A 72,089-nucleotide genomic window follows, 5' to 3' on the forward strand; every position below is an offset into this window, starting at 1 on the left:
ATGTATTTTTTTCATGGAGGAGAGTTTTGATGAAACACATTCTGCAAATTAATTAAATGTAAGACTAGATGTGTTGTGGTGGTGTATTAAGCGAAGCAGCAACAGTGTATTATGCACTATGGTTTTATGGGTGAGGTCATTCTAAGGGAATGTGCTCAGGGGACGAATTTCGGCTGCACATATACTAAATTGGAACTAATATGATTTTGTCTGGACTAGCCTGGTAGTTAATGTGCAGAGGGTCAATTTGTACAGTTCAACGTACTGTTAAATGTAGGACTTCCCTCATGAAACCGGAAGTTGTACATTTGTGTCTCAGTGACTAGAATAGGGTGTAAGCAAGTGGGCTGTTGATGGGGAACTAAGGGGATAAAGGATCAAATATAAAAGTGCACATTGAGAGTAGAAGGAAGCGTCCATTTAGCATTGTGAAAAAGGCTGTCCTAAGATGAAATTAAGTCATTATGAATTTGGTTCACATATACACCAAGTCATTATAAACTTGGTTGACATATTCTGGAATTTGGTGAGAAGGGACTTTTTGCTGGGGCATGGAGGGTTTGATGGCAGAAGTGAGAAATGTGGCAAGCTAATTTTAGGAGCTGGAAATTGCTTGGTTAACATAGGATGTGGAATTATTGGTTTATGGCAGTGGGTCTCTGAGGAGGTGACAATAATGAGTTTTAGTAATTTGTTATGAGAATGAATGGATTGCACTTGGGATTTCAAGACAGATTGGTTAAACAGAAATTTATCTAACAGAGCGGTCCCTCAGTGTCTCTTCATTTTGAGATTAATGTCACCAATTATTATGTATGGAAGGGGGTTCGGAATCAAAGGCTGAACCAAGTTTTTAAAAGAAGTTATCAGTGGCACTGGGCTAGCTAGCAGTCGCTGTTTTTCTCTACCTTTCATCGTTGGGGCAAAGACACCGACCCCACAGGCAATCCACACGACGGAAAGCAGGCATCAGTCCATAGTTGACAAGTGGCCAAAGGAGTCAATCAGGAGTGGTTTGGGATCAGCTCTTCAGGTGGTTCTGTCTAAAAAGACTCCATTGAAGAAGTAAAGTGTAAGTCAAAAACAGAAGGAGATTAAGAGTCTGCTACAAGAGCTCCGTCAGACCCCAAAGGATGATTGGCATAAGTAACAAAGAAACCATCTTTCATAATGTAGATTTTCCTAGTTCTTTGACGGAAAGTCTTAATTTTATTAAAGACACGGAGGCGAGTATTATGCGTTTCATTTCTTACTTTATTAAATAGCAGCAGTCAAGAAACTACAGTTCTCATAAGGCCATAAGAAAAGGGCCAATGGGAATCAAAAGGTGTACAACAATAACAACCAATGAACATATATATATAGGTATTATGGCATGACTTGACTACGAACAGCCCTCTTTTCTTGTGAGAGGTTAGTCAGAGTTAAACAATGGAAAAATTGGGAAAATAATAAGTATAGCCAGAACGGAGGCAAAAAGTTCAGAGCAAAAGTTCAATACTCCGGCAAATGCTGCGAGAAGGATCCATGCCTCGAAGAACACTAGCAGGAGAAAGCGAAGATAGGAAGCTGGAGCTCCAGGATGCAGTTGAAGTCTTATGATGATGGTGGTACCGCCTGTGTTGAGGCTAGAAAATGGGGGGGAGAAAATAACAAAGTTACATCCAAGTGGAGGGATAATACTCGCCTCCGTGTCTTTAATAAAATTAAGACTTTCCGTCATAGAACTAGGAAAATCTACATTTTATGACAAGACTGGAGGCTCCTATTATGCAAGTTCAAAGCATATTAATTACATTCAATGAAACATTCTCAACAGGTTTACAATAAAAAACTCTAAAAACATTATCGTTAGACCAATCTGCAGATTTAAGAATATCCTCAAGGAGGGACCCTGCCCAAAATGCTTTAGAAGCCATTGCACCCCTAGAAGAATGAGCCCCAAACATGGAAGGTATCTATGCCAGCTAAGGACATAATCCATTTGACCCAACGTGCTAAGGTAGCTGCAGACACAGGATTGAAAGGTCTTCTGAAAGAAATCAAAAGTTGAGAAGCAGAGGAAGTCCAAAAATCTGCAGTTTTTTGTTCATACACTTTTAAACATTGTGCAACACATAGTTTGGGATGATCTGGAAAATAGGGATAAAAAACAGAAGTTAAATTAGTCTTGTACAAGGAGTCACTGTGAACAAAACACCAGAATGTGTAAACTGACGATTAGAAATGTCTAAGGCTCTAACATCAGAGATACGTTTGATAGAAACAAGACATAAAAGCATAGTTAACTTAGCGGATAACATTTTTAGTGTAAGCATAGTATTATCAGGCCATGACAATAAAAAGTTTAAAACAATATTAACATCCCATAACTGTCTATATTTTGGCATTGGAGGATTAGAAAATGTTACTCCCTTCAATAAACGACAAACAAGTGGATGTTCACCAACCGGCTTCCCGTTGACATAAACGTGATTAGAGGAATTCGCTGACCTATATAGGTTAATAGTATGGAAAGCTTTGCCTTTACTGGCTTCAGCCGCCAAGAAATATGCAATGAAACTTACATCTGCAGAAGAGGGATCGATATGTCTTCCCAAACACCAGCTATGCCATAAGGACCATGCAGATTTGTATGCCTTCTTGGTGCCTGGAGCCAAAGCTTGTGATAAATATTGGGAAGCCTCCGTCAAAATGAAAGGGACAGATTGGGTATGCCTGAGATCTTCCATGCAGCAAGAGTCAGCAGGTTGTCCAAGATGAGGGGATGAGGATGATGCATGGGGTCTGATAAAAGATTCGGGAAGGAAGGAAGGAGGTAAGGAATATCTATTGTCAGTTCCAACAGAGTTGGGAACCAAATTTGAGACTGCCAAAAGGGAGTTATGAGAATCACCGTGGCCTGCTGGCGCCTGATCTGAGCTAGAACCCTGCTGATCATGAGAAAAGGAGGGAAAGCGTAGCTTACAGAGCCTGACCAATCCTGAAAGAAAGCGTCGGCTGCTAATGCTAATGGATCCGGGCGCCAGCTGTAGAATAAGGGAAGCTGAGTATTGAGACGAGAGGCAAAAAGGTCGATTCGAAAAGGACCCCACATATTCTGACTACGTTGAAAAATGTTTGGATGGATTTCCAGTCGCTGGCATCTCGGAGGTACCGTGAGTGTCAATCTGCGACGGAATTCAGAGATCCTGGAAGATATTCTGCATGAACCGAAAGATTTTTTGAAAGGCGAAATTCCCAAAAGCTCTTGGCTAATTCCACTCGAGGTTTGGATTTTGTGCCTCCGAGGTGATTTATATATCTTACCGCCGAAATATTGTCCATTCTGAGTAGAATAGCGCAACGTACCATGTCCTTTGCCAGGCTTCTGATTGCAAAGGAGCCGGCAAGCATCTCTAAACAATTTATATGCAATCTGGACTCCTCTAAAGACCATCAACCTCCAGTTGAGATTGGTCCACAATGGGCCCCCCAACCTGAGAGGCTTGCATCTGATTCTAACACAAGATCTGGGGCTGATGGAAAGATGGTAGTTCCGTTCCATGCGTCTAAATGGTCTATCCACCATTGAAGTTCTGTGCGGGAATCGTGGTCTAGAGGAATAGTGTGTGAATACGAAAGGCCTTTTCTTAGGTGACGAATCTTTAATCTTTGAAGAGCCCTGTAATGGAGAGGACCTGGGAAGATCGCTTGAATGGAGGAAGAGAGAAGACCCACAATACGGGCCAGAGATCTTAAAGAAATAAGAGAATTCCGTAGGACCTGTAAAATTTCTGACTTGATTGATTTGATCTTCGAGGAAGGGAGAAGAAGAATGGCTGAAACAGAATTTATTTGAAAGCCTAAGAATTCTATAACGTGAGTGGGGGTGAGAAGAACCTTTTCGTTGTTGACGATAAATCCTAGATCCGATAGCAGGGAACACATGAGAGTTAGATGTGACGAAAGCAACTGAGGAGATTGGTTCAATAAGAGGATATCATCTAGATATATGATGAGTCTCACACCTTGAGCTCTGAGAAAAGCCACTACGGGTTTCATGAGTTTGGTGAAGCACCAAGGGGCGGAAGAGATACCAAAGGGTAGAGAGGTAAAGTGATAGAGATGGTCTAACCATTGGAACTGAAGAAATTTCCTGGATTCTAGATGGATTGGAACAACCAGATATGCATCTTGAAGGTCTAGACGCACCATCCAATCGTTTTGAAGAAGAATATCTCTGAGATTGAGGATGGTTTCCATTTTGAAGTGTTGGTAAACTACAAAATGATTGAAGTGTTTGAGGTTTATGACAGGAGGCATCTTCTTGTTTTTCTTTTGAATAAGAAAGATGGAGCTGATCAACCCTGTTGGATCTGGAGTGGTAATAGAGATGGCCTCTTTCTGGATAAGGGACTGAACCTCTGATGTAATAAGATCTGACATTTCTGTAGAGAAGTGAGGAATTAGAGGATGGCGAGGTTGAATCGGGGTAGAATAAAGATCGATGATGTAACCTTGTACAGTATTGAGAATCCAAGGATCTGAAGCAATTTCCAACCATTTTGGGAGAAAATGGCGAAGACGCCCACCTATAGGAACATGACCATAAGAAAGGCTTACCTGTTTGGCTGGAGGCTCTGGTACCCCTGTAACCTCTGGAGAGGAATACCCTGGTTCTCTGGGGGTAAAATTGTGGTCTGTAATCTTGGTAAGAGGAACCGTTGTAGACTCTGGAACCTTGGTTATGGTAGGTGCGGCAGGCAAAGCGGTTCCTCCCTCTGCCTGCCCTGCCAAAAACACATTGGCTAAACATCTTCTTTAACGATTATTGGGCTTTGTCCAATGACGTGAAGGTTGCTACATATTTTCCTAGATCCTTGATAAAGGATTCTCCGAACAGCAAACCTTCAGTATGAAAGTTCGGTTGCACTGTAGCCAAGTTAACCAACTTGGGGTCAAGTTTTCATAGAAGGGTCTTTCTGCGCTCATGAGTTAAAGCCGCATTAGCATTCCCTAAAAGACAGACAGAACGCTGTACCCACAGCGTAAGTTCCTCTGGGTCAATAAAAGAACCATCCAATCTGGCCACCTCAGCAATATCGAAAATACGGGAAAGGGGACAAAGAATATCTAAAAGTTTATCTTGGCAGCCTGACCACGCCTTGTCCACTCCCTTGCAAGGGTCTTTGCCAAGTCTTGTAAAAAAGATGAGCAAGGGTTGATCAATGAAGGGAGTTAGGGAGGACTTACGGGGAAGGGATGGACGAGGGCATTCGGATTTTAGTTTCGCTCTGGTCTGCTTTTCAAAGGGACAATTTATTTTAGCTGAAATATACTCGGCTACATAGTCTGCCGGTGCCCACTCCGTGGAATTAGGATGGAGAATCAAGGAAGGGTCAAACATGGGTAAACCCTCAGGATCCAACAAGAGGCGGGACTTAGAATTGTCAACAGATAATTTAGATTTTTTGGGAGGGGGAGGGGGAGGAGAGAAGGAAACGTTGTCATCTTTGTCAGAAACTGCGGAATCTGAGTCCGCGTCCGGCATATCATCATCCGTATCTTGAACAGCAGAAATTACCAAGGGGGAAATAATACTATTAGATTTCCGTTTATGTTTCAATGATGACTGGGAAATATCCATATTTTTATACTCCTTGGAAGGAGCCTTTTCAGGAACCGCGTCCTCCGCCAGATGTGAGGAACCCTCACCAACCTTTTGCGCCAATTTTTTAGGAGGGGAACGGCGCTGACTGCATTCCCCCGCAGCCTGGGCCGATAGAGTCTTGGATATTAAATTTGTAAATGAAGACTCAAGGTTCTTGGAAAGTCTGCTGATAGATGAGGCAACAGCCTGTTGTACTGAGGATTTAATAAAGGAATTTAATTCTTGTCTAATATCGTTAACATCCTCCAAATTACCCTGCCTGGAAGGAGAAATATCCCTTTCCATGATGAAATGAGCCAACAAGGGGTTAACAAGGAAGGAAAAACAAAACTCCTCCTTTGGGCATGCCTTAAGAAATATCTTTTCCTACAGGCGAAGCACCGGAGAAGTGGCCAGGGCAGAAGGAAGGAAATACCAGATAAAATAACCTGACGCGCGGTGAAGATGGAAAGGATTGCGGGCATGAGAAACAGAGCAGGCAGGTATAAATGCTGGGCAGAAATGAACCGGAATTGAGCTGAGCGCTAGCAAGTGCGTGCCGAGCGAAAGAAACGTCCGTTGCTCGAGCGCGCTGGCCGGAAAATCAGTGTCTCCTCAGACGCGCTGAAAAGAGAACGTGCAAGTCTGAGGAAACGCTGCCGGTAAATGATAGCGTGCGCAGCAGCGCTGAGGCTACATTTGCGGCGACACGCCGTCTAGGATTAAAAAAGGCACAAGGATCAAATATTAAATAATGGAACAAATATACAGTACCCTCAAGAAAATATATAAGTAAATATTAAAAAACACGTATAGAGCAATGAAGTAAGGTACTTAACTTGACTGCGAGCAGCAAGAAAAGAGGGCTGTTCATAGTCAAGTGATGTCATAATACCTATGTATGTGTTCATTGGTTGTTATTGTTGTACACCTTTTGATTCCCATTGGCCCTTTTCTTCTGGCCTTATGGGAACTGTAGTTTCTTGACTGCTGCTATTTAATAAATTAAGAAAAGAAACGCATAATAGGAGCCTCCGGTCTTGTCATAAAATTCCGACAACAAACATACAAAAGATCCAACTCCTGGATAGAGGTCACGTCATCCAGAGGAGTGGAAAGTCCATAGGAGATGCTTCAGGGATCCAGACATAAGGGAGAGAGAGGCACTGTAACATTGAAAGCCGCAACACAGGACATAGGGCATAGTTTAAGGCAAGATTAGAGTGGAATCATTTATACTGATTTTCTTTCCATTTCACTATGCCTTGCTCATCAGGAACATCTGTTATATGTGGATCCTGAAAATCGACCGCCACAAAATGAGTAGATAGAAAAATTAAATATGCCGTACTTTATAGGACTAATACTCAGCGAGTGAGTGAGTTAAGCATGTGATCGTTTCAAGGAAGTTCCTGAGGAACTCTTCTCCCAAGAAAAGTTTCCTTCCTTTTTTCTTCCTATCTCTTTTCTCTTTTATCCTTTCCATTTTCTATCTTTCTTTCCATATTTCTTTCATCCCTTCCGAACCACTTTCTGTCTACCTTTTTTTTTTTATTTACCGTTGGCATTATTTTTTCCTCTCTTCATTCGTTTTCTCATTTTGTTTGACCAGTACTTATACTTTATTTGCGCTTTTCATCATTCCTCTTTCTATCTCTAATAATTTGGTTCCTTTGCTCCCTATTGGGCCCACCCCACAACTGACTCATGTTTTCCTTGTCCACTTATTTATTAGCTTCTGTCCTGTGACCTCTGACTCACAGTCCAATGTTAAAAAGAGCCATAAAATCAAAATTGAATCTGTCCATCTCAAACCCAATCGCAAAATGGTATAGTGGGTGCTTCATTTGTGCCTTAGTTTCCCACTTTCTTATGTGAAGTCTACCTTCTGATGCCACATGGGCAACAATAATTGCATCGTGCTGTTATGGCACAAGGGATTTCTTCTTTTTTCACAGCCAGCAGCCGTCATTGTTCGGTTGAATAACACGCAATGAAGCGACAAACGAAAACTCTCTCAAATTATCGTTTTGGCAGCCAGACCTCTAAAGGCTTGATGTGGTCTTAAGTCTTAACTGTTTTATACTGTGGTACATGTAAGATATACTGAGGAGTGTGTTTTCTGGGGAGGGGCGTGGTGGTGCAAGGCCGGACTGGCTAGACCGGTAATCGAGGCTTGGGGGCCACTTTCGTTACTGGGGACAGGTTTTGTAGCGCTGCGTTGGTTTTAAAAGAACTGCGCAGTTCCCTATTTATCGAACAGATTTCAAGCAACAACAAAAGTGGCAAGACAATTCTGGTGATTAATGTACCTAATAGAGAGAGATTGGTTTTGTCTAGTGGCATTGTTGACTCATCTAAGGTAGCACACAGGGTTAATGTGCCTGCTGCAAAAAACGTGTACAATGCAGATTCTAGAACTGAAATTTATAATGCATGGCTCAGTGGGATACTGCTTTGTCATAGAGTTCCTTTTACTGTTCAGTTCATAAATTCCAATCATAATCTAGCACAGTGTGCTATGAACAGCCATCCTGAGCTGCTGCCAACACACATGTTTCAGGTTAGAAAGTTACGTTTTTTTCCCCAGGCTTCGGTTATACTAATTTTTAAAAAAAGGGTTTGTTTGGGTAGAAATAAATTATTGGTAAAGTCAACCTTAACCTCTTTGTTACTTTCCGAATCCTGAATGTATGCTTCCCCAGGCCTAGCACTCTTAAAAATGCCTACAGGTATGGGTGTCATGTGGATCCTAAACTTCCCTTTGTCTTATGTAACATTTTCAACACACTGATTAATACAAATATGATTCATTGTCTCTATATGTATGTGTGATGTATAGTGCTCCAATACCCTACACTGGTAAGCAAAGCGCTATAAAACAAATGAATGACTACAAGATTTCCAGGAGAGACCGCACCAACCAAGTAGGTGGAGGAATCGCCATCGTCTTCAAGGACTCCATCAACGTCACCACCTCCACCGAAGGCACCCCCCTCGCCGCCGAACACCTGCACTTCCAGATCCACACCGACCCCAGGACCACCCTCAGAGGAACTCTCATCTACCGACCCCCTGGACCACGTGCCCTCTTCAGCGACTCTATCAATGACTTCATCTCCCCACACGCCCTTGCCTCGCCGGACTACATCCTCCTTGGTGACCTCAACTTCCACCTGGAACAGAACAATGACCCCAACACCACCGCCCTGCTCGCCAACCTCGCCAACCTCGGTCTCAAGCAACTGGTGAACACCCCCACCCACATCGCCGGACACACGCTCGACCCCATCTTCTCCGCCAGCAACCACGTATCCTTCAGCCACTCCTCCGCTATACACTGGACCGACCACAGATGTGTCCACTTCACCTTCCGACGCGAGACTCGCCACCTCCGCACACAACCCATCCCACGCCGACAGTGGAACAAAATCCCCGCGGAACAGCTTCTCTCCACTCTCAACGACAACCAACCCACCTTCTCCACCGACCCCAACGACGCAGCCCTCAGCCTCACGCATTGGATCACCAACTGCGCAGACAACCTCGCTCCCCTCAGATGCCTCCCAAGACAGACCAACACCAAAAAACCTCTCTGGTTCACTGATACCCTCAAGGAATCCAAAAAAAGCTGCTGCACCCTCGAGAAAGCCTGGCGCAAGGACCACACCGCAGATAACATGACTGCCCTCAAGAACGCTACCCGCGAACACCACCAACTGATCCGCGCTGCCAAAAGAAATTCCTTCACAGACAGACTGGACAAAAACACTCACAACAGCAGAGAACTCTTCAACATCGTCAAAGAGCTCTCCAACCCTAACGCCAACGCCATCACGCCCTCACAAGACCTCTGCAACTCCCTCGCCACCTTCTTCCATCGTAAGATCACCGACCTACACGACAGCTTCGGACACCAGACCCAGCCAACCACCACAGAACCTACAACCCCAGCCATCACCCTCAACGCCTGGACTCACATCAACACGGTGCCCCCTCGGACCCCTGCCCACACTTCATCTTCAACAAAGCCGACGACATCATCGCCCTGCATCTCCAGACCATCATCAACAGCTCGTTTTCTTCTGCCACCTTCCGCGAGAGCTGGAAACACGCTGAAGTCAACGCCCTACTTAAGAAATCTACGGCGGACCCGAGCAACCTGAAGAACTTCCGCCCCATCTCGCTCCTACCCTTCCCCGCCAAAGTCATAGAGAAGACCGTCAACAAGCAACTTACCAACTTCCTTGAAGACAACAACCTACTCGACCCTTCTCAGTCCGGATTCCGAGCCAATCACAACACAGAAACCGCCCTCATCTCAGTCACAGACGACATCAGAACCCTGATGGACAACGGAGAAACAGTCGCCCTCATCCTCCTCGACCTCTCGGCTGCCTTCGACACCGTCTGCCACCGCACCCTAATAACCCGCCTCCGCTCCACCGGGATCCAAGGACAGGCCCTGTACTGGATCACCTCCTTCCTCTCCAACCGCTCGCAAAGAGTCTACCTCCCACCTTTCCGCTCAGACCCCACCAAGATCATCTGCTGCGTCCCACAAGGCTCCTCGCTCAGCCCGAATCTCTTCAATGTCTACATGAGCCCCCTCGCCGACATCGTACGCAAACACAGCATCATCATCACCTCCTACGCCGACGACACTCAGCTGATACTTTCCCTCACCAAGGACCCCACCAGCGCCAAGACCAACCTGCAAGATGGAATGAAAGACGTCGCAGATTGGATGAAACTCAGCCGTCTGAAACTGAACTCAGACAAAACGGAAGTCCTCATCCTCGGAAACACCCCGACTGCCTGGGACGACTCCTGGTGGCCCACTGCCCTTAGCACCGCACCAACCCCCTCAGACCACGCACGCAACCTCGGTTTTATCCTGGACCCACTTCTCACCATGACCAAACAAGTCAACGCCGTATCATCCTCCTTCTTCCTCACCCTCCGCATGCTCCGAAAGATCTTCCGTTGGATCCCCGCCGACACCAGAAAGACCGTGACCCACGCCCTCGTCACGAACCGCCTGGACTACGGCAACACCCTATACGCAGGAACCACCGCTAAACTCCAGAAACGTCTACAACGAATTCAAAACGCCTCCGCCCGCCTCATCCTCAACATACCCCGCAACAGCCACATCTCCGCCCACCTGAGACACCTGCACTGGCTTCCCGTCAACAAAAGGATCACCTTCCGACTCCTCACCCACGCACACAAAGCCCTCCACAACAAGTGACCCGAATACCTCAACCGACGCCTCAGTTTCTACACACCCACCCGTCAACTTCGCTCCGCCAACCTCACTCTCGCCGCCGTCCCTCGCATCCGCCGCACCACGGCAGGTGGGAGGTCCTTCTCCTACCTGGCGGCCAAGACATGGAATTCCCTCCCCACCAACCTCAGGACCACCCAGGACCACTCCGCATTCGGGAGGCAACTCAAGACCTGGCTCTTCGAGCAGCAGTAACCCCATCCCCCTAGCGCCTTGAGACCCGCACGGGTGAGTAGCGCGCTTTATAAATGTTTATGATTGGATTTGATTTGAATGACGTGAGAGCGGGACAATGGGGACATGAGGGGCACTGTTAGGTGGTGGTAGTGAGGGAATCATTGAATAGTCCCTAATAAAGATTTTTTTATTTTTAAAGTTTCTTTATTCATTTTTCCATTAAGCAAAAATAGCAGTAAACAAGAAAAACCAAAGTGCATCATCACTTGAGCTGACATTTCATTATAAACACAACCAGTATTGTTTCCTGTATACCCTATCATCCACAGGCCTCTAGTAGACATACCTTGAAAAAGCCATGTATAACTTATTGCAAATCTGTACTACATATTCCCCAGATCTGCCTGACGTCATACAGGATAGATGAAGCTGGTTTGAGTTTGGAAATTGGTGCATCTATACCACAACAGCATATCTGTATGAGGAGGCATTTCACAACCCAATAACACAAAAACGAATACATAGGCGTTAAACTGTGGAGAATACAGATCAATCCTGGGCACCCACCTTTCCTCATCATCAATCTCCTGTGAGTGATTTTAACAAATAGTTATGCAACGGATCCTAAATGTTGGGATCGAAATGGTAACAGTTCAGCATCTATAGATAGTTGATTCTTACAATGAATCAAGTCCGACAACAAGCCTTTACATTTTGGTGCTCCCCCTCTTCCCTATGTACAGGCAATTCTGTGCTTTGCAAGGAGTAGGCCTACCGCCCCATATTTCCTAAAGCCTGCTTCAACTTCTTACTGTGTGTCCCAAAAGGGCAGTAAGTGGAGTGAGTATTAAGATCTTGCCCTATCATGTCGGTGAGAGCCGCAGAAATGTCTCTCCAGTATGTTTGTATTGGGCGACATGACCAAGCGAGATGAAGGAAATCTGTCACAGACATTCAACACGAGGCACAGTTATCATTAGGGCAAAGACGATACCGGTGAAATCTGACAGAAGCATAATACACTCTGTGGAAACATTTATAATGGTTAATATGAAGCTGACTACTAGAGGCAATCTATCCTGTCTGGATACAACGAAAGTACCACTGGTTGTCTGTATGGAGCTCTACTATATCTGTTTCCCACTGGATGCACGTTTGTCCCCAAGTGCAAGGTGCTTCCAGTTGTTCCGTATGATACAACAGGGAACCAAGGTGTTCCGGCCTCTGCCCTTAAGTAAGGTGTGTAAGGGATCCAGAGTAGGGGCTCCATGAGGAAAGTTTGGAGTGACATTATGTCATAGGCGGATGTACAAAAATATATCAAATGCACTTTGAGACATAAAGGAGCCCTCACAATAGAGATCCCCCATATGTGTAATTTCACTTTTTTGGAGCAGCTGTCTGCAGGCCGTCTCAAGCCCCTAATTAAGATCTTAGTTCACTGTAAGGCCATCATTTACTGTGTTTTAAAAACTAATAAAATTGAATATATAATGAAAAATAAGCTGTAGAATACCCTGTTTCCGCCATTTTTTCCCAAATTTCCTTGGGGTGGGAAGAAACCTCCAAGCCCTATTGTAGTGGTCAGGCTCACTTGTTTTGCACCCTAGGGGGGCTAGTCTGACAAAATTTGCCAGGGCTGCTTTGGGTTCCCAGTCTGGCCCTGGCTGCGTGAGTGTGTCTGTATGGTTAAAATAACAGTTCCTCTCAATATTATAACTACCTTTTGTGTCACTGTTGTTACTTTCAATTGCCTGATCATGAATTCTAAAATAATCTACATTTCAAAACAGATTTGGTTTAGCTCTTTTGTTATTAACCTCATAAGGCATATGAGCTATATTTGAAATTTCAAAATGATTGGCCACCACCACTTTTGTCTAATGAAGTCGATGCCAGTTCTGTTCATCGTCTCATTACCTATGTGCATTGTGTGAATGGTGTTCGTTTATTGAAGAAGTATGGCAGAAGGGCTATGGGGAAAATTGCAAAGCTGTGATTTACTGAATAAAATAGACCTACGTGTTCTCGTGTACCAGTTATTAAGAATCTTTTAAAAGTAGCATAAAACCACAATTAGCAAAAACAAATTGAAGTTAAGTTAAATATAGATAACATAAAGCATGCATTATATTACAAACGTGTTTCCCTTGTTGAAACGCACGCTCTCACACAATTCAGACATTTTACTATTTCCAGCACAATGGCTCGTTCATTCAGCATGCAAATGCGTTTTTTTAATCTCAGTAAGAATTTCATCATAAACCTACAAAACAAAGTTTTTGAAATGTTAATCTGCTTGTTCCACCAGTCAATACGCTAACGTTGACTGTTCTCATTCTGGTTTAAAAGACCCCTTCAGCCTCATTCCTGCCCTACACCAACAAACTATGACGCTTTCATTTTTATGCTACAGTTGAGTGTTCATTAAGATCAGAAGGCAGTATCTTTCAAAGAGGCATCCCTAAGTCTGAGCTGATCCTACAAAGGAAATTCCAAAATTCGAAGAAAGAGCAAAGAATGTCCCCAGGTCAAGCAGCTGTGGGCAGTGGAAATATTAGAGACCAAAGAACTCCTTCACCCTGATCAAGAAGCGATTAAGGCAGGGAAAAAGTGGGACATCTGCACCACACCCCAACAATCTCAGCGCTGCATCTGAGAATAACACTAAAGACTGTTTCTGTCTGGAACAAGATAAATGACTGACTTCCTTCTCTTGCCAAATCTAGCACAAACACCACCAAAAAATGTCATGCTTCTACCAGCCCTTGCAAATTAAAGAATCTGCATAGGGGATCTGGACACAAGCTCAAATCTGTTTCAATATTGTTTACTTGATTAAACAAATATCTGGTTAACATTGGAGGGCACTGTGGAGAGATGGACGCAGTCCAGTCTCTCCACAGGAAGCTTCGGGCCGGAAAGAGATGGCCTGAGGCGGGATCCGCTGGAGGGGGAGTAAGTTAGGTTTTGTATAAGGAGGGGGCGGGAAGGGGGATCGGCCTCCCCGCAGCTTGTTGCGCTGCTGCCAAGATTGGACACCCACCTACCCTACAGGATGACAGTTAGGGTGAGAGTGCGTGATTGATAAGGAGGAACTGGGGACAGGGATTTTGGGGTAGAGGTAGGGACTGTTTATGTATGCCAGGGTTAGGGCAGCTTGCTAGTGCGGGCAGTAGATGGGGAGGGTGGATGGTCAGATGCGGGCCTGGCCACCCTTCCACCGGGGAAAAAGAAGCAGATGAAGGATGACAGAGTGGGATGCCTGTTTTCAGGCAGGAGACGCATACAAAAGGGTGATGTGTGTCAGAATGGAAGGGGATGCTGGGTGAACTGAGAAGTGGGGAAGGAAGTGAGATTGGAAGACAGGGGAGTTCAAAGTGAAAAGTTTGAAGTGTTCAATCAAGTTACGGTTATGTTAATGTTTGTGTTATGATAGCAAGCCTGTCCTAATAACTGACCTTTTACACTATTGATAAGGGTGTTGAGTGTTTATATCCCGAAAGGCCTGGGTGAAATTGTAATTGTGCTGGTTAAATTCCCGAAATTTCCATTACGCATAATTCTGTGACGTTTCACACTATGCCATATCAGGTATAATTTTTTTAAGCACTCGTGCACTTTACACAGAAAAAGTCTTATGTGATACCAGAAGATGATGTGTTTATACGAAAAATGGGCTACCAAGATACTTTTTTCAGCTTGAACTAGATACTGTCTCCTATCTGTATATACAGACAAGCTTGTGCTGCGGTTAATAACACACCGTCAGTCTTCTTCAACTCGGAGAACTGACAGACATCGAGCTCTTTCAACAAATGACACACATCGTGTGGCCCTTTGAGCACAGAGCCCTGCTCTGGGTCTTGATCATGTCACAACTGTGTGACAAGATTTCCTCCAATGCAGATGCATAATGTTTGTGTGTGCTGAGCTGAGGGTCAAAAAGATAAAGGTTGCTACGTGGATTTTGAGGCAGGAGTACACACTCTCGGGCACTCTCCAGTGCCACATTTGGAACCTGTCTCTACCACAACAGTAAGCCTAAAAACCTTTGTTAACAAAGGTTATGATCCTATACTTCAGGCATCTCCAACCTTTTTTGTAGCAAAAACTACTTTTGATCAATGAAAATCATTCTGAGCTACTTATGTCATTGTCTTCCTAATAGTGACCATGTCAGACAAGACTACATCATGGGTCACTCTATGCAAAAGTACTGGCTCTGATCACTTTAGTGGATCAGGCACGACTGTCAGCCATTACGAAAATATAGGCTTTGTCAATTTGGAATGCTTTTACATAGGTAATGCATAATTGCCATAGGTTGAATGGCACTGGCACCAATGTAAGAAGTGCTCCCAATGCCATATGATTTATCACTCTAATATCAGCTATAAAAATATTTTGGAAATTAAATAATTTCCCTCCAAACATCAGCATATGTCTTTGTTCTGAATATACACACATTTTCTACTTGAACACAGTTGCAATATACATATGTTAATTCAATTAAACAAAAGCTCCTAATTCAGTAGGTTGGGCTGGACACAGGAGAGCTACATTCAGGTAGCCGGAGTTCTGCCAATAGCTTGCAAGCCACTCATTGGAGAAGCCTGTTTATTCAATCCCCTAAATAGATACCTATTGAAGCAATGTTATGGTTATATATCAGTGCACCGGCACCGGTTATGGTGAGCTATGCAGCTATAGCTCCTGGAATTTACTTCTCATCTCCTCCCACATAATGTCACAGATGACATTATCAGTGACCTCACTGGCTGTATTACTTATGACATCAAAGTAATCATTGATGGGCTCCCTTGAAAGTGCTCACTACCCCTATATCTTACAATAAACGGGTTCAAACACTGGCCATTCCCTGCAGGCTCTTTGAACAGGGAATGGACTTTGGCCAGGCTCTGTGCTGAGCATATTCCAAAGGTGATGAGGTCAGAGAATGGCATTTGGCTAGACCTCTGAGCTAAATTTGCCAAATTGGAAAAGTCGCTGAGCCCAGAGCTTACTTCAGCAGTGACCGTTGCATGACACTGAGCTCAATACCCCTACTACAATATCACTGGCAGGACCTTCAGCCAGACCCTGCCCTTATGACGTGTGCTTCACATCTCTACTCCCAGTGTGCACTGGAACTGGGCTTCAACCACACCCAGTGGGCGGCTCTGAGTGCAGGGCCAGAAATTTGGCTTGTCTCTGCAAGTCAGACTAGGAAAAGCCTTTATTTGTAAGACTTATTTTTCTGTTTGAAACCAATTCTGTGTCCTCTACAGTTTTTCTATATATTGGATATTTTCCACAGCTTTTAAAAATGTTTAAAATGTCCCACATATTTTAGGCAATTCCACATTTTATGCAGATGTTTGGAGAGGAGTGTTCAGCTCAGATCATTGGGCCCAGTCTGCTTGAAAATTCAAGAAAGTTACAAAAAAAGTGATGGGTGGAATAGTTGAATTATTTTCATCTACTGGTAATTATTTGGGCCATATGACTCAAGCTACGACTTAAAGATGAGCCCCCAGTGGGTTGAAAGGAGTCCGAGGTTGCTGTAGTCCTTTCTGGAGGGGCCTCTTCTGTAAGTTTGGGAGGATTTTTCCCATGAGTATCAAGGTCGGTCTTGATATGCATAAAGCTGGCCTCTGTCTAGGATGGTATAGTGGGAGAAAAACAGTGGGCAGGAATGCGGTCTGAGTGATTGCCCACAGCTGAGTTTAATTCAAGCATCCCATCCATCATGATGTTGTTGCAGATGACAAGCTCAATGGGACAGGTGTCCCCAGACGTGGGTCCCATGCTTATTGTGTCATAGAACTCAAGCTACAACCTACCGATGAGCCCCAAGTAGGGAGTATCATGTTTGGGGTTGTTTGTTGTCCTTTCTGTACGGGCCTTGCCAGGAAGCTCAGGAGGGACTGTTCCCATTATGAGCAGGGTCGGTATTTGTTAGATCTGACAGCCTTAGGGTGGTCACCGCAACTTTTTGCCTGCCTCCCTCCACTTTTTGACACGGTTTTTGCTGGTTTTAGGGCTCTGGGCACGTTATCACTGCTAACAAGTGCTCAAGTGCATATGCTCTCTCCCTTAAAACATGGTGACATTGGCTCATACCCAATTTGCATACTTAATTTACTTGTAAGTCCCTAATAAAGTGCACTGCATGTGCCCAGGGCCTGTAAAGTAAATGTTACTAGTGGGTCTGTAGCACTGATTGTGTCACCCACATAAGTAGCCCTTTCACCATATCTTTGCCTGCTATTGTAAGGTCTGTGTGTGCAGTTTCACTGCCACTTTGCCTTGGTATTTAAAAGTGCTTGCCAAGCCTGAAACTCCCCCTTTTCTACATATGTCACCCCTAAGGTAGGCCCTTGAGGAGGCTGGCCTGGCTTGTAGTGGGTACCAAAGGTATTTACACTCTGTGCCAGGTCCAGTTATCCCTTATTAGTAGAATAGAGATGTTTCTAGCAGCTTAGGCTGATAGAAGGTAGCTATGGCAAAGCTGCTTAGGCTGAACTAGGAGACATGCAAAGCTCCTACTATACCACTTATATCATATGCACAATATCATAAGAAAACACAATACACAGAGTTACTAAAAGTAAAGGTACTTTATTTTTATGACAATATGCCACAAGTACCTCAGTGAGTACCCTCAGTAAGAAGGTAAGTAATATACACAAGGTATATGTACAGAAACCCAAAACAGGTAGAATTACAATAGGATGCAATAGGTGAACATAGGTCTAGGTGCAACAAAAACTATATACTCCAAAAGTGGAATGCGAACCACGAATGGACCCCAGACCTATGGGACCTTGTAGAGGGTCCCTGGGACTGTAAGAAAACAGTCAGGGTGTCCAAGATACCCCACCCCAAGACCCTGAAAAGTAGGAGTAAAGTACACCTACTACCCCAAAAGGACACAATAGTCGTGATAGGGGGATTCTGCAAGAACAACAAACACCAGCAAGGCACTGAAGGTGGATTCCTGGACCTGAGGACCTGCAAGGCAAGGGGACCAAGTCCAAGAGTCGCGATAGTGTCCAGGGGGGACAGGAGCCCAGGAAACCCCGGATGAAGGTGCAAGGAAGCTGCCTCCAGATGAAAGAAGCTTGTAGTTCTGCAACAACGAAGAGGACTAGGAACTTCTCCTTTGGATGGAAGATGTCCCACGTTGCGATGAAGGTTGCAGAAGTGTTCCCACACAGAAATACCACAAACAAGCCTTGCTAGCTGCAAGGGTCGCAGTAGAGGTTTTTGGGTGCTGCTGGGGACCAGAAAGGACCAGGATGTTGCCCCTTGGAGGAGGAGACAGAGGAGGCACACAGCAACTCAGGGAGCCCCACAGAAGCAGGCAGCACCTGCAGAAGTACCCAAACAGGCACTTGGAAGATTTGTGAACTGGAGCTGGCTCAGAGTCACAAAGGAGGGTCCCACGACGCCGGAGGCCAACTCAGAGGGTTGAGCACAGCAGGACGGAGTGCTGGGGACCCAGGCTAGGCTGTGCACAAAGGAAATCCTGGAAGAGTGCACAGGAGCTGGAGCAGCTGCAAATCACGCCGTACAAAGGTTTGCAGTCTAGCTTGGGGAGGCAAGGACTTACCTCCACCAAATTTGGACTGAAGGATCGCTGGACTCTGGGAAGTCACTTGGATAGAGTTCCTGTGTTCCAGGGACCACGCTCGTCAGGATGAGAGGGGACCCAGAGGACCGGTGATGCAGTCTTTTGGTGCCTGCGTTAGCAGGGGGAAGATTCCGTCGACCCACTGAGATTTCTTCTTAGCTTCCAGTGCAGGGTGAAGGCAGGTGACCCCCAGAGCATGCACCACCAGGAAACAGTCGAGAAAGCCAGCAGGATGAGGCGCTACAATGTTGCTGGTAGTCGTCTTGCTACTTTGTTGTGGTTTTGCAGGCGTCCTGGAGCAGTCAGCGGTCGATCCTTGCCAGAAGTCGAAGAGGGAGATGAAGAGGAACTCTGGTGAGCTCTTGCATTCGCTATCTGAAAAATTCCCCAGAGGAGAGACCCTCAATAGCCAGGAAAGGAAGTTTGGATACCAAGAAAGGAGGATTGGCTATCATGTTCGGAGTTACCATTGTGACGCTATACATAGGTAGTGACCTATGTATAGTGCACATGTGTAATGGTGTCCCCGCAATCACAAAGTCCTGGGAATTCGCCCTGAACTATGTGGGGGCACCTTGGCTAGTGTCAGGGTGCCCACACACTAAGGGGGTTATTCTAACTTTGGAGGAGTGTTAATCCGTCCCAAAAGTGACGGTAAAGTGACGGATATACCACCAGCCGTATTACGAGTTCCATAGGATATAATGGACTCGTAATACAGCTGGTGGTAAATCCGTCACTTTTCCGTCACTTTTGGGACGGATTAACACCTCCTCCAAAGTTAGAATAACCCCCTAAGTAACTTGGCACCCAACCTTCACCCAGTGGAGGTTAGACATATAGGTGACTTATAAGTTACTTATGTGCAGTGCAAAATGGCTGTGAAATAATGTGGGCGTTATTTCACCCAGGCTGCAGTGGCAGGCCTATGTAAGAATTATCTGAGCTCCCTATGGGTGGCAAAAGAAATGCTGCAGCCCATAGGGATCTCCTGAAACCCCAATACCCTGGGTACCTAAGTACCATATACAAGGGAATTATATGGGTGTACCAGTGTGCCAGTGAGAATTGGTAAATTTAGTCACTAGCCTGCAGTGACAAATTTAGAAAGCAGAGAGAGCATAAACACTGAGGTTCTGGTTAGCAGGGCCTCAGTGATACAGTTAGGCACCACACAGAGAACACATATATGCCACAAACCTATGAGCACTGGGGTCCTGGCCTGCAGGATTCCAGTGACACATAACAAACACACTGACAACATAGGGTTTCCACTATGAGCACTGGGCCCTGGCTAGCAGGATCCCAGTGAGACAGTGAAAACACCCTGACATATACTCACAAACAGGCCAAAAGTGGGGGTAACAAGGCTAGAAAGAGGCTACCTTCCTACAGGCCCTGGATAACCCAAAGGGCAGGATGCTATGTAGGTAAAAGGCAGGACATATACCTGTGTGTTTTATATGTCCTGGTAGTGGAAAAGTCCTAAAGTCATTTTCCACTACTGTGAGGTCTGCTTCTTTCATAAGCTAACATTAGGCCTACCCTCATATACTGTTTGAGTGGTAGGTTCTGATCAGAAAGGGGTAGCCAGGTCATATTTAGTTTGCCCAGAATGGTAATACAAAATCCTGCTGACTGGTGAAGTTGGAATTTATATTACTAATTCGAAATGCTACTTTTAGAAAGTGAACATTTCACTGCACTTAAAATCCTTCTGTACCTTACATCCTGTCTCCAATCCACGTCTGGGCTGGACTGGTTGACAGCTCCCTTGTGCATTTCACCCAGACATCCACAAACACAGGATGCTCAGTCATACCTGCACACATCTGCTTACTGAATGGGTCTTCCTGGGCAGGAAGGGTGGAGGGCCTGACACTTACATTTCAAAGGACAGTGGCCTGCCCTCACACAATGGACTGCCAAACTCCCTTTTAGGACCCTGCCATACCGGGTTGTACTGAAAGGGGATCTTGTGTACTTCAGAACCACTCTTTGAAGTCTCCCCCACTCCAAAGGCACTTTTGGGTATGTAACCTGGGTCCCTGACCCTACCAACTCAGACACTTCCTGGGACAGATACTCTGAACCAGATCGTACAACCTGCCAAGAGGACCAGCCTGGCTGCCCAAAGGCTCACCTGGACTGCTTTGCTGTGAAGGACTGCTGCCTTGCTGGCCTCTGGCTCTGCTGAGAAGTGCTCTCCAAGGGCTTGGATTGAGCTTGCCTCCTGTTTTCTGAGGTCTCTGTGCCAAAAAGACTTCACCTCTGCAAAGGAACTCGTTGTGTTGGAAAAATTGACACATAGCCTGCAGGAATTGATGCACAGCCTGCCTAGAGGTGAAAGAATCACGGCATCGCTGAACCGAACTGACGCAGCCGGCCTCCCGAGTGGAAATCGACACAGCACCAGTGTTGCGACCGGAACTTCGACGTACAGCCACCGGATTGATGCATCTACGACTTCCTGTGAGATGAATTGACACAGCGGCTGCCGTGCAACAGAAACTCAGCACCTGTGACTTCATCCAGCCCACGCAGGGTTTCCACGCATCATCCTTGGGCATCAAAAGACCCCGCATCGCAAAGAGGATTCAAGCTTGCACGCCAGAATTCGACGCAAAGTCCTTGCCGCATGGCAAATAATCAACGCATCGTCTGTGTGCGCCCGGGAATCCGACGCACACCCTTCATTTTCCTCGCATACGCTCCTCTGCAGTCTCCGTGCGTGTTATTTTGACACATACCAGGTACTTTTTTCTTGCAAGAGAAACTTGTTGCTTTTTTAAAACTAAAGACTCTTCTTATCATTACAAAAGTGATATTTCAACTTTTCCTTTTCAAATCTTGATTGTTTTGACCTTAATTCATTCAGACGAATATCTTATATTTTTCTAAACTTGTGTGGTGTATTTTTGTGGTGTTTTCACTGTGTTGTTGCATGATTTATTGCTCAGATACTTTACACATTGCCTTCTAAGTTAAGCCTGACTGCTCAGTGCCAAGCTACCAGAGGGAGGGCACAGGATCATTTGGATTGTGTGTGGCTTACCCTGACTAGGATTGTTTCCCCGATTTGGACAAGGGTGTAAATCTCTGACAACTAGAGATCCCATTTCTAACAGTATTGTTTTTGATAGGGTTGTCCTTTGTCTAGAGTGGCATGGTGGATGAAATACAATGGACAGAAATGTGTCCCAAGCAATTGCCAGTGGCTCAAATTAATTCAGTCATTCTACCCTTCACTTTGTTATTGCAGAAAATTCAAGAAAGCCACCCAAAGTGAACTATGATTCTCTATCAAAAAAGAGAGAATAAAAGTTGTCAGAGGTAAACTAGTCTGAACTCAGAATTACCAGTGCCCTGTTAGGACCGATGGGGACCTAGTAGCAGGTGACAAGGGAATGAGGCAAAAATTATGGCTACAAGTCACAACCTGAACAGGACCTTGACAGGTACTTTGAATGAATCTATTATTGAAAGCAGGCTTTCCGAGGGTACTGAAAATGAGTGTCTCTATCTTCTAAATGGCTGGCTACTGTTTCAGCTTTTATACCGATCAGCAACCACAGATAGCTCTTGTATATGGCTAGACTCGCACTGCTACTTAAAACAGCATCTCTGAAGTCAAACATCACTGATGCATTTTTCAAATAGTTCCAGAATAAGGGTGACTAATCTCAGCTAATTTATGATACGTCCAAATTACTGTTCCAATTGATTGTAAGGAAGTGTGATAGAGGCTTCTATAAAGTAAGTCAAGGAGTTCTGCAAGCCCAACCTTTGTCAGTTGTAGCACATCCTAAAACGCCAGGTGATATAGATATCATCAGGTTCTGCAGAGGCCAGCTAGGTACAATATTTTATGGCTCAATGACATTGTCAATTCCTCAAACCACACTTGACAGAGATACACGGATAACTAGATCTAAGCTTGTCCTCTAGGCCAAGGCAGCTCCTCTCCTCTCTCTGTTATTGGAGCAGCACTTCTTCCAGGCAAGCAGAACAAGCAACAGTATCTCTTCAGCGTTCTAAACTAAGTCCCATCTTTAGAGTTAACAGCCATTTACAAAGTGCAGGTCCAGTCAGACACTTTCTTTAACCGACTGCTCTATCCACTGCCCCACATGTAAAAACTAAAACGTAAATAAAAATAACTGGCTTTGTAGGGTCAGTTCTTTTCCAGTTCAGAGAGGCTCTGGTAGAAAACCAGTGCCAATGAATGTGAACCTGAATATTCACATTTGAATATGTGCTGGGGCAAAACATATTATTCAAATAACAAGTTCAAAACTCCTTCCTCTTAGAAGGTGACCTCAAATCCTCAATAGAGATATGGATTAGAGAAGCATTGGTTGGATCATGTTTGCAGAGTCTCTTCAGTTTTCCGGACAACAATAAACCCTGGACAGAGAAAAGGCAATAATGGGCAGAATGATATATAATCAAGAGGACACATTCCAGACTTCTCAATAAGTGGTGAGCTATCAATGGATCAAGCCCAAATATCTAAAGCAAACCTACACAGGAATCAAACAGGCTTTAGTCAGTCTTTTGTGCATTAGCAGAACGTAAATATGGATTTGCCAACTTTCCAAAGGGGCTACTTGACTTAGAGTTTGAAAATACTATAGTTAGTCATGTATACCAGTATAATGTGAAAGGGCAACTTCATCAAGTGCTTCAAGCTCATCAGAGGTTTTATGTTTAAAGAAATGCTATCTTAAAACTCTCTGTATTGCTCCTCATTGTTTGCAAGAGCCAGGACCAAGCTTAATTCTGTCCCTCTCTGTTCATGGTTGTCAGGTCAGACTTTCTGCACCTGATTAGTATCACTTGGTAAAAGTCATACCAATATTAGAGTACGCCATTACTCTGTGTGTTGTCTACCTTGTGGAACTCCTGCCTTCATCAGTGAAAGATCATCTTGGTTGTCATAAGGGTTTAGATACTTGAATTGTTTTCTGGGTTTCATTGTTCATTTTCTTCTTTGGAGCATGATAGTACTAGAAAACCATAAATCTTAGTAGAGCAGTTAAACAATGTTATATCAATCAATCAAGCAATACATCATTGTATCCTCTTGGGCCTCACTTAGCACATACCAAATGAAATAATTACACATATGCCACAACTCATTACAATAATTTGGGGTAAGTGTATAACTCCATTATGCGGTAGTCAGTAGTCTCTCCACTATTCAGTTGGTAGATCTTTCTTTCATTGGCACACAAATTAGGTGCCGATACCCCTAAATCAGCTGCTATTAATTGCCAGTCTCTTCACAGCCTCCTGAGAGGATAGTAGTCAGCCTTCCGTGTCAGTGCATGACATGTAACTCAACTTTGAGGCAAGATTGGAGCAGTAGAAGGATAAGCAACGTTGAAACTAAAAGAGATATAGTTGGTAGCTGCACTATATTGTCGGAAAGGTGGACATACAAATTACTGTCTCACAGCAGATCACTGAAAGATGAGTAGCTTTTCTAATTTAAAGCTACTCAGGTAGCCTGACAATGGAAATGTATGTGGAAAATATGTTAGAAAATGGAAATGACAACTGCACAACTACACATCTTCCTCCATACCATTAATAATGATTTCAGGTTGATTTAACTTCTCCACTGTCTTGAATGACACAACTCTTTTGATTTCTTTTCAGCCAAACAAAATACATTTGTGGTTAGAGCCTATTTTCACATTTTTTCCATGTGCGCAAAGCCGAATGCAATACTTTGATTATTCACCAACATTTGTCATAACTTCTCATTACGTTTCTCAAAAATACTACGGTACATATTTATTAAAGACTTGCATCATGGTTTCTCTACGGAATGGAGCTCAAGAGCAAGGCAACTCTTACGTTGGATTGATCAAGCCCATAACGCCACCTTGAGTGACCATGCCTGGCTTGATAAATCTTGAGTAACGTGGCACAGCGCAAAACAATGCATCGCATTGCTCTTCCCTGGGAAGGCATTCCATGGGTGGAGCATGGGTGTTCCCACGCATGCATCAGTGGATATTTGTGCATTCCCAGATTTACCATTAATGGTAGACCAAGTAATGCATCAAAATCCTATGCCTCCCAGGTGAGGTGCAACTAGGAGAAATATCTACATTCTACAGCACACATAGAAAGAGGGAAGTGCCTTTCAGGATTGCTTTTGTACAGGAAGATGCCTCTTCCTGCCCCAAAACAATCCTGCTTACAAAGCAAGTACCCATGCACCATAGGGCGAGAGTGCCTCCATTGGCACTCAGCAGCACATTGTGCACCAGCGCAGGGGAAATACAGGAGTGTACCGTACTCTGTTAACTACGGTGCATTCCTACCCTTTCCCTATAATGCAGAGCATCAAGGTGGTTTGCTGTGCTGCCTGATTTTTTAAATAAATATGCCTCTACATGTTTTGAAAGTTAACATTGTTTCATTTGACAATGTCCCTTCCTCAGTGAAAATCATGCGAGAACCTGCTGCAGTACCTACTTAGAGTGTTATGAACACTGGGACATATTTATGGGTAAGTCATTCAGCACAGTACAGCAAGTAAGTGTTCTGCCCTGTGCTACATGACAGGGAAAGGGTTGGAATGTGCCCTATTTAAAAGAATACGGCACATTCCCACCTCTGTCTCTGAGCTGGCGACGTTTTGGCTGCCTAGCACCAACGCACACACCCTTGCACCATGGTGCAAGAGGCCTGTGTTGTAAGGAGGATTGTTTTTGTGCAGGAAGGAGCACATTCCTGCGCAGAAACAACCCCCTGGGGCATTTTCCTGTTTCTTTGGGTATTGCAGTATTCATGACAAAATATTGCATTCTTAAGAAACAAATATAAAATTGACCAAACCTTCAAAGTGTATTCCACTAAAATAATGTGTTATGTGTTATACTAGACGACTATTCGGTTACCTCGTTTTTCTTTGGTTAATCGGCATACTTCTGTAACTCTATGACTGTCACTTCATTGGAAGTTACATCCTCATTGTGTACTGATCATCTCAGAGCTCCTCTCCTTTGCTTCTTATTAATTTTCTTACAAATCAACCGTGCTTTTCTTGTTACTATGTCAACATCTCTCTTCCTTGTGTTCGTCTCATATATTGGTTCAGTGTATTTTTGCTAATATCATTTCTTTATTCAAGTCCCCTTCACTTCATATTTGCCAGTGTTTGTAAAGTGCAGTGAATGACATTTGTATGGCCTCTTAACACTTAAAGAAAGAGAATTATCATAATTTATACATTTACTATTTTAGTTCCATTAACAGTTTTATGTCTGAGCCATTTCTGCCTTCGTTTGCATTTTGCCCTTAAAGCTCTTAAAACATTTGCTTACACCAATTTTAAGGGAGCACACCAAACCAGAACATTATTATAGTTTATTTTATTGTTCTTCTAATCGACTTTCAACATGTTAGCATAATCAATACAAAAGGGAATGATTAACCAAAATACAACAAATGTCCAGTTAAGCACTGGTTTACTAAGCATTTGTGTCGTCCTTGTTTCATGCAGAGCAACAGAAAGGCATATTTGTGATTTACAAAGCCACACAAGACCTGATTTGTGTGGCTTTGTGTGGTTTTGTAAAGAAATATAATGCAACACAGCACCTTGTGCTGTGCTGCGTTTCATTTCTTAGTAGTAATAGGTGTTCCAATGGTGAAGCATGGTTGTTCCTGTGCATCCACCCATCCACCCATGGAATTCACTCAATTCCAGATTTACAAAGGTTTGTAAAGCTGAAATTGCTTGAAATTGGTATGCCTACCACAGAGTGTGATAAAGAACACATAGAGGAATATTGGATTGTTTTTATGAGGGAAGGTATCCCTTTCTGCACAAAAATAACCCTACCCATAAAGCAGTCACCCTTGCACGGTGATGCTAAGCACGGCAGTCCAGGGAAAGAGCTGAAGAGTGTTATATATTAGCACATATGGTGCTTTTCAGCTCTTAACATTCATGCAATGCATTGGAACAACTTTACTTGCTGGCTGCTTTGTGTGAACCTTTGATAAATATGCCCCCCTGATATTTATTGTACTGCGCTGTTTATGCTAGTATCCTCAATCCATTTTTAGTCCATGAAATATTTTGTTGTGTTCATGCACACACTATAGATCTATGTATGCTCGTTTTCTATATCACAAAGGAATTTTATTAGAATTGTTTCTGCACAGATTTACTATAAAAACCCAGGAATGATACTTTTCATGTTTCCCCTAATTCAGACACTTTTTCCCATTTAGAATGTCAGTAGGATTTGTTAATAGCAAAGTACTTTACAACACTAATATTGTCAATAACACACAATAGATCAGCAAATAAAATATGTTCAGAAAATCCATCCTTTCCTTGAACCATCTACTTCTGTCTCATACAATAAAATTGCAAGTGTTATTCATCTGCGATTAAGTTATTGTCATGAAGGTGAGATAGCTCACTACTTGAGTTATTTTACTTTCACTGATCATGTCGAATCACACCATACTTCTGAACCTATTCAACCAAATGTATACGTAGATGGACATCCATGCTTATATATTTATTTTTTCAGTGCAAGGCAAGCAAGGTTTGGACACTGTGTATTGCGTTACATTGGGGTTTCTTTAGTCGTTCGGTTAGATTTAGTTTACCAGTGGCAGCAGCACCTTCAGTGGTGCTTCTGAAGGACTTTATTGCAGTTGTGCACTCTTCCAGCCGGCTTGAAAATCTCCTTGATATCAGATTACAAGGTGGGGTTTGTAAAGGCTGTTATATCGAAATTAATATCGATTACTTTCAAGAGGCATGTGTCCAAATTTCACAAATATTTGTCATGATGATCTATATTTTTGATCACAGGAAGTTGCTTGAACCCAGATTTTCTGATTGCTTGAAATGCCATGGCCCTCCCCTCCATCTTAAAAACAATGGTAGTCCTAGCAAACTGCTAAGGAAATGGGCTCTTGAGGAAGCAATCTTGAATGCTAACAAAGACAAACTCATGGACGTCATTTAGGGGTCGCCAGAGGTCGTAGATAAGAGCCCTGGCTTGCCCTGTGCTAACCCTAACACTGCCTTTGCGACCCCTGCTCTCAGAGGTGGCAAATTATCGATGTCAGTTGGGGCTCCACTCACTTCGTTTTCTGCCAATTTGTTATTACACAGATAATGAGCAATACAATGTAATTTGCTATTAGTGTAATAAGAACTCAGTACAATTAGCTGGAATATGTTATTCCCTGGCAGCTGAAATAAGTAGAAAATGCTTTCAAATGTATTTTCTGTGTGTGTGTGCGTGCGTGAGGGTGAGACTGTGTTCATGTTAGAGTGTATGCAAGTTTGAATTTGTTTGTATGTGTGTGTGTGTGAAAATGGTGAATTGACGTCCACGGACAGAATCTGTTTTACATCTGCCAGCTTAAATCTGGAAGATCCTAAAGCAAATTTCTGTCTCTATGCTCCTAAACTCTAGTTAAGAACACATTTATAATGCTTTGTTAAGCGTACAGTGTGGCTGGTACCTAACATCTCAATCTCAACCATTTTAAATACTACTTTTAGTTCTGAAACTAAAGCATTTATATGCTTTGTATTTATATTACAGTTTACTGAAAGTAAAAAATCAGCTGTAATTGTTTTATAAAACCACCCAGATTTATTCTCAGCTTCTAAAATAATTAATATTTTCAATTACTTCTAAAAAAAGAAGACTGTAGAGACCTACTAAAGAACAGCACATGTGAAACATTAGTGCAAGCTCTGTGGTTCTCTATAGTCAGATGTCCGAAGAGGATCCTTCCGTATTTAAGATTCACAAATGAGCTCCTCAGTTACTCAAGTACAGAGGTTCATTTTGGCGCTAAATAAATCACAAAACTATTCATAGGAATACACGGCTCTTGGGGGCATATTTATTAGAGGCCTGAACCCACCGTTGCGTCACTTTTAGTGACAAATCAGTGGCGCAAACCTCTCAACCATATCTATGAGGCCACGCAAAGCCACTTTGCAACGGAAGTCGCTGCCTTGCCTTACTCTGCGCCAGGAAGGCGTTCTATGGGCATTGCAGTGGGTTTTCCCATGCAACTCCCATGGGTTTTGATACATTCCTAGATTTACAAAGACTTGTAAACCTGGGAATGTGTCAAATCATGCATCTCCCTATGGTAGGTGTGACGAATATAAATATTTTTATTTCTCCTCTTTTTTCCACTTTCCATGTGTGCTGCATTCTGCAGAACACACAGACAGAGGCAAATGCCTCTGTGGATTGTTTCTGTGCAGGAAGATGCCCCTTGCTGCACAAAAACAATCCTGCCGACAGCACAGGTACCATGCACCATGGTGCAAGCATACATGTGTTGGAGCTAGGCTGCTGAAATGGCACCTGTGCAGGGGGAAGAAGAGAAATGCACTGTATTGCATAAATATTGGGCATTCCTGCCCTTTCACTTTGGCATAGGGCATCTCAGCAAGGTGAATTGTTGCACTGCACTATGCCAAATCCCTGTAAATTCCGGCCCTAAGGCATAAGTATGAGAGGCTTGCTGATCACAACTCCTGTTTCCGCCAGCCTTTCAATGGTGGGGACCCGCCATGGAAAGACTGGTGAAAATACAGTGCAGGGGGGTATTTGGGCCGCTGCACTGCCCGTGCCCACAGCATGGGCAGTGCAGGGACTCCCTACCCAGAACCCTCAGAATGCGCAATGTCTGCTTCGCAGACAGGGCATGTTCCGAGGGTGCTGGTGTGCCACGGTATTGGTCTTGGCTTCCTTAATGGAGCTTGAGCCAATAACTTAGCACTGTTCCCACCAGTCTGACTGGCGGGAACGTCGTAATATGACCGGTATGATGGCTGTGTCCTCTCCGCAGCTTTGGCAATCAGAGTTATCTGACCACCAAAGTCATAATGAGCCCCTTAGATTTTCTTCCCATTACTCCCAAAACACAGCGTTGGCGTTTTAATACTTCCCTTTTATAAGATGCTAATTTCAGTCAACACTTTCAAGAGTTTATTTATGAATTCTTCCTTTTGAATGTTTCTTCGGAAATGTCTTTTCAGATTCTCTGGTACTCCTTTAAAGCTGCTTCAAGAGACTTCATTCTGTCCTGTGTTTCTACGAACAAGAAAGTGGCTACAAAGAAAGCCTTAGCCATTATGAAACAAACCGATTAAATTATTAGAACAAACCTATTTTGCATCCAAGTCTAAATCAAATGTTGATTAATTAATTAAATCCAAATTTCAATTTAAAAAACAGCTACTGATAAGGCAGCCTCGTTTTTACTTAAAGTAAGTGCCAAATACTTTGGGGTCAAAATAAGACATTCAAACATTTAGAAAATTTAAAGTAAGGTAAGAACAAACCAAAATTGAAACAATCTTACACAATGGTACAACCCTAGTTTTTAAAGATACTGACATTTTGGCAGAATTTTTTAAATATTACAAAACACGATGGGCCTCATTATGAGTTTGGGGGTCCTGTGATTGCCATGTTGGTGGTCTGGCCGCCAATAGTCTGTCGGAGAAGACCGCCAAATTATGACATTGGCTGTAAAGCAAACAGAATCCCCTCAGAACACTGCAAGTGTGGTCAGACCGACGCAGTCGATTGGAGCTGCCAAAAGTCTGACGAGACCATGTTTCTTCCAGATTCATTATGAGGTTGCACATCGCCAACATTTCTTCTGCGGTCAGACCACCATGGAACACCAGCACCCCCAAGAAGCCATACATGTCCAGAGCCGCCAAGGAACCTCAACTAGATGTCATCCCGCTGCCCCTTCTCGTAGAAAGACAACAGAACAATTGCAGACGAGCACGACAACAACTGTAAGTACACACACTCACCTGTTACATTTGTAAATTGTTAGCATTTTGTACAGTTACATTACATACCATAGAGAAGGGGATGCGAGGGCTGCACTCATAGGCAACAGTACAGTTACACACGCACTCACATACATCAACAAATATACTTACTTTTTTACACATATGCATACACTATACATTACTTTGCAAGAGGAGTGGAGATATTAATCTTGCATATCATGTGACAAGATGAACATCACAGCCTCACATGATGCTGTCACTTCTCATAAAATGTATGTAAACTATTGATGACTTAAATATGTCTGACTCTATGTTGTAGATAGACAGGAATCTTGAAAAATTGCAGAAGACAAAGAGGAAGGACAAATGCACCATACCATCATGACATTGGGAGGATTGACCATTTGGTGTGAATCAACAATCACCATGATAGAAGAAGCTGTATAATGGCACACATATGACACAGTCATATGTGCACTATTATGAGCTATTGCACTGATAGGACAACATAGTTGAGTAACATGTCTCAAAATACATTTTTTATGTGCACACCTGTGTGCTATAGATGGCTACTGGACATCAATTTGTTCACAGGAGATCTGTGACACTTTGCACATATCACATTGCCAGAGCTAACAATTGGGTACATCCCTCAATCATCTGATAAAGGGAAAAAAGTGAGTTAGGTCTGTACTTACCCCCTTGTGGCTGCTTTGCTGCCTTCAAATGTCCATCCAACTCAGGGTGGGCCACTGCCAAAGTGCAAGCCATTGGGGGTCAGGGCCCGACGGGCACCCCATCCTCGTTGGGAGGACATCCCTAGCTGGGCATCTGCGGTGTTAATGGTAGAACAGTGCCTGCTGGGAGTTGTAGTGCTGTCAGTCCCTGTATTTCCCACGCCATATACAGACAATGTGCACACAGGTGAGTTTAGTTGACATGTGGGATGCCAGACAGGAGTATTTGGACAGTTGGATGCACGGGTGGTGAGTGGGTTGGCTGGTAAGATGTTAAAAGGTGATCACTGAGCATGTAAGACAAACTTTAGGGTGACATTATTGGTGTGGTGACTTACCTGACTCAATTCCCCCAGGTATTACTGTCAAGCCCTCAGGATGTAGGATGTCCTAGACCATCTCTTCCCATGATGTGAATGTTGGGGGAGGAGGTGGGGGACCACCACCAGCCTTGAGGATCGTCAGTTGGTGCCTGGTGGCCTTGGCACAGACCTTCTTCTGAGGTCGTTCCTCCTCTTCCTGATGTCCTTCCTTGAGCGTAGATAGCTGCCTACTGAATTCACCCTGTTGACTATTCTTTGTTATATCTCCATTTTCATGGCAATAGAGGTTTGTTAGACTTGTTGCTCTACTCTAAAGATTTTGTCCACCATAACCCTCAACTCATCATCTGTGAAGTGGCGAGGTTTTTGCGGAGACATGGTGGTAGTGGACAACACGCATAAGAGAAAAAAAGGTTTATGAGGTGTGGGTGCTGTGTTGTGAGTTTGTGATGGGTGATCTGATGTGTGGGGGAAAATAAGTGTTATGTGTATGATTTGCAGGTGTGGGATAAGAGGTATTTTGAAAGTGGAGGGGTGCCTAATTAATGGTTCTGGATTTTTAATTGTCACTCTGTTTTCTGTGGTAATGTTCTTGTTGCAAAGAATTGTGGAGTGTGAAGGGGTCTGTTTTATAGTGCAGTTTGCATGTGTGTCAGATGTGTGAAAGTGTGTCAGGTGTGTGGAATTCAAACTATTCAATGTGGTGTTGTGTAATACTATGGTGACCACCGACAACAGTGGTTCTCACGGCCATTGGTTTGCTGCCATGGAAGAACTGTTATTGTGATTTGTGGGTTGTAATAAGTTTGAATTATTTTTTACGGGCTGGTGGTGCTGGTGGTGGGACCGCCTCTTTCTCGCCCTCCAGAGTTCTCGCAGTGTTGAAATTTTGGCTGGGTTTTGGCTGTCCTAGCTGTGTAACTCGTAATACAGCAGTCTGTATGAACGCCAACATGATGGTCTTTATGCGGCCACCACCACTGCGGTCTTGCCATAAGGCCACCAAACTCGTAATGAGGCCCAAAATATTCCAGAAATCCATCCCACTGATTTAACTATTGATCGTTACCTATCTTCTGTTCATAAAGAATTTGACACCAACATGGATTTCTCCTCTCTAGACACTGCTTTATCAGTTGTATGATGGAACCACGCATGCTGGAAAAAACGCATGCCTTAACAACGTGATCCGAACCACAACCGCATCATTTCAAAGCATGCCTTTACAACGAATTCCATTGTAAAAGCATGCCTAGTTAGGCATGTGTGGAAACGCATGTGAAACTGCATGCGTGGTTCTGTCATGCAACCCCTCTACCCGCACTGAAGCTCAAAACTACCCTAACCCTTAATACCTAAACTACCCCGACCCCCACCCTCCCTGAGCCCTAAAAAATAAACCCACCCGAAAAAGTAAACTACCCCTAAAAACTAAACTGCCCGACACTCCCACCCGCCCTGAGCCCTAAAATCTTTCCCAAGAAATAAACTACCCCGAACATCCCCACTCACCCTAAAAAAAAACTATCCCCACCCCCACCACCTGCCCCTAAAAATTAAATTACTTTGGCCCCCCACTGACCCTGAGCCCTAAAAAAAATAAAAAATAAAGTACCCCAACACCCCCAACCGCCCTAAGCCCTAAATCCCCCACCGCTAAAACCTACCCACCAACCCTGCCCCAATCCCACTTACCTCACCATGTTCTCTCATGATCCTTCCTCCTCTTCTCTCCTTTCTCCACCCTCCCTTCCTTAAACCTTCCCAACCCCTTTAAAAATAAACTAACTCGCACTCACCCCAAACCCTAAATGAAAAAATACCCAAACCCCTCACTCCCGCCCCTAAAATAAAAAATATAGCCCGACAGCCCCACCCTAAGCCTTTGAAAAAAATGCACCAACCCCCCCACCCCACCCCTTAAAAAAATAAATAGCCTAGGCCCGACCCACAACCCACTCCAATCGCCTTAATCCACCACCCACACCCTGGCCCCAGCCCCACTTACCTCACCGTATTCTCCACGTCCTCTCACAGACAATGCATGGCTTTTTCTGTGCCTTAACCACGCATATGCATAGTTCAGCACATTCGTGGTTAATGCACAGAAAACGCGATGCGTTGTTCAGGCAAGCATGGTTACACTTGCGTGGGAAACATCCATGCCCTTAAGGATGCGTTGTTGAGGGCGTTTCCCTGATGTATCTCTTCAAGACATTCGCACAGCAATCAACTCTATTAAAAAAAGGCAAGGTTCCTGGATCAGATGGCTTCCCTATTGAATTTTATATACACTTCTGTAAAATTCTCATACTAAAATGACATAAGCTAAATCAGCTTCCAACACCTTCCAAGATGCTTTGATCTGCCTTGTTCCTAAAGAGAATACAGACCCTAAGTTATGAAAAAACAATCTACCAATTTCTCTAGTTGATTCTAATCATAAAAGTATTGTCAAAATATCCTATATCTATGTTTAGAACCCTTCTTACCCAACTTAATTGGTAAAGAACAAACCTGTTTTGTTAAAGGTAGACACCTCTCCATCAACACAAGAATCTTTGTTTTAACATTTTAAGTAAATCCAAAACCCTTTCTTGCTCATTAGCCACCATGGCGCTTGATGCAGAGAAAGCTTTCCATCAAGTCCAATGAGACTTTTTATTCTCCTCTCTCTCCTGGTTTGGATTTGGTTAAATCTCTCTTTTAAATTTCTCGCCTAAAGCAGCAGTTTTTGTTAATGGTTTAATGTCTTCTTATAAATCTTTGCACAGAGGAGTCAGACAGAGTTGTCCTCTTCCCCCACTACTTTTCATGCTTATACTGAAATCCTTTGTTTCCCATAACCATCAAAATACAGATATTCAAGGTCTTGAATATGGCAATATGCACATGAAATGCTCAGGTTATGCAGGATAGATTATTTTATGTATGTCTTCACCTCTTTCCTCTATAAAACCTTTTCTAGATACAGTATTGGATTATGCCTCACTCCGAGGTTATAAACTTAATTCTGATAAATGTGAAACTCTTCCACTTAGTAAAGGGTGTTTTGATCATGCCTTGTCATCATCATGCTTTCTTTGGAAATCGACAAAAATCAAATATCCAGGTCTCTGGTTCACTACTTTAGTGAAAGATAAGGTTTCTATTAACACTACTACTCTAATATCAAACCTAAATACTATTATGTCACAATGGAATCCATTATTTCTTTCATGATGGGGTGGATTGGACTCAATTAAGATGATATAAGTTCCCATAGTTCTTTTTTATCTCGCTACTATCCCAGTTCAATTCCCACCTTCAGTTTTAAAAAGAAGATATTCTATTTTAATAATTTTCTTACAGAATACTAAAAAACTGTGTATTTCTCTTACTAAATTACAATGCAATACACAGTCAGGAGGAGCTAATGTTCCAAATTTCCAAGTGTATCACACTGCTTTTGTTTTAACACACTCAGTCCTTCTTTATAATAATCACTCTATATATGAATAAGCCTTATGGAAAGATTTAGAAGTAGAAGTAGCTTTCATCCAACCTTTTTCTTTTCCAGAGTTCTGGTCTTTTACCCTCAGTCCTTCCTCTATGACACTTTCTATCCCTAAAAATGCATGCAGATTATTACACCCCATTTTTATTTCTGATCTTTCCACTCAAGATCAATTTCTTTAATCTTCTGTATGGCATAATATACATGCTATAATAAACAATAAACCAATATTTTCAAAAAGCACGGTGGGATCAAGGTTTGTTATGGATTCATCAATTTGTGCATCATCATTCCCCTATCGCTTTCGCGCAAGCACAAGCTTTTTTTAATCTTCCTAACTCATATAAGATTAAATACCAGCTTCTACTTTCAACTGTTTCGACATGGATATCTCCCTATGAGCACATATCTCTTCAATACCAGTTCTCCATCTCTCCAAACGTTGTTATTAACCTCTCCCTCAGCATCCAAAATATACTCTCAACTCACATAAAACTCACTCACTCAACTCAGCATAGACAAAAGATTCCATTGAAATCACTCTTGGAAATGAGTCTTTTTGCAAATATACACCTAAGAACTTGTAATCACAAGTAGTTTTCGGTTTGTGACCCCCTTATGTACCACAAATCATGAAAGGAAGTAATTCTAAACACCACTTTTTTGCCTTTAAGCATGACTGATCTTTAGAAAAATAGTCATGGCATATGAAATAAGGAAGTCTACGGAATGTTAAAGCCTGAATACAGTATAATTGCAGGTAAGCAGATCTGGTCAACTGCATAATACAGAGCATGTATTTTGATAGACCTCAATGATGAAGAAAAGGTATGCTTGAGACATTGTTCTAGGTCCAACAGATAAATATTTAGAAGAATTGAAATAAAAAACCTTTCTTACTAGACACTAGATTCAATACCTACTGGAGAGTGTTTAGTGGGGGAACTAGAGAATATAACGAAAGTGTGGAAAGGTACCTCAACATAAATTACTGTCAGATGTTTTGGAAAGTCTTAAGATTAATGTCTTCTTGAAAAAAAGAATGATTAAAGTTATCAAATGCCTTAAAGAAATCCACAAACACACACCACTATGGGAAGGTATAGCTGGCCATTATCAGCTGTCCATTGCAAGCAGAAATAGTGCCATTGCAATGTGCGTGATGAATATTCCCCAGAGGAATCTAGTCTGTATAGATTGTAATAGTCCCTTCCTTATTGTTCAATTATTTTGTCAATTTCTTTCAGCAAAATCTTCAAAAATATTTTCACAGGAGAACACAACATGGCAAGGATCCTGGAGCCCATTGGTTTATGGCAGCTAACACTTTTATTAGGAAATGTATTTGATTTTCAACAAAGAAGACAGCCAAGGCGGCATGGCAGCTCATTGTAACAATTATTTTGAAATCACAACTTCTTTTAAATAGTACTATCCTCCATTATGGCTTGCCTTTAATAACCTTCACTCCTACTGCCCTAACAAAAACAGTGCACTTTGTTTCATCTGATAACATAAACCATCTTTACCCGATAGAAAATAATATAGCATTATAAATGACAACCTCAGATCTCATTCCCTGAGCAATATAAGCCTTTGTTAAATTCCTAGATTTACACAAATGTCCAGGACTTGACTGGTACCCTTGCTCAAAAGAAGAACTTCAACTTCCTCAATCTGAGCCGGTATATCCTTTGTAGAGAGTTGCGTTGACAAGTAAGCAAATAAAGGCTCATAGATTAAGTTAAATTTGGGGTCTTCCTCACACCCACCCTAGAGAATCTCTTGGAAACTAGAGCCCAACATTTATTTGCGATCTTTCCATTTTCTGATAAAACTTTTGTCTGATAATCCAGTGCTGGCACTACGTCCCTGTTTCTCCCTTTAAAGTCATCATATCCATAGTCACAGGTATAGTAATCTCCACCTTCATTATCAGACCTTCAGGTTTTGGATTTTTCAAATACTGTAGGCAGTCGATATTATGTAAAAATTTCATAATTTCAGGAGATATTCACAAGTAATTTTATCAGTGAGAAATGTTTTACTCCGCCTAGGAACATTCTCTTAAAATAGCTGTGGTTGGAACTTTTGCTCAAATTATTTAAGGAAAAATAAAATTCCTCCATAGAGGTGTAAAACTCAGTACCGGAGGCTTGTGCCTTGAAAACATTTGATGTAAATAAGAGGGGTGGATGCTGATAAAATATTACAAATTTTACAAGCACAATATGAATATCCATGACCTTACCATATTGAGATTTGCTTAATAAAAGTGTCCCCTGTCCTCTTCATTTAAGAACACCCCTCCAATCCACCTTCACAAGAGTTCAAACTGTTTCCACCATCCTTGCCGCACAGCAATCTGCACCCATTCCTCAACCAATCCCCTGTCACTCTCTTCGCTTGGATCTAAAATCACCCCTCCCTGGTTTGTGGGACAGACCCCCTGATGTCCTGCTAAAAGACCCTTGAGACCAAGCCAGCTCCCATTGCGTTGTAATTTCTTTTGAAACTTTGCTTTTGATTACATTCCTTGAACGTCTTGCATCCATCTGTAAATATAGTAAAGGTTCAGATTTAAAAAAACACAGTAAAGTTTTGCTTATTATTTTAGTACTGTGTCTTGCATTACTAGTTTAATTGAACTGTCTGGTATTTGGACAAAATATTGAGTTTTAAATATCGAGTTAATTAAATATCAGAATATAAATATTGTGAAACAAAAATATTGTGATGCAGGAATATCGTTGTCATGCATATCAATTTTTTAGGTAAGTATTGTCATTTTCAAGAATATCTTTGTTGTTAATAGTGTTTTCAATAATATAGTTGTAAAATATTTTTTTTTTTAATTATCTTTGCGTTTAAGGTCATATATTAATCTTGTGTTATTATTGTTAGTATAATTGTTAATAATATTTTGAAATATAGTTTGTAATTTTAAGTGATTTATAATTTTTCCCTCAATTGCTAATAGTAAATTATAGTGTCATAGTGTGTTGCTAGGTTTTACGGGGTAAAGGGTGGGAAGTTAATTAGGTATAAATATTAAACAATTATTAATGTATTATTGAATAATTAAATGGGTATTAATTATGCAAATTGTGTAATAATTATATTTTTTAATTCTAAACTGGGTATGGGCTGGTGGGTTTGCAGGTGAAGTTAATTAAGTATTAATTAACAATTAATAATTAATTATTAATTATGTAATTAATTACTAATTATGTAAGTAGTGTAATAATTATATTTTTTAAGTTGTATATTAGGTGTGGGCTGCTGGGTTTGTAGGGTTATTAAATAAGTAATAACTAATTAACAATTCATTATTGATGTATTAATAATTGTTTAATTGATTATTAATTATATTAAAATTAATATTTCGTTATTGCATAATTGTTTTTATTTATATAAATATATTTTCCTAGTATGAGTTTTATATTTTTTGTAAAGTATTGGGGTTATTAAATCATGTTATGTGTTTGAAGTGAAGTACTTTCCTACTGCTGCACGTACTGTGGTGGTTGTTAGACCTGGCACCTTTTTAATGTGTCTCCCCTGTCTTTTTGCCCTCTGATCTCCTGTTTTTATGGTGCACTGGACTCTGTTTTTGCTAGTTCATTGTCCCTGTGCACTTTATCACTGCTTATCAGTGTTAAAGTGTAAGTGCTCCCTATATAAATTGTACTGTTGATTGGTTTATCCATGATTGGCATATTTGCTTTACTGGTAAGTCCCTAGTAAAGTGCACAAGAGGTGTCCTGGGCCTGTAAATCAATTGCTACTAGTGGGCCTGTGGCACTGATTGTGCCACCCACATGAATAGCCCTTTAAACATGTCTCAGACCTGCCACTGCAGTGTCTGTGTGTGGAGCTTTGTACTGACAATTCGACCTGGCAAGTGTACCCACTTGCCAGGCCCAAACCTTCAATTGTTCCACAGGTAAGACACCCTAGGGTAGGACCTTGGTAACCCCATGGGCAGGGTGCAGTGTATGTTAAAGGTGGGACATGTCCTGAGGTGTTTTACATGTCCTGACAGTGAAATGCTGCCAAATTCGGTTTTCACTGTGCAAGGCCTATCTCTCTCATAGGCTGAGTTTAAATATTATTAATATGCAGATTCCCTTTGAGAGCAGATAGAAATTTGGAGTTTGGGGTCTCTGGACTCACAATTTAAATACACATCTTTTAGTGAAATTGGTTTTTAGATTGTCAGTTGGAAAATGCCACTTTTAGAAAGTAGGCATTTTCTTGCTTAAACTATTCTGTGACTCTGCCTGTTTGTGGATTCCCTGTCTGGGCCAGTTTGACAGTTGGGCTGTAAATTCCCTCTAAACAGTGGCACAAAGGGAGCTGGGGTGCAGCCTGCATATCCTGATGAGCCATCTGAACTAGAGTGGAGGGCGGAGTGGTCACCCACACCTAAAAGGGCTGTCCCTGCCCTCACACAATGCAGTCTCCAATCACCTGGTGTGTGTTTGGGACCTGCCCTGGACAAGGAAGGATCTTACAGACACTTGAGACTTTGTTTTGAAGTTTGCCAACTCCAAAGGCAGAAAGGAGTATACGTATTGGACCCAAAACCCGAGACTTTCAGAATCCTTCTGGAATCAAGAGGAACCTCTGCCAAGTGGAAGAGCTGAAGAGCTGGAGGTGGAGTACTGGACCTTTGCTGTATTGCTTTGCTGGATTGCCCTGCAGTTGCTGCTTCTACCTTTAAAGAGAGCTAAGGGTGAACTGTGCTGTGTATGCTGCTTGAGAAAGTTCTCCAAGGGCTTGGAGTATAGCTTGCCTCCTGTTGGAATCTCAGGGACACCAAAGGCTTCAGTTTCCTCGACCTGCAGCACTGGGAACTTTATGTTCTGGGCTGTAAAAGAAGAAAAAACACTGCAATGCCGTCAACAAAGCCGCTGGCCTGCACCGTGACCTGCCGCCGCGCACGGAGCCGTACTGCCCCACTTTGTGACCCTGTTCTTACTGACGCTGTCATCAGATGACTTCACCGCGACCTGTGGGCTCCACACTTCGGCATCGCCTGCTCACACTGCAGCCTGGGCATCCCCGGTGACGAAGCTCCTGCTGACACCAATGCCGCTGCCTGCACCATGGCCTGTGGACACCGCTCGTGAGGAGCACAAAGCACCATCTTGTCCCACACTGCAGCCCCGGTCCACCGACACCAGCACCATCGACTCCAGTGTCATCAACAGACATCCCTGTCTGCACCGCGACCCTTTAGGCACCGCCCGGTACCATCCTGCACTGCAACGCCAACTTGGGACTACCGACACAATGCCCCAGCAACATCGCTGCCTGCATGTGACCTGGTGACCCCGCACATTGCACCGCCCCGCTTCACACTGCAGCCCTGGTCTCACAGACACCACTGGATGCCGTCACCGAGCCGCTGCCTGGACCGTGACCTGCGGGCACTTCACATCGCCTCGCTTCGCACCGCAGCCCGGAAGCCATCCATGCCACCACTCCTGACTTCATCAGCCCAGAGTTCAATCCGCAAAGCGTGTGACTTCAAGGGACTGACAACCCTTACACCGACTCTGGAACCGACACCGCGACGCCAGCGACGGCGCTCTCCAGAGGTCACCGCAAGGATCACAATGCCCTGCAAATCCAAAGGTACTATTTGTGGGTCTTTCCGACACCGTAGATGGCCCGCGACACCGCTGCCAGCCTGAACTGTTGGTTTTGTTGGTCACAACGCCATGATAGCCACAGGTGGAGCTATCAACTTCAAGGAACTCTATTTTTAAGTAATTCTTGGAAATTCAGATCTTTATTACTGTATGTTGGATTTTTATCGTATTTGGTCTTGTTTTATATAGATAAATATTGGCTATTTTTCTAAAACTGGTGTGGTTTCCTTTTGTAGTGTTTTTACTGTGTTACTGTGTGTTATGTGCAAATGCCTTACACATTGTTTTTTAAATAAGCCTAACTGCTTGTGCCAAGCTACTAAGGGAGTGAGCAGGGGTTATATGAGTGGGTATCTCCCTTATCCTGACTAGAGTGAGGGTCCCTACTTGAACAGGGTGCAAACCGACTGCCAACTAGAGACCCCATTTCTAGCAGTGGTAATGGTAATTACTACCACTCTGAAGTCAAACCCTTTTTCCTCACTGTTGCACAAACTGAAGAGGGAATAGCAAGCTAAACCCCTCCTAAGTCCAATACTTTCCCTAATGCTGCATAGACTGGAGTGGAAATAGTACATTTAACCCCTCCAAAGTCCAACACCTTACCTAATGTTACACAGACTGGAGTGGGAATAGGAAATGTAATAATTCCAAAGTCTAACACTTTTTTTACTGTTGCACATACTGGATTGGGATTAGTAACTGTTACCCCTCTGTAGTGCAATGATTTCCTTACTGTTGCACAGACTAGAGTAGGACTAGTAAATCTTACCCCTTTGAAGTTCAATGCTTTCTCTACTGCTGCACAGACCCGAGTGGGAATAGTACATCTTACCCCTCTGAAGTCCAATGCTTTCCCTAATGTTGCAGAGACTGGAGTGGGAATAGTGAATTTTACTCCTCCAAAGTCCAATGCTTTCCCTACTAATGCACAAACTGGAGTAGGAATATTAAATCTTACCTCTCTGAAGTCCAACATTTTCCCTGCTGTTGCACATACTGGAGGGGGGATAGAATGTCTTACCCCTCCGTTGTCCAATGCTTTGCCTAGTATTGCACAGAGTGGAGTGGGAATAGTAAACCTTACCCCTTAAAGTCCACCGCTTTCCTTACTGTCTAGAGTGCGAAAAGTAAATGTAACCCCTCCAATGCCCAACCTTTCTCTACTTCTGCACAGACTGGAGTGGGAATAGTAAATGTAACCCGTCCGAAGTCCAACCCTTTCCCTACAGCTACACGGACTGGAGTGGGAATAGCATATCAATTATTCTCAGACATTTTTTTATATTGTTTGAATATTATCATTATGTGTTTATTTTTTAATTTCAAATTATTTGTGTGTGTGTGTGTATATATATATATATATATTATAAAATGTCTTTATTGGATTTTTAATTTTATATTACCACAAAAAATGTAACATAATGTAAAATATATGTTTTAATAATAGTGTTACTTTATATATGTATATGTAAATATACACACATATGTGTGTGCATGTTTATATTAGTATATATTTTTATATAGCATTAAATATTATTTAAATGTATTTAATTTACATTATATTAATAATATACATTAAAATATGTTAAGATTTACCATTTTAAACTATATAAATATAAAAAAACATTAACCTGTATGTTTTTAACAATATTATTGTAAATTGATATTTTTAATTATGTTGTACTTACGATTATAAGTATAGGAAAACAATTTTATTGTAATCAATATTTTTGAAACAACCTAAGCTAAATTTAAAAGGTTGTTGGCCCTGTGGTGATGAGAACAAGTGTAACCAAGTTGGAACCCAATTTGTAACGTCTTGCCTTCATATGTACTCGTGCCATTGTCTTCCATTTTGTATGGATGTTCAACAATTGCCTTATCCTCTATTTTAAAATTCCTCAAATACTTCTTCCAGGGCAAAATGATAAAGCCAGTGGGGATAAGTTGAAGGAGCTCTTTGATTGTGATTTATGATATATATGTTTTTTCATTTTAGGTTCATTTTTGGGGGTGGGTGGTTCTTTTGAAACACAATGATCTTGTGGTGGATTGAACCTCTTGTTTGGTGAGGGTGATAGATAGATACATACTGATTATTCGAAGTAGCAAGCCCACATGGGCAGGACCAATCAAGATTTACAACTGATTGGTATTCATTATGATTACTAAACGAATGAGGACAACATAGGGTTTGTTAAGTTTCGTATATATGTTTACAATTGTTGTCACAGTGGTTGAACTTTTATGTTTGAGCTGGGTGCGAGAAGGAATCTGGAAATATTAGATGTTGGTAGCCCACATAGGCAAGGCCGCAGTAAATTACTTTAACTCTCATCATGATGAGTACATAAACCAGCTCTGCATAGGAGCCGCCAACCTATGGTGATGAATTGAATTTGATTTCATTTTGTTTTAATTTACTTTTGGAATCACACAAAGATATGCTCCATTTTGTATATTTTTTACCGTGCACCCCATACCAAATGGACGATGGTACTGGACTACTCACGATATGGCCTTAACATGTGTCATGCCCAAATGGCGGGATATTACCATGGCTGTGTTTTCCACATCAATAGTGTATATTTGTGGCAGTCTTATTCCGTAATGTATTAAAAGAACTGTCAGTGCAGTATTACAAAATGGTGGAGACATTTACAACCTGAAAAGAGGCATTGTAATAATGAGTCTGTTTTCAATGTTTTTGTATATTGGATGTATAAATCTAAGGGAGTTGCTTACCTTTGCAAATTAGTGGCAAAGGCTGTGTGCCGAAACGCATTGGGGGAAGCTGTGATATGAATAAAGTAACAGCGATTTTGCAGTACTGGATTGTCTGAGCATATCATTTTTTATCATTCAGGGCTACTATTTCAAGTGTTATGAGGTCGCTGGTACCATGTGTGGACTATTGCGTTGGAGGTAACTGGGACTCCAGCTTCTATTTGATTTGTAGGATCATGTATTGTACTTCATTAACTGTTGACAAAAATGATTTACAGGAATCCATGATTAAGAATTTCTGGGACAGATTTACTGTTGTTTTTTAACTACAATGAACTTTCTGTGGTCCATGTATGGCAGTTTACTGCTGCCCTGACTATTCAAGTAAGTTCACATATTAGGGGATATGATGTTTGGTTAGAAAAACATAAGCACAAGATTCATTTGCTGATGTTTAGAGCCAGTCATGTTGATGCCATCAACATTTTCATAAGTTCCTTTATTTCGCACCTTGTACAAAATTCATAAAGTTTTGTTCTTAAAAAACAAACATTTACAAGGTTGTAAATACTAGCGTATAGGACAATGCATAATAGGGTATATCTTCTTAAAACACCTGTTAATATGCTATAGTTATCAAAGACTATGAAGGTGATATGCATTTGTACAATAATCACTGCACACCTGCTTTCTTTTGAGAAGTGCCAGTACTCTCCATTTGAAAGTATTCACCTCTGCTGTGGATGCAGGTTCTCTCCTTCTCAAAATGAAGTAGGACAGGTGGTCAGTACCTGACAATACTGGCTCATTCAAAGCACTGGGTAATATTATGCTGGCTGGTGTAGAATTAAAAGACATTCTTCCTGTAGATAGGAAAAAGAACATACTATATAAAAAGTTTAGACAATTATTAGAAAGACTGATTTGGTTTATGACAGCACTGGCAGTAAGTGTGTTGTATTTTAATATTTATATAGCACTTACTGCTCCTATGTGGGGCACTAAAGCACCTGCCTATTTGGGTAGCACTTGCTTACAAGGGTAGGGTGTGTGTTTGGAAGGATGTTGTCTTTTCTTTGATCCTATTTGGGAAGTTGTCCCATGTGGTGCTTGATGATCACTGAGGTGTAGTTAGTGTGAAATGGGACGCAGCACTCAACAGTATGATGTATGAACATGTGTGAGAGATAGGCAGGCAATTTATGGTTTTCAGTAAACTGGCAGCTTTGAGCAGCTCTGCAAGTCCCTTTATGGTGTTATTTTCATGGTTTACTTAATTGGTTAGTGCACTGGGATGTCCATTCTGAGATACTTTGTTTAAAGTTAATGGTCTTAAGCAGATATCAGTTAAAGGGAGAAATGATGGAGAGATCTGCTGGTCAAAACAGTTACCTTATTTTTATTGGCAACATGAAACATGATATGCTGAAGGTCAGAGAGTGTCCGGTAAAATCTGATAGGTAACCCAGACCGTCTGAAGACCTTTGTCTAACAGAAGAAAGAGGGAAAACAATGGCATGAGTTTATGTTCACACACCACTAGTGGTCTGACTTGTAATCCGAATGGCAGTTACCCGCCAAGACTAAAAGCCTCCAGGTTGCACTTTGGGATTACAGCTACTCAGGAGCGGCTTGCATGGCTGGGGCTGGGTGGTGTGGGGGTGCGGGGGCGTGGAGGGCGCCGGAAAAAAATTATTAAAAAATAATAAATAAAAAAAAACGTACCTGCTTTGCTCCCACACCACTCTCCTCTCCCGTCACTGCTGCAGGCACAGACTCCCAGCCTGCCCTGAGCCAATCCTGACACTGCTCAGAGCAGCGTCAGGATTAGCTGGGAGCGCCCAGCCAGGGTGCTCCCACGCAGACTGGGAGCCTGTGCAGGCTCTCTCCAGCCCAGCAACTGTGTTGCTGGGCTGGAGAGAGCCCTGTGTGCATTTGTGTTTGGCCGGCCCGAGACGGCCGGCCAAACACACATGCGTTCTGAGAGGAGTGCACAGTGCACTCCCCTACGTTCGTCACCACCAATTCCACGCCCCTTTTACATGGAAAGGATAATAAACAGAGTTTGTTATCCTTTCCATTTAAAAGGATTTGTAGGGGTTGCTGCTGGAGGGGGGGGGGGGACGCTCCTCCGCTCACACAGAGGGGACACGCCTGCAGCTACTGAAAGAATCTGAAACCTCCAGGCAAAATCGTGATGAAATTGGAACAGTGATTCCTACGAATTCGCCCTGTCATGTGGTAATTGTCCTCTACTACCTCTATTACCAAGGGGAAAGAAATGTCTAATGTCTTTATATATTGTGTTCTCATTAACTTCCGCTCATTATTCAGCTTAGTTTTCCTGGTGTAACATATTCCTGTGACTTGCTTTTCTTTCCTGTAAAATTTCTGCGGTCGGTTTCACATAGTGTCACCTGTAAAGACTTCTTAATAACAAAGTTAAAAAAAGACAACATAAATTGGCTTCTAGAAACTAAATAGGAAGGAAGGATGCAGTCTGATGTACACATCATTATTACTGTAGGGATCTAAAAATGGGAAAATTTGCAATGAATTCAAGCCTAGCGGTCGTGCGAGGAATTTTTACCAACAACCTCTGTAAGTGGCAGTGGGCGGGGAACTGGGTAGGAAACTGAAAAACAACTTGCATTGAAAACTCTTTCACTCAGGGCCCGGGGCTTTGTACCACAGCTCCCGCTGTTACTGACAGAAGGAAATAACGTTTTTGGCAGGCTGCACTCCAGGGTAATGAGAAATCCAGGCCTGTGGCAAAGAGTGCAGCAGCTAATGGAGTATAGTCAGTTCTGATTATCGCGTGGGAGAAAAGAGAACGGCTTGTAGAGTTTGAAACTTAAGTAAAGACACAAAATACTCCTCACGTAGCTGCTCAGATAAGAAATACGTGGCCCGGTTTGACAAACTGTAAGCGATTCAACTTAAAAAGTTGCTGTGTTATCTTATTTTTATGTACTACTACGTAAATTATATTTTTGGATCTTCTTTCAAAGCTTAAAGTAACATTGGGACATCTTGCCTGAACTTGAGTCCTGCATTGCTGGGGTGCAGTGCTGTTGAGTTGAGACTCTCCCCGCTATATCCACGATTCCCCTCTAAGCTGGTGCATTGTTTATTTCCTTGTGCAGCGTTTGCGCCGCTTTTCTGGAGATGCCTGGTTCTGTTTTAGGGGCGCCATCTCAGAGTATGTGGAGTATGATTTTGAAGGTTTTGTATTAGGTTTATGCGTTCTTTTTCACTCTTACTTTAGTTTCCTTGTAAGACCACTGCAAAGGGGAGTCTTCATTAGTAGGCAAGAGTTGGTGGACTCCAGGTTACCTTTTTAGTTCTTCCTCCCCGTTTTGCTGAGCACCTCTTATATAGCCACCCCCCCTTTAGAGACTGGGCTATAATACCAGATGGCAGTGTGTACGGACAACCATCTGGGACATCTTGACTGAACCTGAGTCCTGCAATCAGGGCTCTCTTTTGGGCGGTGCGAGCGGTGCATCCGCACTGGGCGCTGACCTCAGGGTGGGGCTCTGTGTTTAGCAATAACTTCCGAAATTTGCGATTTAAAAGCACCTGCTGAAAAGTTCCTTGTGCCTTTAGCCTTCAAGAAACAATTAAAATGTCAAGATCCTCTTGTGATTAATGTTTCTGCTAGAGAGAGAGAGAGATGGGAGTTTTGCCCAGTGGCAGCTTTGACTCCACATAAAGTAGAATAGAGGGTTAATATGCCGGCTGCAAAAAAACAGGGGGCATATTTACAAAAGTGGCAAACTTGCACCCCTTAACCCCCCTAACACCACCATGTGTGCCTCATTTTTAAAATTTGGTGCACCATAGCAGTAGTTAGGGGACTAGGGGCCAGATGTAGGAAACAGTTTGCGACTCGCAAATGGCAAAATTTGCCGTTTGCGAGTCGCAAACCGGAGTTTCCTATGCAGAAATGCATTTTGCGAGTCGGAACCGACTCGCAAAATGCATTTCCGACTCGCAAATAGGAAGGGGTGTTCCCTTCCTATTTGCGAGTCTGAGTGGTATGCAATACCATTTGCGACCGCGTACGCGGTCGCAAATCGTATCGCAGTTACCATCCACTTCAAGTGGATGGTAACCCACTCGCAAATTGGAAGGGGTCCCCATGGGACCCCTTCCACTTTGTGAATGGACCCAAAAATATTTTTGCAGGGCAGGGAGTGGTCCCAGGGACCACTCCCTGCCCTGAAAAAATACCGAAACTAAAGGTTTCGTTTTTTTTTTTAAGTGCAGCTCGTTTTCCTTTAAGGAAAACGGGCTACACTTAAAAAAAAAAAACTGCTTTATTGAAAGCAGTCACGAACATGGAGGTCTGCTGACTACAGCAGGCCTCCATGTTTGCGAGTGCCTATACTCGCTATGGGGCCGCAATTTGCGACCCACCTCATGAATATTCATGAGGTGGGTCATTGCGACCCCATAGCGAGTTGCAGTCGGTGTCTGAGACACCGTACTGCATTGCAAATTGCGACTTGCAATTTGCGAGTCGGATGGACTCGCAAATTGCAAGTCGCAATTTGCAATATTGCTACATCTGGCCCTAGATTCAGAATTTTTTGCCCTGGTCCGGCGCTTTGCATGATTAGCGTAAAAAATGTTGACGCTAATCTTGCAAAGCACCCGGAGGCCCATTGTAACCAACCGTTTTTGGCCTTCTAACGCCACATTACTATAAAAAAAATGACAGTAATGTGGCGTTAGAATGGCACAAGGGGCTCCTAAATATGCCCCTATGGCAGTGCTTAATTTGTGCTTGTTGTTTCCGATGCGGAGCACCAGCACTTATTTTTGAGGGCTGGTGCTTATTTTTTGGCCTCAAGCATTTACTGTGAGAAAAAGACACGTATGGGAAAGATGGAGGAAGAGAAAAACGAAAAAGTGTCACAATGGGAAAAAGCTGAAATCTGCAAGAGTGAGCTGAAGGGGCAGGGAGTGCCTGTAAATGGATTGAAGAGGCCCGACATGGCTTCAGGATTACGCTACCTCTGTATTTCGAGTTCACACATTTAATTGTAGCAGCCACGTGTTTAAGAGGATGGCTTTGGCCACCATCACCTTTTTATTTACAAATTAAGCACTGCCCTATGGGGCACATTTGAACAAAGTGGCGCTGTACATAGTGCTGCACCACTTTTCTTGCGCCCTTTAGCACCCCCTAATGCCACCATGTGTGCGTCATATTTAAAATACGGCACACCATGGCAGTAGTTAGGGGACTAGCGTCAGAATTTTTTTAAGCTAGTCCGGCGCTTTGCAGGATTAGCATCAAAAATGTTGATGCTACTCCAAAGCACCCAGAGGCCCATTGTAACCAATGGAAGCCTCCTTTTAATGCCTGCTCTGAGCAGGCGTTAAAAGTGCCAGAAAAAAAATGACGCAAAGAAATCTGTCATATTTCTTTGCGCTATTTTTTTGCCCCCCCCCCAACAATGCCCCCCCCATTTAGATACATTATGCCTAGCACAGGCATAATGTAGCGCTAAGGCTTACAATGTGGCGCAATCCATGAATTGCGCCACTTTGTAAATATGGCACAGCATTTTTTACCTTCTAACTCCACATTAGCTTAAAACAAATTACACTAATATGGCGTTAGAATGGCCTCAGGGGCTCTTAAATATGGCCATATTGGGCATATTTGAAAAAAGTGGCGCTGCACACAGTGCTGCACCACTTTTCTTGTGTCTCTTAGTGCTCCCCTAACGCCACCATGTGTGCACTGTATTTAAAATATGGCGCAAAATGGCGATAGTTAGGAGACTAGTGTCAGAATTATTTAGGCTTGTCTGGCGCTTTGCAGGATTTGCGTAAAAAATGTTGATGTTAATCCTGCAAAGCATCCAGAGGCCCATTGTAACCAACAGACGCCTCCTTTGAAACGCCTGCTCTGAGCAGGCGTTAAAATACCAGAAAAAAATGACGCAAAGAAATCTCTCAGATTTCTTTGTGCCATTTTTTTGGCCCTCCCTAACGGGGAATGCCACCTTTGCATACATTATGCATCGCACCGGCATAATGTATCTCAAAGGGATACAAAGTGGCGGAATGCATGCATTGCGCCATTTTGTAAGTACGGCAGGGCGTTTTTGACCTTCTAACGACACAATAGCATAAAAAAATTACACTAATGTGGCGTTAGAATGGCGCTAGGGGCTCTTAAATATGCCCCTATATTTTCTGTGGCTAGCTGAGTGGATTAGTAAAGCCAGCCTTCACAAGTGCTTTAAAACACATAAATGTATGTGAAAGGGGAGCGATGGAGAGATGAGGGGCACATTTGCCGGGTGGTAGTGAGTGAAACTGAGGAGGAGATCATGGAGTGGGGGGCACCACAATAAACTGTTGCACAGGGCGTCACCAGTCGTAAAGCCGGCCCTGCCTGCAATGCTAGGCAGCAGCCCTATTGGCTTGGGACTCTCCCGGTATATCCACGGTTCCCCACTAAGCTGGTGCATTTTTGTTTTCCTGTACAACATACAGGCCGCTTTTCTGGAAGTGCCTGGCTCCAATGTAGGAGCTCGACCTAAATCGTAACCGTGCAGTACATTTTCGCCGTTTTGGTTTAAAGTATTTTTCTCACTGTTATTTTAGGTTACTCATTTTATTTCCAAGTAAGCCCACTGTGAAGGAAAGCCTTCGCTAGTAGGTGGGAGTTGCTGGACTTAAGGTTGCCTTGATAGTTCTCCCTCTCTGTTTTGCCAAGCGCCTTAGTCTTAGCTAGCCGCGCCCCCTTTTTGCACAGCATAACAGCTCATCCGTGCTGCTGGTGCACCGAGGGGCACGGAAAGGCAAGCCCGTCTGCTCCAGTCCTTGCTCGTCAGCGTCCGGAATGCACCATGCACTAGGGATGTTGCTAATGGCAGGTCAGAATTGATGGTCTGCACCTCTTTATTGTATTAGAGAGCACAACTGCTTGAACTCTGACCTCGAGGTAAGTCAGCAGGATACCATCTTTTTAATGGGGATTGTCTGACAGAGAGGACCTGCCCTGGTTGTTCTTTTCAAATTAGACCCAACAGGTCGCACTGCCTCACCCGACTCCCTCACTAAGTGCAGCACGGGTATTGAGAATGGAGGCTTTTCTAGTACAGTGGTAATTAATGTGTGATCTCAAATCAAAAACAAATGTGAAATTATGAATTGTGTTCAATCCTTTTTATCATGCAGACATGGGCGAGGGAAGACTCTGGACCGGACCTCATGGACAATTTTGGTTTCTCTCAGTTACTTCCCTCCCCCACGCACATGGCAGGACATATTCGTGATGGAATCTTCACCAATTCTGATGGAATAAGAATTAGGGATAAAATACCTCTCAGCTGGTCTGATAACTTGGAGGTGACCTTTGTGGTTATCCCCTTATTGATCAGTTGGCAGCTCTCACTTGCTGAGTTTGCCCCAACCTAACAGACACTGGGGTAAGATCTCTTGCAATTACATGCAGCTTGCTCTAACAACTACTTACTCTTGTTCTGGCATTTTCTCAGGGTTTCCTACTGAGGATTTTGTCAGCTGGGTCTCGGCTGCCATAGAGATCATTGCCCCACTGGAAATAAAGAGGTTTTCTAGCAGTAAGCCCTCTGCTCCCTCGTTCCCAAAGCACTTTAAGGAACTTAGGCATTGATGGCGCAGATAAGAGCGCAAACAGTGCTTAAATCTTGGCCCTGAGGATAAGCATAAGCACAGAGGATTATTGGTGATGTATAAGCTTTCCATCTTTGGGGCCAAATCCACCTTCTTCACGTAAAAAAGTAAGTCGGCAAAATGTTCCTCCAATGAGCTCAAAAGATAAACTTCTTTCTAATCCACCCTCCCTGCAGTTCTCTTAGAATGCTCAAGTATTCTGTGATGATTTGGCCAACTTCTTCAGAGACAAGATTTTAAATATTTATTCAGAGTTTGATTTCTCCAGTGCTCAGGAGTTCTCAACCATGATCTCCCATCCCTCCTCTCTGAAGTATTCGTTGGTGCTATCTTCCTTTGCTCCTGTCACAGAACCACAGGTTAAAGAACTTTTGATCGGTATTAAAACTGCCTCTGCCTCTGGATCCCTGGCTTCCCAAAATCCTACAATTTGCCCCACATATAGTTGTAGAACACTGCTATGTCCTTTAACAAGATCTTGGAAGCTGGCATCCTTTCCAGCCTTTGGAAATAAGCTATTGTCATCCATCTGCTGAAGAAACCTAACCTTGACCCAGAGATTTTTGGCCAAAATTTTGGAGAAACATATAAATCATGAAATACATTGATTCTTATGATCTTCTCGATTCATTTCAGACTGGGTTCAGGAGTAGCCGTAGCACAGAGACCAGGTTAGGGTTGGCAGCAGACTATACCAGAGGTCAGGTTTATCAGGGCAAAGCTGCAATTCTGGTCAGTCTGGACATTTATGCCGCTTCGATACGGTTTTTCAGAGCAAATGGTCTATCGCCTAAGGCACCCGGGTGAGAAAGGTGAGTCACTCAGCCTTCTGCACTCCTTCCTTGATGATAGCTTAGGGCTAAGGTTTGTAGTCTTCCATGTGGGGTCCCACAGGGCTTCTCACTTAGCTCCACCCTTTTTAACCTCTATGTTTCACCACCGGCAAAAGTGGTCTATTACTTTACTTTTCAGGTTTTGTCTTATGCTGACAACACCCAAATCATTGTATCAGTATGAGATGACTTGCCTTTGGTGTCATATAAATTCAAGAACTGTATGACAGGAATTAGTAATCAGATGAAAGACAACTTTCTGAATCTGAATGCTGATAAAACTGAGGTACTTATTTACCGTCCATCTGGTCGGAACTCTGGTGACCGAAATTGTGTGGTCCTTTACCTACCCCGGTTGAGTTGGCCAAAAATTGAGGGGTCATTTTTTCTAACTCTTTGGCCTTCAACCTACAGGTTAACCGTACCACCAGCGCTTGCTTTTACATCATCAGATCGCTAAAAAAGGTCTTACTGTTTATTCCGCCAGCACTCCACAAGTCGGTGGCTGTGGCTTTCTCTCCTCCCTCCTGGAATACTGTAATACTTCCTTTCTGATTATCAATAATTCCTCTCTTAAGCTCCATGTCATTCAAAACGTGGCAGTGCATCTTGTCGTAGGCATTCCCAATCATCTTGCAGTAGCCCTTCATTGGCTTCCTGTCAGGAAGCACATGATATTCAACGTGCTATGCGTGGCCTTTTGGGCACTGCAAAAAATGGGGTTGCTGCTTTTTTGGACAACTCCTCAGTGTTCCATGCTTAATAGGCCGCTCTGCTCCACTAGTCTCCACATATACTGTAGAAGCAAGGTGGTGGCCCCCAAGATTCGCAGAACCAGATGGGGCGGGCGCTCTTTCTCTTATGCTGTGGCCAAAATGTGGGACATCTTACCTCTGCATATCACCAGATCAGAAAAGATCTCTGTTTTCCATAAACATCTGAACACCTGGCTTTCCTCACCCTACCCACTGGTGCAGTGCAGGCTGCATCTTGTTCCTTGTTTGGCGCTCATGTTGTAGTTGGCTTTGGCACCTTTACACCTTCAGGTATAGCCGCGCTTCAGAAATTTTCTTTAGAGTTCATTTAATTTCAAGTTAAGACGTACATTCGTAACTCTGACAACTTTTTTTGGAGAAGAAATGAAAGACTTTCCGGGAGGATGGGAGCCCTTCATAGTGCGATTTGCAGGTAAAGAAGTTTTTTTGTTATTAAATGTTTTGCATTAACCAATTGACATGCTAATGCTATTTTGAGGAGAATTTGAGCTTATTCACATTTAGATTGGTTATTATTAATATAGGCGTGAATTTTAATATGGCTAATTTTGTTTGCTGTCTGAACGTGAACATTCTATTTCTAAGCAAGCTGGAGTTCTAATTGCTGAACGTAATATTTATTTTCCTTCTTTCCCATTTGAAGAAATGTTTTCGTTTTTGTGATTACTGTGGAATGTTTTAATGACTAGCGCATTCAAGAAGACACCTGTAGTGCAGACAAGTCCAAGTATCTCATTTTATTACAGATAGTTTTGTTTGAAGTAGCAGAAAGAAGATTCTTAGTGAGAAACCTTGAGCACCTAACAAGAATGAATTGTATTGTTTAGCTTTAATCTGATTGGACCGTCTCATGAGATCCGTGTGTAGGTGTGTAAAAGGTTGACGGTGTTCCAGAGGTGGAAAACGGCTGTAGTATCCTAGGAGTGTGAGTATAAGTTGGGCTATGCAGTTTTGATTTTAAGTGCGATTGGGTGTTTGTGTTGTTCAGTACTGCACTGTGATTTGCTGGAAACTGCTTGTCATTTCATATGGGATTGACAAATTCAGTTTTTTTGCATTTTTTTGCATAAGTAGTTGAGATTAAATTCTTTAAGAAACGAAGAGCTTTGTTGAAAATTGATGCTACATCTGTTTGTCAAGGAAAGGAAGCTCCTCCAGAGGGCACACACACATATGATATGACCACTAACGTCAGAATTCACATGAGCTTGGGTCATGCAATGGAATGAAATCACAGTGAAAGGTGGGTGCCTGCAATTTCACCTAAATGACACATTCAATATGAGAAAAATGTAACATTTGAGAGGGTGATATGTGAGATGAACCCCAACTAAGACACTTTGAAGCACTGAATGCAAGGGAATATGCTGCACATGAAAAGGGAAAGAAGAAATATAAAACGCAAATGGGAAATAAAACCCTTTATTGAATGGAGTTGAAATGAAATGAGAAGCAATATCAGTGACGATAAAGTGTTCTTGAGGGTGTGGCTGTTTATTCCCCAATTGTGGAGAAAGAGATGGAAGTGAAACAATTAAGAGATGGAGGTGGGGGTGACAAGAGAGCCTGAGAGAGACAGCGATATGGATGATTCGTTTTTTGATGATTTGCTGAAGACTCAACAACCTCTATATAATGATGTTCCTCACCTGTAGTGCAACATCAACCATAGGTGGGAGCAGCACGAGCGTGGCCAGACCTTGCAGAGAGTAGGAAGCTCACCTGCTGAGCAAGGCCTTCAGAGAGACGTTTACCCCTGCCCCTTCGGGTCCATCTCTGGAAGGCGCAGGTACATCTGTCATCACCACAGATAGGATCTAGAATTATAATCTCCATCAGCAGAGGCTTCCTTCAAAGAGATTAATCTTGTATAATTAAGAGCAGACTCAAGGATCTTGTATAGGGGACACTTGACGTAGAATACCTAAAGACGTTTTTGAGTAGTGAAGCTGCAAGATACACTTGCCACCCTGGAAGAGTTGCCTGGTGAGTTTCTGATTAGTTTGACTGAAAATAACAATTGAAGGATGGTGATGAAAGATGATGAATTAAAAAAAATGTGATCAACACATTTGAAAGTGCATGTTTAGGAGTTGGTGGAATTCTTTAGAGAATGTTAGAAAGAGGAAAAATATTGGATAAAAATATAAGAAACAGTGGCTGAAGCATAAAGTGAGTAAGAAGAAATAAATGGGGCACAGGAGGAGCAGAAGGGAGAGCTAGCATGAGTGACTCGAAAGCTGGAGAGTTCCCTTTGAGAGAGGTGTCTGAAGATGCGTACATACATGTGCTCTGATAATTTTTCATTCATTAATCAGTTTCCAAAGTTGAGAGAGAATACTGACAAATGATACACTAGGTGGACAGGGCTGTGAACATCTAAAAAATGCTTTGGGTAGAGTTGAATACTTTTTTTTTTAATTGTGGTCCTCAAGGATTTGTGAGCAGAATGCAAAGTGGTCATAGGTTGACCCAATGATGAGATGCAGAGAGAAGCCCAGACACATGCATCTTCACCTCCTGTCATGGACAAGTATACCAAGATAATTTCTCAACTGAAAATGAAGGTTCCATAGAAAGATGTGAATTGGGGCAAAATAACCAAAACTACTCAAGAGCCCAAAGAGTCGGCACGCGTTTATTATGAGAGATGAATGCAAGTTTTCAGACAGCCTAGTGGTGTCCAACATTCAGAAAAGGAAAATCTTAGTGGGTTCTCTTCTCATTTAGTGCTTGGTTTGGATCCAGAAATTAATTTCTATGTACAGCTGAATGTGATTTGTTGGCAGGTGAATCCTTGGACGAGATCCTCAGGTATGCAAAATATTACAGTAAGAATTTGGAAGCAAAGTACAACATTGATGAGAAATTCATTTTGTCACAGACTAAGACGGTGCGAAAAGAATGTCATAATGGCCTGTGTTAGAAATGGGGTTTTTGGTTGGCAGTCAGGTTACCCTCTGTCCAAGCAAGAACCCTCACTCTAGTCAGGGTAAGTCACACACAATCCAAATTATCATGTGCCCACCCTCTGGTAGCTTGGCACGAGCAGTCAGGCTTAACTTAGAAGCCAATGTGTAAAGTATTTGTGCAATAAATCATACAATAACACAATATAGCACCACAAAAATACACCACACAGTGTTTAGAAAAATATATAATATTTATCTGGATATTTGCAGGTCAAAACGAATAAAGATGCAATATGAAATTGTAGAGATATCACTGAAAAGTGATATAAAGTGTCTTAAGTCTTTAAAAAGCAAACAAAGTCTCTTTCAAGCACAAAGTACCTGGTTTAAAGTGGAAAATCTCCGCAAAGGGCCGCAAAGGGGGAGATACGTGGAAAAATGGTGTGTGCGTCGGTTTCGCCCCTTCACACACGGACTTGTGTAGTTATTTTTCATGCGGGGAAGTCGTGCGTCGTTTTCTGGTGAGCAGACAGTCTTCTTCTGTGGTTCGCGGGATTACCAGATGTCCCGGGGTCTGTGCGTGGAATCCTAGGCTTGTTTTCTGGCTGCGTGTTGTTCCGGTGGGCTGTGCTTGGAATCTTCTCCCTCACGGCAGGCGTTGTGTCGATTTCCTTTCTGAAGTCGGGCGCCGTTGTCCAGGCGAAGCCGTGCGTCGAAGTTCCGGTCGCACCGCAGGCGTCGCGTCGAGCGCGTCTTTCCGGATCGGCGTGCGGTGAATTTTTCACCGCGGAGCAAGCTGTGCGTCAAATTTTTCGCCACACAAGGAGAAGTCTTTTTGGTCCCGAGACTTCAGGGAACAGGAGGCAAGCTTTATCCAAGCCCTTGGAGAGCACTCCAGCAGCAAGGCAAGAGTTCAGCAAGGCAGCAGGGCAACAGCAAGGCAGCAGTCCTTTGTAGAAAGCAGTCAGGTGAGTCCTTTAGGCAGCCAGGCAGTTCTTCTTGGCAGGATGCAGGTTCTGGTTCAGGTTTCTTCTCCAGCAAGTGTCTGATGAGGTAGGGCAGAGGCCCTGTTTTATACCAAAATGTGCCTTTGAAGTGGGGGAGACTTCAAAGAGTGGCTAAGAAGTGCACCAGGTCCCCTTTCAGTTCAATCCTGTCTGCCAGGGTTGCAGTAGGGGGTGTGGCAGTCCTTTGTGTGAGAGCAGGCCCTCCACCCTCCCAGCCCAGGAAGACCCATTCAAAATGCAGATGTATGCAAGTGAGGCTGAGTACCCTGTGTTTGGGGTGTGTCTGAGTGAATGCACAAGGAGCTGTCAACTAAACCCAGCCAGATGTGGATTGTAAGGCACAGAAAGATTTAAGTGCAAAGAAATGCTCACTTTCTAAAAGTGGCATTTCTAGAATAGTAATATTAAATCCAACTTCACCAGTCAGCAGGATTTCGTATTACCCTTCTGGCCATAGTAAATATGACCTTCCTACTCCTTTCAGATCAGCAGCTACCACTTCAAAACTGTATGAGGGCAGCCCCAATGTTAGCCTATGAAGGGAGCAGGCCTCACAGTAGCGTAACAACAAATTTAGGAGTTTTACACTACCAGGACATGTAAACTACACAGGTAAATGTCCTGCCTTTCACCCACACCGCACCTTGCTCTAGGGGTTATCTAGGGCACACATTAGAGGTGACTTATATGTAGAGAAAGGGGAGGTTTAGGCTTGGCAAGTACTTTTAAATGCCAAGTCGAGGTGACAGTGAAACTGCACACACAGGCCTGGCAATGGCAGGCCTGAGACAAGGTAAAGGGGCTACTTAAGTGGGTGGCACAACCAGTGCTGCAGGCCCACTAGTAGCATTTAATCTACAGGCCCTGGGCACATATAGTGCACATTACTAGGGACTTATAAGTAGATTAAATAGTCCAATCAGGTATGATCCAAGGTTACCATGTTTAAAGGGAGAGAGCATATGCACTTTAGCACTAGTTAGCAGTGGTAAAGTGTGCAGAGTCTAAAAGCCAGCGACAACAGTGTCCAAAAAGTGGAGGGCAGGCAAAAAGATAGGGGTGACTACCCTAAGGCGGTCAGGTCTAAGATGTGTCCCCCCCAGCTGAAAGTGGGGAGAGCTACCCAACCTTCTGGGAGCTCTCATCGCTAAGGGGGAAGTATCTGGAGAGACCATCAGCATTGGCGTGGTCAACCCCTGGGCGATGCTCCACCGTAAAGTCCATCCCCTGTAGGGAAATGGACCACCTCAAGAGTTTAGGATTTTCATTCCTCATCTGCATGAGCCATCCGATGGGCCTGGTCTGTCTCAACCCGGAAGTGAGTCCCAAACAGGTATGGCCTCAGCTTCTTCAGTGCCCAGACCACAGCAAAAGCTTCTCTCTCAATAGCACTCCACCTCTGTTCCCGTGGTAATAGTCTTCTGCTAATAAAGACTACTGGTTGGTCTAGGTCCTCCTCATTCAGCTGTGCTAGGACCGCTCCTATGCCATGCTCTGAAGCGTCTATCTGCACAATAAATTCCTTGGAGTAGTCAGGGGCCTTGAGTATGGGGGCCGTGCACATAGCTTCCTTCAGAGAGTCAAAGGCTTTCTGACAAGCCTCTGTCCAATTCACAAACCTAGGTTGTTTCTTGGAAGTGAGTTCTGTCAAGGGTGACACAATGGTACCATAGACCTTGACAAATCTGCGGTAGTATCCAGTGAGGCCGAAAAAGGCTCTCACCTCAGTCTGTGTTCTAGGTGGTTGCCAGGCCTTGATAGTTTCAATCTTGGCCTGGAGTGGCTGCACCTTGCCACCACCTACTAGGTGTCCCAAGTACACCACGGAACCCTGCCCAATCTGGCACTTACTAGCCTTGATGGTCAGGCCTGCCTGTTGCAGGGCCTGAAGCACCTCCTTGAGGTGGAGCAGGTGTTCCTCCCAGCTGTAACTGTAGACAGTTATGTCGTCCAGGTAGGCTGCACAGAAGGCATCCTTTCCAGCTAGGACCCCGTTAACCAACCGTTGGAAGGTAGCGGGGGCATTTTTCAACCCAAATGGCATCACCCGGAACTGGTAATGGCCATCAGGTGTGGAAAATGATGATCTCTCTTTAGCCCCCTCAGTCAGGGTGATCTGCCAGTACCCTGAAGTAAGATCAAATGTACTCAGGAACTTGGCAGCGCCTAGTCTGTCAGCGAGCTCATCAGCACTGGGATGGGGTGAGCATCAGTCCGTGTGACTGAGTTGAGACCCTGGTAGTCCGCACAGAACCTGAGTTCTGGCTTCGCACCTGGGGCAGTAGCCTTAGGGACCAACACCACAGGGCTGGCCCAAGGACTACTGGATTTCTCAATAACCCTTAAAGCTAACATCTTGGAGACCTCCTCCTAGATGCTGGCCTTCACCTTATCCGATAACCTGTAAATTTTGTTCTTCACAGGGAGACTGTCACCTGTGTCAATGTCATGAACACAGAGGTGGGTCAGTCCAGGAGTAAGGGAGAACAGGGGGGAGAACTGATCCAACAGCTCATAGCAGTCTTCTCTCTGGTTTAGAGTCAGGGAGTCAGAGAGAATGACACCGCTCACTGACCCATCACCTTCTTGGGCAGAGAGGAGGTCGGGGAGAGGTTCACTCTCCTCTTCCATTCCTTCATCTATGACCAGAAGCATGTTGACTTCAGACCTCTCAAAATGAGGCTTCAGTCGGTTGACATGGAGCACCCTTAGGGGGTTCCTAGGGGATTGGAGGTCCACTAGGTAAGTGGCCTCCCCTTTCCGCTACTTTACTTCAAATGGGCCAGACCAGCGGTCTTGGAGAGCTCTAGGCTCTACTGGCTCCATTACCCACACTTTATCTCCAGGTTGAAACTCTACCAGGGTGGCCTTCTGGTCATACCAGCGTTTCATTACCTCTTGACTGGCCTCAAGGTTACTTTTGGCCTCTTTCCAGAAGCGGTTCATCTGGTTGCGGAGGGCCAACATGTAGCTGACCACATCCTGAGGGGGTGCCTTTGGAGCTTTCTCCAACCCCTCCTTGACAATGCTTAAGGGTCCCCTGACAGGGTACCCATAGAGAAGCTCAAAGGGACTGAACCATACCCCCTTCTGGGGTACCTCTCTGTAAGCAAAGAGAAGGCATGGTAAGAGGATGTCCCACTTACGCCTCAGGGCCTCAGGGAGGCCACCCATCATGCCTTTCAAGGTCTTGTTGAATCTCTCCACAAGAGCATTAGATTGGGGGTGATAGGGTGTGGTGGACTTGTAGGTTACACCACACGCATCCCACATAGACTTCATGTATGCAAACATGAAGTTAGTGCCTCTGTCAGACACTATCTCCTTTGGGAATCCCACACGGGTAAATATCCCCATCAGAGTTCTGGTCACCACCGGTGCTGTTACGGTCCTCAGAGGGATTGCCTCTGGGTAACGGGTGGCATGGTCCACCAAAACCAGGATGAACTTGTTGCCTAGGGCAGTTTTGGGGTCCAATGGACCAACAATGTCGGTGCCCACCCTTTCAAAGGGGGTGCCAACGACAGGAAGTGGAATCGGGGGGGCCTTAACCCTTTTTCCTGTTTTACCACTGTCCTGGCAGGGAGGACAAGATCTACAGAATGTATCTGAGTTTGTCCTTATTCTGGGCCAATAAAAGTGGGTGACAAGCCTGTCAAAGGTCTTGTCTTGCCCCAAATGTCCTGCCAGGGGAATGTCGTGAGCCAGACCCAGTAGGAAGGTTCGGTAATACTGGGGGACCACCAGCGCACACGCTGCCCCAATGGCCGGAACCCTAGGCTCACTGTAGAGGAGATCATTCTCCCAATATATGTGGTGATCGCCAGAAGCTTCACCTGCTGCCTGGGCTGAGGCTTGCTTCCTCATACCCTCTAGAGTGGGACATTCTTTCTGCGCCTTGCAGAATTCCTCCCTGGTGGGTCCACCCTCAACTTGCCAGCCAGCAAGCTCAGGTAGATCACCTAGGGTGGCAATGTCTTCCCCAGTTGGCTCGGGGGCCTCCTCCTCAGGAACCCCATCAACCACTGCGGGAACTTCTGGGGCTGGTTTCCCACGCCCCTTGCCCCTCCTCTTGGCAGTTGTCTGGGCCATTGTTCCAGGCTCCAGACGCCCTTGACTTCCCTCTCGGTCAGCCATGGACCGTGTGGTCATTCAGACCCACTCAGACAATCCTAACATTTCCAAGTGAGACCTTAGCTCTACCTCCTTCCAGGTAGTGTGCTGAAGGTCGTTGCCTAACAGACAATCTACAGGCATGGCAGGACTCACAGCTACTTTCAGAGTACCAGAGACCCCCCCACTCAAAGGGAACAAGAGCTACCGGTAGGTGGCTCTCACGATTGTCAGCGATTATGACCTGGTGAAATATATTGGGGATGATCTGCTCTGCTGACACCAGCTGACCCTTGACAGTAGTCATGCTGGCTCCTGTGTCACGCAGAGCCTCCACCCTTTGCCCATTGATGGTGACCCACTGTCTATACTTGGAAGTATTGGCAGGCATGTGGGCTTTTGGCACCATCTCTGTATCCCTAAGGACACTAGGGTTACCTCTGTCTGCACCCCAAAACTGTCTGGGACCATCTCCTCCCTGAGCGCTACGCTAGCCAACCCAGGTGTCTGCCCTCCTTGGGGGGGGGGGTGCACTCTTGGGACACTTGGAGTCGGCCTCAGAGTGCCCATACTTATTGCACTCTGAACAGTGGTGTACAAACCTCCCTGTCTTATGGTCAGTGAAACCTTTCTTTTGAGAATCAGACCGGGTCTGGTTACCATTACTCCCTTGGGAACTATTTTGGGGGCCTTTTGAGAACTCCTTGTTTTTAAGTTTTTCTCCCCCCTCTTTCTTCTGATGGGAACCCTGACCACCTTTGTAGGTGTCCCCCCCAGATACCTTCTTGGACACTCTGGTACTAGTCCAGAGGTCCGCCTCCTCAGCAAGCTTCCTGGGATCAGTCAGCTTACTGTCTACTAGGTGCTGGCGCAACTCTGTAAAACAAATACCGAGCATATGCTCTCTCAGAATCAAATTATATAATCCTGTGTAATCATCTACTTTGCAGCCCCGCACCCATCCATTCAGTGCCTTACTGGAAAAGTCAAAGAAATCTACCCATGTTTGTGTGGATAGTTTGGTGCTGTCCCTGAACCTCTGACGGTATCTCTCAGGGGTCAGTCCAAACTTGGTAAGTAAAATGGCTTTCTGACGTGGGTATGTGTTTTGATATGGTTTGTCCAATGTGAGAAGTGTGTCCCTCCCCAAAGGTGGCACATAACTCCACATAGCTGTACCACATTGCCCTTCAGGAACCTCATGAGCCCTTAGTGCAACTTCGTAAGCAGCTAACCATTTATCTATGTCATCTCCCACCACAAAACTGGGCACCACATTTTTGGGTATACGAACCTTCTTTTCTCCAGCAGGTCCTGTCTGTATGCAGCCACCATGACTGCTGGATTCAGACTGCTTTGCCTTGAAATCCAGCTCCTTGAGACTCAGTTCATGAGCCAACAAAAGTTTATTTTCAGCCAAGGCTCTCTCAGCTGCAGCTTCAGCTCTTTCAGCCTCAGCTTGCTTGGCTTCTCTCTCTGCCCTTTTTTCCTCCTGTTGACCCTCAATTTTCAGTCTTGCCATTTGCAATTGGAACTCTCTTTCTTCTCTCCTTTCCTCTGCGGTCAGGCTTTGCACAGAGACACTGCTTCCTGGTCTGGAAGGGGGCACAATTGCAGTGGTAACATCACCCACTGGTAGCAACAAATCCTCTGAGGGGCCATTTTCTGGCTCCTCTTACTCATCATCCTCCTCTAAATGGGCTTCTGCCCAGGCCCTCAGCCCCACTTGAAAGTCTTCCTTTTTGGAGGCCCCTTAGGTTGGTACTCTCATCACCCTGCAGAACCCTTTTAGCTGTTTGACAGTATATGTATCCAACAGGGCTAGGTCAAAATCTCCTGCTTGAGACCCAGCCAGAGACATGTTGAGTGAGGATTTAGTTTTAGAAAATCCTCACTTTCTGCACATAAACAATCATTCCAAAATGACGCTTTGGTACTTCCAAGTGTACTGCATTTTGCAGCACACATAGAAGTGCCAAATTGCCATTATAGATTGTTTTGTGCAGGAAGGGGCATCTTCCTGCACATAAACAATCTATCCCCTTATCACAGACACCCTTGCAATATGGTGCAAGGATGCCTGCATTGGCGCAGGTAGCTTAATTCAGCGCTGGCGCAGGGGGAAACACAGGGGTTTACCGTTTTCCTGTAAACACAATGCATCCCTGCATTTCAGAAGTGGCGCAGCGTAGCACTGCTATTTTTGCGCAGTACAGCACTGCGCCACTTTGGCATAAATCAGGGCCATAGTACGAACACAGTTTTAGCTAAGGTTCCCATACAAATAGGTGCACTTGAATAATGACCATCAATTTGTAATATGTGACTCAAATCCAGTCAATCTATTGGACAGGGATTTACTCTGCAAAATGAATTGTGTGATTTATTGCACACTGGATGGTGTGTAACTTCAGATACACAATGAAGATGTAGATTTTATGTTGAAATCCACAGCTGGGCTATTCTCAGTCCTACCTGAAGAAGACTTACCTCCTGACTTAAAATGTATGGTTAATTAGGTAGTATGGGACTTTTCAGAAAGAGTCACTGGATTGATTGAGAATGTTGAACCAGTGAGAATTACAATGTGACCTAAACCAGAGTATCCCCAAATGTAATGCATGTATGTAAATATTGATTGTATGATTAATTACATTTTTTACTAAAGATCTTCAAAAGGTAAACATTTACAGTAAGTTCAAAGATATCGAAGACATTAAAACACAAAACGAGTTTAGCAGCATCACGGTAAGCAGAATACAATTTTAAAACGAAATCATAAAAATAGGCATCGGATACTAGAGCATATCATTAGTGTACCATTATCTCAACTAAAAGAGGCAAAACATAAAAAGGGAATCCATTAAACAGATTTCCTGCATTAAGGTGACTGCTGATGAAAGGCCCCGGTTTTAATAACTGACCCAAAGTCGACACACTTTCGCAGAGCCATCCAAAGAGACATAAAATACCGAAAAAAGAAGTAAAAGAAAACGAGTCCAGCAAGCACAGTCTTATGCCTTAAAGTCATGTGTGCAATAAGACTCCATCGTGGTTGTTGCCTATTTTGGGAGCAAGTGCAAACAAGCATGACAGACAAGCAAGGTTGCATACCTTAAAGTGGCTAGTACAAAGGGGCTCTATCATATGTAATAACTCAATTTTGGGAGCAGATACAAACAGGCCAGTCAAGCGAACAAAGTCTTGTACATTACAGTGGCATATGGAAAAGAGACTCGGCATATTTACAAGATACTGTTGTATGAGTGCTGATGCCCCAGTTTTCTTGCGTCACCTCTGCTCTACCTAACAACACCATGCGTGTGCTGTATTTACAATATGGCACACCATGGTGCACGTTAGGCCAATACAGTCAAAATTGTGGACGCTATTGTGGCGCTTTGCTGCACTAGCATCAAATATTTTGACAGTAGTGCAGCAAAGTGCAAGGAGGCCCATTGATTAAAATGGGTGCGTCACTTTAACACCTGCTTTGATCAGGCGTTAAAAATGACGCAAAAAATGTCACTGCACCATTTTTGCAGGCCTACTAATGCCAGAATGCCCTCCTTGCATACATTATGCCTGACGCAGCCATAATATGACGCAAGGGGGTCGCAAAGTTGCACAATGCATGCATTGCACCACTTTGTAAATATGACGTGGTGAAAATTTCCTCCTTGAGCCAGATTGGCGTAAAAACAATTACGCTAGTTTGGTGCAAAGAGTCCTTGTAAATCTGGCCCTCTATTTTAGATTCTGTCCAGAAGTCACTTATTTCTACAGCAGAAACTAGGTTGAATGTAATATAAACATGAGAACAGCAAACTCTAGCCAATTTTAAGGCTGTCATTCAAGAGTTTTTTCAGTTGGGAGATTAATTTTCAAGATCTGGCTAGGTCAGTCGGTTCTTTCAACGTAAAAAACAAATTCCTGGCTTTAACACAAGTTCCTGTACCCTGGCTTAAAAAAAAGGGTTTAAGCAAAGTGCAACGTGCATTTCTCATGGCAGGACAACAATAGAGTAGGTGGCTTAATGATTCAAATCTATACCCACAAACTCTACAGTTAGTAATCACGGAAAGGGAGCGCCATTTTAGGTTCAGCTCTTTAGTCTTGAGGGCCATCAACCTTACAGCCATGATAGATGACAGGCAGGCTTTACCAATCATATGCTTTAAATACAGCTGCTCAGTCAGCTGGTAAGGATGGAGGTCATAAGATGTTATCACGGCCGCTGCCACCAAAGAATTATTCAATTTCGCCAGGTATGTTGTCATAGAAATGGATCTAGTCTGCTTCATTATAACCGCTTTAACGGCCGATTGCATACGTAGCAGCATATCTAAAGCTGACTGATCAATTTGTAGAGACTGAAATGTGGTGGCTAACAAATTGGACCAGGGATTAACTTTTATATTGAAGATAGGGTGAATTACAGATTTCAGCGTGTAAGGTGGGGCCTTAACAACCCTGTAGTAATATTTTAAAAAGCCCCCCATATGGACCTGCTTCTGGTTTCATATCCAGCTCTAGTCTTACTAAGCAGCCTTGGCTATACTGTGGCAATTTGAATAACCTCCTGTAGGCCTTAGATTGAAGCTGGTCCACTAATTTAGTAATCTGCCCTGGGAAAGCTTCATTGCCATAATTTAACACTGGCAAACGAGTAGCTGCCAGAACCTGTCTGATGGGGGCTGAAGAGGGACTCTATCAAGTTATTGAGCTGACATACTCTTGAAATTATCAGGTCAGCCTTAGTTCTAAGATGGCAAAGGTGGACTTTAGCACTCCCGTTCACTGTGAACCACATCCCTAAATAGTCGGGCCATTTTGCCCCAGTGATATTTAGGGGTCCCATACTCCAGTAGTGACTCAAATTCTTTGAAGATACCCCAAAAGTAACGACCTTTGTCTTTGAGATATCCACCCTCATCCTGTTTGCCTCATTATATTTGTGGAGAGCAGGAGTGTGATTTTACAGTTACCGATTTTGGAGGGAATCAAATTAGTGATTTTTAAAGCTGAATACATGTCTGCTGGGCATAGAATAAAAGGAGCAGAGCAAGAACCCAGCCTTGCTTCAGCCTGTTATCCATGGGAATCATCCTGCTTAGCGCTGTTGTAGCCTGCTTGACTCTTACCGATGTTGCAGTATAAAGTAAAATTATGGGCCTTAACAAGTTGGTAGGGATGCCCCAACCTTGGAGTTTCTCCCACAGATTGTTTCTGTCCAGAGAGTCAAATGCTTCGGAATAATCCACAAAACAAGCATAGAGTGGGTGACTCTTTTTGATAGAAGCTTGTATTAAATAAGAAAGTGCCACTATATTGTCTTTTGTCTCTGATTTTGCCCGGAATCCAGTTTGGTGAATTGGAATTATATTATTAGCTTCAACCCAACGTTCCTGCACTTTTAACAATAGAGAGGCGAACACTTTAGCCTCTATATCAAGAAGGGCAACGAGGCAGTAGTTATCCAGCTCCTGCCTATCCCCTTTTGTAATTGATCAAATGTAGGATATAGCCCCTCCAACTGTTTGGGATCTTTTTAGTCAGCAGGCAGGCACTGTACACTGCACTGTACAGAGTTGAGAGAGTGGTTTACCACAAAGTGATGTCATCCTTGAATACTTGTGCAGGAATATCATTGGGCCCCGGAGTGCCTGATGCCTTAATATTTTGCAGGGGAATCGAAACATCCCTGGTCGTGAGAGGAAGGTCACTGGACTGTTGCCTTTTTTTGTGTACAGACCTTATTCCTGAAACTGACTGGTAGGGCAGAGTTAGTTACGTATAACTTGCTCACATGTAGTATCCAACTTTCTTCATTTATTGCATTGTTTTTTGGGCCCTCATGACTCATCTTAGTTTCAATAAATATCCATATATCTGCTTGGTTTTGCTTACCCAGGAGAGAGTAACTATGTAACCACACTTTTTCTGTCTGGGTGCGTTTAAAAGACCGAACCAATCTCTTGTGCTGCTTCTTGAGGACTTGAAGTTGTGCCAAGCATTTGAAATTAAATGTAAAAAAATTATTTTTGTGGCAGAACTGTTGTAGCCTGCAGATACACTACTTGCTATCCCTTATCGAAGGTGATTGAAAAGCACGTAATCGCGACTTCTGAGATGGAAGATTGGAGCCCAAGCTATACAACAGATCGTAAACTATTTTGACCAGCTGTTCAGCAAGTTCTCAGCTGTCTGTAGCGGAAGGGAGGAACCCCTGGCCAATTTCCATTTGAGTACTCACGACCTTACAAAATATCTTCAGGTACACCTAGGGGAACCTTTCTGGAACCTATTAAGGCAAATAGTGCATCAGACTGGGCATGGCTACCATCTGGGTTTGGAGCGAGCCACATTTTATGCGATGTATGGCCTGTAGATTCTCATCTCCTCTTGAAGATTTGACAGTCAGCTGGGTGTCCAAGGGAATTGAATATGCACCCAACTCAATGCAGTAAGTGGTCACTTGCCTCAATATTGTGAATGTTAAAATGACTTCAGGTACTTAAAGAGGTTCAATGAAACAAAGATGTAGTCTAAGGTGCTTTTCCCCTTAAAGGTACTCGGGTATTTTAGATCTGAGGAACTCTTTTCCAGTGTAAGTTGGATAGAGGCGAGGCCATGCCTGACGAGGAAACATTGCAACAGCTTAGTAGTTGGACAAGCTGTGTGGCTGTCATCTGTCCCCATTCCCAGAAACTTAAGGTTGAAGTCACCACAAATTATAATGCTATACCCAGGATGGTTGCACAATACTCCCTCAAGGGCTTCGACTAGGTGCTGCATTTTCTCCAACCAGCCCAGGTGCAAAGGAATTAAAATATAGATTAATTTGTAAGATTCTTATTGAATATTCTTTGCGTCTTTTGGCTTCTAGCTTAATTGACTGGAACACATCTTCTTCATCTACCATTTTCACCTTCAGGTCAAGAACAATATTGAAATATGTTGAGAGGCCCCCAGATGGTCTTCCAATTTTGTTTTTGTTTTTTGTAGCTGGTTTATGAATTTCATAAAAACCAGGAATTATCAAAGTAAGAACCCAATTGTCTGAAGTGACTTTAATGAGCCTAGACAGGCCGGCTACATTCCATGAGATGATTTGTAAGGGACGGTTACATTTTGGCTACTGTTTACTAGTGCAAAGAGTGATGCTGGGAATCACAAATTAAGGGAGATGGTACCCATGCCCAGTCTGATGCACTATTTTCCTTAGGTTCACCTAGGTGTACCTGAAGATATTTTGTAAGGTCGTGAAATACACATATTATAGCTTGGAAAATTACATTTGAGGTTCTCTAACTCTGTTCTATATACTATAAGTTTGGATTTGCAAATCTGACAGGGCCTTTTTTTTCTTCAGTGGAAGGGGGTATTTGGGAGGCCCTTTTTGAAAAATCCCTTTACCCCATTCTGCCAGGGTTAGCTTATTTGCCATTATTTGCTCAGCCAGTTTGGATGTTCGAATGGACAGTATTGTTGATTCACTGGCGCTTCCATCTTCTGGATGAGTTCTGAATGCAACACTTAGGATGTCCTCTGATTTTATGTTAACCATCTATGGAAGCACCGTGAAGAGATGCAGCAAATTAGAGTGATTGAAAATATCATGACTGCCTTCTGTTTGATATTGTGGCATGAGTAAAAGTTTAACAGTTATTGGGTGGTCAGTCTGTTTACTGGGAAGCTCAGCCTGGTTTATATGGGTGTCTCAGCATTGCCCCGGGTTTAGCCACACAAAACTGTTGTTGTTGGTGCTCATATGTAATGGAGCCTGCAGAGCTGGGGGCTCTATCGTATGAAAATTTGCCTGAGGACTTGGAGACTTAGGAGGTGCACGACGTTGAGTCACAGATTCTTCACCTGTCACATTCTGCCTTGTCAAGTTGTGATGATTTGGTTGGATCCGGTCCTGGGCTGTATCAAGGTCACCAAGCATTGGACAAAATAATTGCTTATGATGGTTTGGTTGCATCCAAGCCTCGGCTGAACTGAATTTTAAGGAACCAATGATCGCGTTGAGCTCCCTAATTCCAAATTATTAGGAGTTAGTACTGGTTGAGGGCCAGGCGGATCAAAAGAATTCTGATGACCCAGGTCCTTTTTACCGCTCTTCCTGTCCTTGAACATAGGATACACATTAATTGTATTGCTTAGTGCTGTGTTTTGCGCCTTCAGATTCTGTGCTTGCAGCTGTACTTTAGCGGCTGTTTTTTGCCTTTTTTGATTTCTTTTTGGCCTTCCTTGAAAGTACCCGGGACCATGCCGAGATCTGACCAGGATTAGACTGTGCCTCCGGAGTCTTTTTACGTCAGTCAGGCAGGCACATGATAAATTGCCCGAGCTGACTGTATTAATGACCGTGGAAAGGCCTCTTTGTTCCAGAGTGGTAAGTTTGGCCTCTCTTCGGGTGATGGAACTAGCTAGAGCTTGTAGCAGGTCCTGTGGTACCTCCAACTTATAAGATAGCCGGGTAAGAGCATTCATTGTCACGACCAAGGTAGCATTTATTGATGCCAGAAGGTTGCTCTGGGCGGAGTTCGATTGAATGGTTGGTATCTCAATCCCCGGTTGGGAAATTGTGGGAGGTGAGTGGCTGAGTATTTTAACAGGGGATCGGTAGACTTGATCCTGGGAGTGGGCTATACTGTTTGTGCCTGCTTATTTTCATGAACTGTTGCTGGCCTCTGCATAAAGGACTGAGCAGGAGTTTGATGCACTGACCCCCAAATGCCTTCAGGCCCAACCTTGGTCTGACTGGCTGCCTGGGAGCGATATATGAAGGAATAGGGTTGGGTTGTATCTCACTTTGTTTATCCCTTGATTTTGTAGAGTTAGCCTTAGAATACCACTTGCTGGAGTACCCCCACTCCTTCTAGTCATTAACATAAATCGTCAAAGCAGGGACTATCATTAGAACATTCTCCACTCTGGTGCTTGACATTATAATCAATCAATCAATGAATCAGAGTTTATAAAGCGCAGATACTCACCAGTAAGGGTCTCAAGGCGCTATGGGGGTGTGTAGTGTGTACCTGAGGTGGATTAAAAAAACTATGTCTTCAGTTCCTTCGCGAATCTGGGGAGGTGTTTGCAATATTTATTGCAGGAAATAAGTTTCTTGCCTGTTGTTTAGAGCCACTGGTGCTAAAGAAGGCAGACCATACGTGGGCCAAGCGGGCCGAGGCGTTGCAGTGGGAGTCCGTTGGCGTACTGTTGTCTGCATTGAAGTTAAGAATCAAACTCCTGTGAGGAGCTTGAGATTGAACTGGCCACTTCAAATCCAACCAACTGGGGGGCCAAATCATGCCAGTCTCCTACAAGCCTCACCCCAAAATAGTCGGGTCACTTCCGCGTGGATTCTGGGGCATACACTTAGCAGTCGCTATCTGTACAAACCGCACTCCACCCACAGAGATCAGCCTAAAAGGCCACAGAACTGAAAATCTCTAGGTGACTTACGTTGTCACAATGCCAGTACCCAATTTCCAGTGCCACATACCAAGTGTAAAAAGTTAAATTCGAAAGCCCACTGGGACAGGGTGGCACAAGCGCAAGTAAAAATCGTCCGAACTCGAGGTTTAAAGCTTCAATGCTTCTGAGGAGTTTCTGAAGGCTTGGAGGGGTCTTCAAAGGTCTCAGGGTGTCCCCAGATACATCCTATCTTTGAGAGGACCAGAAATAACTCAGGAAGCCAAACAAGGTTAAAGACCAGGGCATAATCCAGGAGACAGAAGGACAAAGGCTTTATTGCCACAGTGGCATGCTGGTTCAGCTTTCAAGTGAAAGGGCAGAGGCAGAAGGTAGAGGCAAAATAGATAGAAGCAGGACCAAAGCAGGAGCAAAGCAGAGGCGGGGAGGTGGTAGCAGCAGGTGGGATCTAGATGGAAAACCGACAGCTCGAGCCATGAGCTGCTGGACGAAGAAAGAGAAGTAGCAAAGGAGTGAGGGAGCGAAGGAGCACGGACCGAGTCGGAGGCTGCATGTGTGCCTGCTGAGCTCTGACCTGCTCTCCTCAGCGACTCCGCTTCTCCTTGGCTTAACGTACTTCTGCTCTGCTCCGTTCACTCTGTTGGCCGTATGAACCCTTGAACCCATCCCTCTGCCCAGGGCTCATCCGAGGCTCATCCGGGGTACAGTCCTGGTACCGCTTATCGAGTCTGCTCAGGCAGATGCCGACGCAGATACTCTGCAGCTCTTCGTCCCGCTCCTCTGCTTGACAGCCAACCTCAGACCTCTATCCTTCCCACTTCTGACTTCCCAGACGATGTAAGTTCTCACTCAAGATGCCAGTTTAGCCTTACTTGCATATTGGGAAGTAAAGGTTCAAGTTTTTTTTTTTTTGTGTCGCAATATAACCTGACATCTGAAGCAGTGGAATGAATTATGCCTTTAATTAAATAAATGTTATAACAGAGCTCGTAAAAAGAAGGGCTAGGGATGGGTTTTTAGAAACCAAACAAGAAATGGAGGATTGTTCAGGACCTCAAAATGGTGAATCAAATTATAGTCCTATGTCCCCTGATACAAAATTCTACTTTGATTCTCTTCCAAGTTCCATTTGATGCTGAGCGGGTCTTAGTCTTTGATCTGTGTCAAGCATTCCTTTCTATTTCCTTATATGAGGATAGCCAAATTCTTTTTACTTTTCAATTTCTCTCGAAAATCCTTGTGTAGTGTTGCATCCAAGAGGGATATAAAAATAATCTCTCAATCTTTAATCAGATAATAAAGAAAAATCTGGAGACTATACCACTGCGTTCCAGCTTGGTTCTAGTGCAGTACATAGATGACCTTTAGGTGGTTTGGATAACTTGAGGAGCCTCCAAGCAAGACAAATTGCTTTGTTTATTCACCTTGCAAAGAATGGTCACAGGGTCAAACAAAATTACACTACTGCCATAGGGAGATTCTCTACTTAGAACACCACATTGTGAAAGGAGCTATGGGAGTGCCCAAATAACATGTCTCCACAATCCTGTAAATGAATACTCCCATGATATAGAGAGATGTCAGGATGTTCCTGGGAATGGTGGGCTACAGTTGTCAATGGTTCCCAGCTATTCCCTAGGGGCTAAGCTTCTAAAGAGACTTGCACACAGTGATGTGACTGATCCGCTACCCTGGGACAACTTCTGCATGAGAGCCTTCCTAGAGCTCAGAGAGGAACTCTGCTGTGCACCAGCACTATGAATGTCCAGTTATAACAAGGACTTTGTGCTTTATTGCCTTAAGA

The sequence above is a fragment of the Pleurodeles waltl genome, chromosome 6, assembly GCF_031143425.1.
Source record: "Pleurodeles waltl isolate 20211129_DDA chromosome 6, aPleWal1.hap1.20221129, whole genome shotgun sequence".
In the NCBI taxonomy this organism is placed as follows: domain Eukaryota; kingdom Metazoa; phylum Chordata; class Amphibia; order Caudata; family Salamandridae; genus Pleurodeles; species Pleurodeles waltl.